Here is a 63,044-nt window from a genome sequence, read left to right as displayed (position 1 = left end):
AAAACGGGGCACAGGCCATTCGACGCCTTCTCCAAGGGGTCTGATTTGCTGAGACACCAGCTTCACCTTCTTAACAAGGTTATTTCTGACAGCATGTGTAGATAAACATTTAGCAACAATTTAAAACAAAATCATGTAAATCAGCTTGGTTTTGCAACACAAAGGAATTTGTATTTTAATATGGTAGAAGAGAATTTTCAAAATCCTACGTAATCTTTTGTTCGGGAGTGGGTCAACTTAATGCTTGTCTCCCTGAGGATTATGGAGAACAATAAAATTTTGGGGTTTAAATAATATTTTTACATTGTAAATGGGATTTTTTTATTCACCCAGGCACCTAATTACAACAAGCATGCACATTTTGGTGCATTCAAGAATGGAATATCAGAGTAGCAGCATTCTCCTGGTGGGTTATGCTCCATTTAAAGACATGAAATGAACTACACAGCCAGGAAGGTGGTAGATGAGATAATAAGCCACCTATGAACCTACACCGTCTCTTCATGGTTAGCCTTACTAAAATACATACAAGGTGATTTTCATCTGCAGGTAGAGTGAGGCCTTTTAAATAAGGCGTCACAGTGCAGCATCCACCTTAATGATCTAAGTAGTGATTTTCCCACCATGACTTACTTTATTTTGGTGCTGGTATGCTGCATATTCAAGTCTTTTGTAGTTGTTTTCACTCAGTAGTTAATGCTTTGCTTCTGGTGCTTTTCATGGCATCGTTGTATAGTTATTTAAAAAGTTAATTTCCACTAGAAACAATTCATCTTATGCCTTCAAAGCTATTGCCTGCTCTTTAAAAAAACAAAGTTGCTTGTTACTTGTTCTTTGTGTTTTAGGTGCAGCTCAGTGGAAGATGACGACAGCCGGAAGACATGAGCCAAGGTTTCTGTCTCATAAAAGATCTTTTCAGTTCTCATTTAGTGTGTGTTTACTTTTTAGTTTCAGCATTATAATCTGGGTTTCATTGCTGTGGTACTTAGAGTAGTAGTGCTGTTGTGCTCATCTGTAAAGTGCTTGTTTTATCACATGTGCTGCAGCTACTCCCTTCCTCTAAATAAAAATCAGGGTTAGTCATATAAAAAGCCCACATTTCATGGTTGTCAGGATTAGGTCCCAAAGATCACTAAGAAAACAAAAGCTGCCAACTTAGTGTACATTTGAAAGTAATCTTCAAGTTGGGTATGGTGGCCACACCTGTAATGTCAGCACTGGGGAAGTGGAGCGAGAAAGATTTGGAATTCAAGGCCTACCTGGCCTTTATGAGCGCCCCCTTCCCTTTTAATTTAGCTTAAGCTGGTACCGAAATTGTATGAATAGTCTAAGATTTTTAATATGCTGTTTGACTCCTTTAGTAGCTGTTCTTTCTCTTAGTCCTTTGTGACCAGCTTTTTAATAGCAGAGACTTAAAATAGTAATAGCAGACATGGGGGAGGTGAGGAAGGGGGTGCTGTTCCCAAAGGAACTCTGTAAACCGGATTAGGTACACACTTCATTCTACTTGAGCTGGTGGTGACTTTGCTGAGGTGGAAGTTTGCAGTTGTTTAGGACCTCTGTCAGGTTGAGGTCATTTGCTGAATGATCCTATTTAACAAATCTGTGTTCATGTTTCTGAATAGCTGAATAGTTTTCACATAAATGTCTTGAACTTTAGGCTTTCATACTTTATGGAAAAAATGACAAGTGATTATCAGACTTGAGGTTCATAAAACTATTTTGTCTTTTAGAAAAATTTTAAAGCCAAGTTTTGTTTTGTTTTTTAGGAAGTAAAGAATACCAAGATACATGGATGTTCATGTAATCATTATACATGGGCAGTTAATCCAAAGATCTTCTAGCATTAAAACCCTTATTCTGGGCAGTATATGCACACATTTTGAAGAGTGTTCAGAAAACTCTTAAGTATAATGTGATCATCTAAGGTTAGAGGAGGGAAAGACAGTCAGGAAGCATCCATTATAGATGTTAGGTCTCTTGCCAGACTTTGTTCTCAGGGACCATCAGAAACTCCCTCAAGTTCAACGGTTCTGAACAGGAGCAGCATTATAAACAGCAACCTCCCCATATTTGTATATACACTGAAGTCCTGATTAACATAACAGCATTCTGTTTCTTCATTCCCAGTGGCTACTTTCTCAGCTATTTTGTTTAAAATAATCATAATAATGTGATTTATATGTTGCCATTGCAGTTACCACCTTTTTTTCCTAGTGAAACTAAATACTCAGGACATTTTTGGAATAGAAAATACATATTTTATTGTATAGCAGATTTAGTGAAATGTAGTATTCTCATTTTGACCCTAGGTTTGCATTTCTTCTAGTCTACTCTACCTGCATAGGTAAAAATAGACTCTGAAATGAAACAAAAGAATCACATATATTAAAATTTAGGTTAAGCATTTAGGGGATGAGATTATATAGTGAGATGTGATTATGTAGTATATTTCCTTTCTTATGACACCATTAGCAGTTGGACTCTAATATTTTTTAGCATTGTTCTGTGGCCATAATATATTCAACATGAATTTATTCTCCTACATGCAATGTTCTTATACAAATGTTCACTGCAAATTCATTTGTAATTTTTACATGTCAATGATGTATGCAAAGTTGACTATAAAATGTGTTTTGTTTTTGTTTTGTTTTGTTGGTTACATTGAAATACCACTGTGGCATCCTTACTTTCTCTTCTTCTGTATATAGGGTAAGGGACTGTTCTGAAGAACCATTCCATTTAGTGATCAAGATACAGAAGCTGCTCTCAGAAAATGCTTGATGTGTATCCTAATTGTTCGTGATACCATTTGAGTTATAACTTGGGCTGTAGCAGCAAATGATCCCCTACAACTTAATAGGAAGTTTAATAAAGTGTGCCTGTTGCTACCATAATGTCTACTGGCATTTTCTTTATAGACACCATGCCTGTTTCACTAGTGGTAGATGTGTTTTCAAAAGAGCCTCTGCTCCATTGTGACTAGGGACTTGTTCATTAAAGTTAAATGGGAATCTTTACCTAACAAACTTTCAGAAGAGGAGCCTAGGGAAACGGCTTAGTCAGTAAAGTGTTTGCCTTGCGAGCATGAGGACCCACATAAAAGCTGGGCGCTGTGGTTTTTGCCTGTAACCCAGTGTTGAGAGGACAGAAATGGGGTACTCTGGACTTGCTAACCAGACTGTCTTACAGAATCAGACGCTGCCTCAGAAATAGTGACATAGACACCCAGCATCAGATTTTGGCCTTCACATGTATGCATACACATGAACCATATACACAAAGTTCTTAGGAGACTTAAATGTACCCTGTGAGTCATAATGATGGGAAGATATGGAGGGGAATGTCCAACTTAAAACCTGTAGGCTTAGAAAGTAGGCTGATTTTACTCACAAATGTGAAAATGTGATCAGAGTATTAGGTACAGAATACCAGGGTGTTATATGCATGTTCCTTCTCTGGTTTTCTCTTAATGAGTTTCATTCGTTGGTTCATTGCAGTGTGAAAGCTAGACCTATTAGATCTTCTTACCCCTCAATTCTGCTCACTCATTTAAGGAAACATTTATAGCTTTTAAAAACAAGGTATATGTAACAAGTATGAGTCTGTAGCACATGCAAAACAGGATTGGAGTTGTGGAAGAGTGTGTTGATCTTAGCTGGGTTAAGTAGTTAAGTGGCAGGTAGAGTTGAAGCTAGCCTGATTGGATCTCATTAACCTAACCCTTGTGATGTTTACCATCTCCTTTGCAGGTAGGTCCCAAAAGTGAAGTAGAGAGATGAAGAACTGTCTAAATGTTAGAGCTGTAATTCCATAGGATTTGGGTTCGAATTCTCAACATAAGCTGTTGCTGTCATGGTACCAAGTCCATGATTACCATTTGTCAATTTCATAATAAATATCAGGATGAGATAGTAAATAAAACAGGCATGTTGATTCCTAAAGATCTTATACAGATTATATTATGAACCTAAAAGTGAGGGAATGAAGGCCAGGTAACTAAAGGTAAAACAATGAATAAAAGCACTAGTTAATAAAGGTTCAGGACTGATAAGAGTTAAGATAGATGGGACTCAGGAAATGAGTGAAAATATGTCTTATTTTTTTCATTCTATGAAGGACTGTTCTAAGCATCTTTGAATAATAATTGTTACAGAAAATTCTTTGACATTAACCTAAAAACTAGGCATGCTTTCTGTGACCTGTGGCCTGCATTTTAAAAAACCTATTTGAACCTTACTCCTTGACTAATGTTAAATAGTAAATACAAACAAGCAACAGCTAACTTTCTTCAGCATAAGTTTGAATCACCCATCCTAGTTCCAGGATTCCTTGGAATCATTTAGGAAAATAATACAGAAAGAAATAAGAGCTGTATTTACATATAGCAATGTGTAGGAGGTGAGGTATGCCTTTTACTTCATTTGGTATCTTTGGTAGTATCCGAAGTACTAATTATGTGTTACTTTTCAATGTTAAGAAAAGCTAATTGGGGCCAGACGATGGTGGTGCTGGTGCACACCTTTAATCCCAGCACTTGGGAGGCAGAGGCAGGAGGATCTCTATGAGTTCAAGGCCAGCCTGGGCCACAGAGTGAGTTCCAGGAAAGGCACAAAGCTACACAGAGAAACCCTATCTCAAAAAACCAAAAAAAAAAAAAAAAAAAAAAAAAAAAAAAAAAAAAAAAGGAATGATTGGAATGTATCAAACATCTACTTAAAATCACAGCACGATACCCTTCCTCACAGATATCCTGACCTTGATGCAATATCATTACATCAAATGTTCACATTTCTCAAGTTGCTTGGATGATAATAGAACATCTTCATGGATCCCACTCCCCAAACTTCTCCTTCAGGAAGCTTGCAGCTGAAGCCAGGACTCTACTTGTTTTCCTTATTCTTAGATTCAATAAATATCATGTCTCTTGACAGTTTGTGAGTTAAGTTTTAGCTGTGCAGCTTCTATGCATCAGAGCTAATACAAGCATCCAGAGCCTGGTGGGGGTGATTTTAGCAACGAAGTATTTTTGGTTGCTCTGTGGACTGTGATCATCAATTTTCCTGCAGTATTTTAAAGCTATATGGTCTATGTAGAAAAGGTTATTTCACATATAGGCCTGTACTTGGGCTTTAAAGAAAATTGATACTACTTTCATGTCTAAGACAGAAGGGCCAGAGAAGTGGGAACTTTGCAGTAAGTCCAATATATGGCCTGCAGACTGCAGCCAAGGGTAGGTGTCAGTGTCAAAATGCTGGACCACTATTCCTGTGAGGATCTGGCATGTTGACTAAGCAAAGTGACTTCTATCATTGCTGCTGTTGCTATTGTTGGAATGCCCATGTGGCGTCAGAGGACTTTCAGGTTCTCTCCTTCAATTGGGGGTTCCAGGAATCAAACTGAAGTCATCAGGCCGTCTCAGCCCCCAAATAACAGCTCTGTAGAGCCAAACAAATGCTGGAAGGCTGAAGAGAGGGGTTTGTGGAGATGAGGAAGGAAAGGGGGAAAGTGCTGAGGTTAGGAAGTGTAAGTCCCTCAAGGTGCAAGTGAGAGACCAGCCCCAGCCCCAGAGGACCTCCAACTGTCAGGCCTCATCCCCCAGAATTCGCTAATGTCCAGAACAGCTGGATCCAGCCCCTCCAGATGCAGACAAGCCAAGTGGAGCTTGAAATTCCACCAATCCCTGAGTTTGTCCCAAGATCAGGCCACAAAATCCCACCAATCCCAGGCTACCCTGGAAAGCTCCACCCCACACCCCACCCCAAAAAACCCTATATAAAGCCTGCCTCCTGCTTAGTTCTGGGCTGCTTCTTTCTCTCTGGAGCATAGGCAGCCATCCTGTGGTTTTTCCCAAAAAAAAATTTGTGTGGGGTTTGGTGTGTGGTGTGACTTTGTGGTATTCCTTGGCTTCTGACTGCCAGGATACCTTTCCCTTCAGAGCTGTAGCACATTGAGCTGTGACTCAGATAGGCGATCCTGGTGCCTGTGCCCCCCCTTGTGGTCTGAGCCGCACTGAGACAGCACTAGAGATTCCAATATTACTCGGACCTTTACACATACATCAAGCAATTGGGGAAATGGAAAGAGATTCCCCATCCATAAGGTCAAACTTTCTCTTTTCTCCACTTCAAGCCCTGTTTGTTTTTGTTTGGTCCCCCACCCCCACCCCCACCCCCATTTTAAATGTTATGTCTTAAAACTTACCATGGATGGATCTGCAAGTTGGTTGCAAAGAGAAAGCCATGAGCCTGACTGATCAGGAGGAGGAGAAAGCAAAGGAGTAGGCCAGCTGCAGCTTGAACACACCCAGTACATACATACTCCTTACTCCTCGCTGGCTGGTGCGTCTCAGCTCCCTCCTGCAGCATCTGCCCTCTATAGTCAGGAGTCAGAAACTTTTTATCTCTAAGCCTTCTTTCTTCTCAGCTTACTAGATTCAGTTTTATGGGGATTCAGGTGTCTTCTAGGTATGAGTGGCATTAGACTGTTTTATGCTGTCCCATTTCAGTTAAAAGCTGGCTCTGGAATTGTGGTATGGCTTCTCTCCTCTAGACCCAAGCATGCTTGTTAAAAGGTTTCCTCCAAAATCTCTGTCCCATGTCAAGCGAGCCACCTGACTATGTGACAGAGAAAGGAGAGCAAAACAAAATAAAGGGACAGACTACTCCCAGTGGGGACTGTTGCTACTCATCTCATACTCTTGGCTTTGGTTTAACTCTTAATTTTTGCAAACGTATAAATCTTATCTCAAGATTTGTAAGACTCTTGTGTAAACTTTCTGTTTCTGTAAACTTTCAAGATTTGCAAGCATACTGTGTATAATTAAAAATCTGTAAAGTCTTTAACAAGAATTAACTTAAAATTCCTACCACCAGGGTTGATACTTAAAAATCTATACATAGGCCGGGCGGTGGTGGCACACGCCTTTAATCCCAGCACTCAGGAGGCAGAGCCAGGCGGATCTCTGTGAGTTCGAGGTCAGCCTGGTCTACAGAGTGAGATCCAGGACAGGCACCAAAACTACACAGAGAAACCCTGTCTCCAAAAAACAAAAAGCAAACGAACAAGCAAAATTTATACATAGGTAATCTTAAAGGACACATGTGACTGGCTGCCATCTTAGCTGCTGTATCCCCATCGGGATGGGGGTCCCACACCCCTCTCTTTGGTATCACAGTCTGCTTTAACTCCTCAGGAACATGCTTTGTGGGCACACTGGATTCCATAGATTGCAGTAATACCTTAACCCTTAATCTACCACACAGCCTCTATGCCCAAACATTTACAATGTTTCAAGTTTACCACTGCCTACCCCGTGGGTGGTCTGGGACGTGTGCGCTGGTGTACCTTTTTCAAAAACTAGGGATGATACCCAGTGAAGAACCCTTGCTGACTCCATCACAGGGTTATAGTGGCACAGAATGACAAACGAGTGGTTCAAGCCCTACCCTTTCTAGCAGTCCTGGGTGTCACCACTGGAACAGCAGGACTGACTCCTTCCCTAGCTGTTTACCTCGGTTTCCTCTAAGTTCATCCAGGATCTCCAGTGGCTGGCTCAGACCGTCCTTACCCTCCAGGGCCAAATAGACTCACTGGCCAAACTACAAAATTGGCAAGGATTAGATATACTAATAACATAGAAAGGTGGTCTTTGTCTCTTCCTCGGGGAGGAATGTTGCTTCTATGTCAGTCAGTCAGGTATAACAAAAGATAACATCTGACAACTCCAGACAGATCTCAAAAAAATATATAAGAAACAGTTCAGTGCCTCTGGCCAGTGGATCATTGACAATCTAATATGGAATTGGATGTTTCCCTTCTTAACCCCGCTGCTACTCCTTTTCTTAATCCTACTAGTCACACCCTGACTTACAAATTTCTTCTCTAGATTTTTTTCAACAACAGATCCAAAAGATTTCTAACCAGACTTTTAATCAGTTGCTATTATCGGATTACTGGCCCTCACCTGTGGAGCCTGAGGCCTGCAACTCCCTGATATTACCCTGATGGTGATGATCAAGCTGCCCAAGGTCTTTAATGTCCCCATTCAGCAGGAAGTAGTCTAATGATAATGTCACACCCTTTTCCAACTCCTGATTATTTATCAACAGTAAACAAAAACGAGGGGGGGGGGGGTGGCGTGGGGGGGGGGGCCTGGCCACTCAAGTGGCCTACATTCCTCACCCCTGAGAACCTCCAACCACCAGGCTCTGCCCACAGAACACTCTAAGCGCCATAATGGCTGGACCCAGCCCCTTGAGATGCAGGTGGCAAAGCTCCACCCTACAGAGTTAAAAGCCCAAGATCAGGCTACAAAATCCCAATCCCTGAGCTTGCCCCAAGATCAGGCAATAAAATCCCACCGATCCTAGGCCACCCTAGAAAGTTCTGCCCCCAAGAAACCCTGTATAAAGCCTGCCTCCTGCTCAGTTCTGGGATGCTTCTCTCGAGCAGAGGCAGTTACCCTCCTGTGTTTTTCCCAATAAATCTCTTATGTGAGGTTTGTTGTGCAGTGTGACTTTGTGATATTCCTTGGCTCCCAAATGCCAGGATACTTTCCCCTTCAGATCTGTAACACTTACAGGAAGAACTAAGAAAAATCACTTCGGGGAACTGCAACTCTTACCTGACTATATATTAGAATAAGACAGTCATAACTGCAATGGAATAAGTTAACTGTACTATTTATTGATAATGGAATCATATTGGAAAACAATCACAAAAAAACGGTCTTCTGAATAATTTGCTTTACTAAGTGAGACATTTCTTTGAAGTACAACATACAAAAGATTGTCAATATGTCAGTGAGGAAGCCCTTGACTGTATAGATATAGCAGTGACGTCATGAGCTCTACCCCATATCAAGGAGTTACGTTTTTATGGGTGAGGTGGTTTTTATTTTTAATACCTGTTTCTCAATGATGAACCATATTTTTGCTGGGTTTCATGGAATAGATTTACTCACATTGAGATGTATGGAAGCTATTTTTGGTCAGTGGGTGAGCACTTACCCCTGGCTATAAGTGAAGGTGATAAGCAGTTTTGCTTCTGAATGTAGAAAGGTCTATTCAGTAGTATGCTTTTTCGGTGAAGTTTCCTTTTGGTCTTTGGCACCTTAATTTCTTCCTTTGGATTTTCAGGAAAAGACAGGGGTATGGGAGACACTGGCACCGGGGACCTTGGTGGGAGACATTTTGTTGAGACTACTTTAACCAGTGGTTGAGCTGCTTGGGTAGTAGTAGGCTTGGGTGGGAGTTCCTGGCAAGGATTTAAAATGGAGCTTTTGGAATTCTTCAGGTCCTCGTGAGCAGCAACACACTGTTTTGCAGTGGATGAACATCTTAGCAACGGTTTAGAGTTCAACTTACATTTGCCAGCACTGCTCCAGTTCCATTTGGAAACGTTTTGATCTGACTTGCCAGAACCGGAACTGGTTTTTCTCTTGTCTCGACTTTTCTCTACACTCGAGGTCTGTAGAATCAATGTGTCAGGAAACTTCGGTGGCCTGCCTTTCAGTGCAATGGCTTTAGAGGAAGCAGGTCGTTCTGCCATTGAAAACATGGAGCTGTAGAAAGTGCTTTGCAGCCTTGGCTTCTCTTTTTGGATGGTCATATGTTGTAATCTTTCCAGTTCCAATAAACGAATTATTAACCGCTCAATGGAGCTTTCCGGAGGGTCTACGACTGCCTTCCAGTTTTCACACTTTGAGAGGGCATATTTGTGTAAGTCCAGAGTGTTGAAAGGAGCAGGGAGAAAGTCAGCATATGCAGACATTCCGTTTGCTTCCTCTGGGAAAGATCTCTCCATGTGTTCTATTGTTTCTGGCTTTAAGTTCAGGTCCATCTTTTTAAAATAGCTGAGTAAAGAGTCATTCATTTTCTCATTTTCTGATAAGTCACTTTCATCTGTGACATTCTCTTCCACACTGCTGTTTCTGTATTTGAAATTCCAATTAGAAACGGATAAAGAGTCACCATTGTTGTTTTCCATAGTTGAGCATGAGTTAAGACGAAACTCATTTCTATCCTTAAGAAAGTCTCCATCGGCATAGGGCCAGCAGAGCCCTGCTGGCACTGACTGGCCAGGATAAGGACTGACTTGCTTGCTGGCTGTCAAACCCGGAATACTTGTTAATGAGTGGTTTAGGGTGAAGAGCCTGGGACTGTTGGATGCACTGAAGCCAGTTTCCACTGAAGAGTTTTTAAATTCCCTTAAAAAGAAACTTCATTAACTAGAGGCTTGTTGACTAAAATTAAAATGCTATTAATTGATGAGGTTGGAGAGATGACTGGGCAATTAAGAGCACTTGCCCTTGTAGAGGACCTGGGTTCTCAATTCCCAGCTCCCACACAGTGGTTCACAATCATTGATAATTCTAGTTCCAGAGGATCCAATGCCCTCTTCATGGACATTAGGCATTCATATGGCACACATGCATACATGCAGGCAAAATACTCATAGATGTTAAAAAAAAATCTCTAAAAATAATATTAATAACCTTTATCAAAGGCAGGTTAATGTTTAGTTCCCAATAGCATTCATGTATGTAGCTACCTCTAAAATGTTAATTTCCAAGCATACTTAAATTAGATGCAACTACATAAATGTCTTAAGGTATACATTAAAAAACTGGTGGGCAACTCTTTGTGCAAGCACAATTAAGCCCACAATTAAACGGGGGTGGGTGGAGCCAAACCACGGAACATTGAGTTTTTAGTTAGGTTTGGTTTTGTTTGTATGTTTGCTTATTTTAAAGACAGCTGGAGAGCAGGGAGCAGCAACACCCACCTGCAGACCTAGCTACTTGGGAAATGAAGGCATTCAGACAGCTTGAGCCTAAGTGTTTGAGTCTAGCCTGGACAGCAGTGACAGACAGACAGACAGACAGACAGACACACACACACACACACACACACACACACACACACACACACACACACACACACGGGGCGGGAGGGATAATTAGAAATACTAACATTGAAAGATTTCATGCACCTTCTTGACAGTCTCAAAGGCTTCTTAGTTCTTTTAGGTTCAACATTTAATAAAAATATCAATCTAAGTCTTTAACAAATACTTTCATTTGTAGAAAAAGTGATTAAAATGGTCACTTAGGTGGGAATACTGGGAATGCTACCTTGCCTTTGAAACACCACAGGAAAGTCATTTGAAATCTATGATTATTAACAGAGAGGAAGGAGCCCCAGTAGTACTGCAGGAGAGAGGAACATCAGAGGGGAAGCCTTTGGCACTAGGGAGAGAGCAGCATGGAGAGGGCATCTTCTCGGAGCGCATCTCAGCCAGGGCTGCTCTGAGAAGCAGGACTTTCTTAAGGCTGAACTGTAAACATTTCTCCAAACTGAAGGTAAGTTATTGTTATGTCACCACTTTCTTTACTTATTGATAATAGACTGAGGAGAAAAACTAGTAAACTACTTCATTGATACCAAACTCCTAAGAATGTAATAAACACATTCTTCTGGTTACTCCTCACCACATTCTTTAATTTCCGCATTCACTGATAGAGAGTAGCTAACTCACACACCTGTGAGTGGTGGAACTTCATGCTGTGTCTTAACCATTGCACCATGCTGCCACACTTGGTGCTTGCTCTGATAAAATGCAGTGCCCTTCATTTGACCTCTAGCCTGAAATCCTTGTTCCCAGCAGAGTTCTTTCTGGTAAAAGTAGGCTTTCCTATCTCCTTCAGCTCCACCATTCCATTAGGACTAGTCCCTCCAATTCCCTGTGTCTTGGTTGTCCCTTCAAGCTTGGACATAAGGCAAGCTCTAGACTGGGGTTCATGCAGGAAGTATTCTGACCAGGGGATGATGCTCACTCCCTGGTGAGCCACTCTCTTGTTACACTTGTTGTAAAGAGGAGTAGAACCCAAGATAGCCATTAACTAGGAATACTCTATGTGTAAAGTGACACAAAACAGTGCCCAGTAAAAGGTCTCAATCACATGTTACTAATCTGAATCGTTACGAAGCAGTCTGGCTGCTAACACACAATAAAATGAACCTGAAAACAAGAATTCAAACCCAGCGAAGGTCTTCTGAGAGGATATGCTGTCATGACTGTGAGCTCGAATTAAGCTATGTCCACACCCTGATCTACCACCATTGATGTGAGAGTTTGACAAGTTTCTTAACTTTCACCCTCCCCTAATGTCCTGTAAAAGAGGAATGCTGGCAGCAAGCTACCCTGTCAGATTTCTAGGTGGGTTAGATGAGTTTATATGTATGGAATTAAGTAGTTCCTAGAATAGAGAATTGTACTTTTGTGCCACATCTCCTTTCCCTCCAATAAGAAGCCCAGCTCCATCCATCCAAGTCTCACTGTAAGGGTTCATTCAGTACACATACACTGGCAGTCTTTACTGTCTGTAGCCACTTGCTATTTTAGAATGAATTTCTATAATTTCCTATTATTTGCACAGGATATCTTTCTCCCTGGAAGTATTTGATCTTTGTATCTCAAGTAATTAATTAATGGGTATATTTAAATCTATTTCAGTGAAATATTAGAAATCTATTTCCTGCTAGGTTTGGTGGAACACACCTTTAATCCCAATACTTGGGGTTAATCCTCTGAGAGTTCCAGGGCAGCCAGGTCTACACAGTTAGACCCTATCTCAAAAAAAAAAAAAAGGAGATATTTTTCTTACCTGCTGTCCAAGGTACTTCCTTTATTGACAGGAGAATTCCATAGCTGAAATACCCCTTGGTTACTGTTCTGCTAATACAAAAAGTACACACAGTGTTTAAAAGCTTTGAGAATTTCAGCAGCAGTAACTGAAGAGTGTGAGGAAGAAATCGCACCTGTACTCTGCTGTGAGCATGCTCTGAGATGGTCAGCTGCAACACCAGCTGTTCTGCCGGAGTTTCCAGATGGTTCTACAAGGCAGCAGGAAACTTGAATACAACACAGCCCTGTTTACTATTCACATTCTAAGTAAAGTCCAATGTACTCCCAGCTTTCTGTTGTTTTTGGCACTGTTAATTAATGAGACTTAGATACCACTAATACTACCTTTACAGTTAAATGTTTCACACGTTGATATAAAGGGTACATGGAAAGATTATTTTCACCACAAAAGAGGATATTGACCATTTCAAATGCTTCAAGACATTTTAAGAGCACACATTACTTTCCTTTTGATAACGACTAGAAAACTGTATTTATTGCTGCCAAGTTCAATTTACAACATTGTTATACTGAAAAAAGCGAATGTAAACAATCTTAGTTTTCTTTCTTTTGTGATACTGGGGATTGAGAAGGGCCCTGCACATACATGCTAAGCAAGCACTCTCCCACTTAGCTGTAGCTTCAGCTACATTTTCATTTCACTAAGTTGTCCAAGAAAATCCTGAACCAACTGTGCCATAGACATCTGTTTGCACCTTCACCTCCCAAGTCCCTGGGATTACAGGCCTGTATTACCAGACCATCCAAAACAGTAATTTAATGACCAACATACAACTCTGTAAAATGGCAAAGGTCTTGACTTGTTTAAAGAACTCTCTGGAAATAAAATTTCAAGTTTAGCCTTAAGAAAGAGAAAAATTTGAAAGAGCATGCAAATAATTTTTTTAAGAAGAATGTTTTATGAGTTACTTTAAGCCAAACATCCTTACCTTGTTAGTTTTGCCTGAAAGAATATATATGAAAAATGTCAATTAATAGTTCTATAAAATAGGTTAAATCTTAAATCCTTTAATCTGTGCAATTCTCGTGGTATAATATACACATGCAGGGCTTCTCACTACCTGCCGGACCATCCTTTCCAGGCGGAAGGTTTTCATTGTCAGCAAGGGGTTCTTCTGAATCCAAGTTCCATGGAGAGAGATTCTAAAACAATATTCATTTTAAAGGATAAAGTTTGTATTGGTGTTTCAAAGCCCGTGTATACCCCTTTACATCTTCTCTGGGTAAAGGCTGACAGAGGGCTCCCTCTGCCTCCTCTGCAGAGGTAGGCGGTCAGCAAGCACATCTCTGAGGAGTGTGCCGCCTCCTCTTACCGAACCATTACCAGCTTGTTTGGCGGGAGATGGAAAGGCATCTACAATATATGGTTTTGTTAAAAAGAGTGGTACGTGGGTTTTCAATACTGATTTTTAAAATACAATGAAACATCCTCGTCAGTGTGTCTCTGGTATGTGATGGCTCATCAATCAAGCATTGTGTACTGAGTGCCAGACCTGACAGACCCCAGCTTCTTCCATCAACTGCAGAAAAGCTCCAATCCTGTGTTATACTCAATACTAACCAGCTCACTGCTTATTCTGGATTTTAGGTATTAGGAAACACATAGAAAAATATTACAAAGAAAGCCAAAAATAAGTGGAAAGTACCAATATCTACTATTGGGCAGATATTCTGGGAGAAAACTGGGGTGAGTGTAGAAGGTGGTTCCAAAACTTCCTTCTGGAAAAGAGTGGCGAGGTGCTTTAGCTGAGAAAAACTTCTGTTGGTGAATCTCTAAGCAAATGACATGTTAGGTGTTACTAGGTAGCACCTTTGTACTGTGGAAGAAGAAACTTGCTTCACTGCAGTGTGAAGATTTAATTTACCCCCAGAGAGGTTTCTCCTGATAGGGTGGGTACTTGGGTGTATAAAGGAGGCTGCAGATTATCCATCTTTAAGGATTTTGAAAACAAAATTAATACTTTTCTACTGTCTTGAGTAATCTAAATAAGGCCAGTCTCCATGAGAATCACCAGAACAGGGAAAGCAATTGAGGGTTTCAGAGCACTTGAGTAACATGCTTAAGGTTTGTATTTGGTCTTAAGCACTGGGAAAAAAACAAAAACAAACAAAAAACACTACAAATTCTAATTCAGGAAGATGAGGGTAAGGGACCTGTAACGTGACTCAGGGTTAAGAGCACTGACTGCCTTTCCTGAGGATCTGGGTTTAACGCCTAACTCACAATTGTCTGTCACCCTAGTCCTGGGGATCTGACACCCTCTTCTGACCTCCATAGGCACTGGATGCATGTGAACAGACATACGTGCAGGCAAAACACATATATCCATAAAAATAAAGAATATCATTTCCCTTTAAAAAAGATGAAGGTGAGAACCAGCTATTGGCATTTTGAAAAGAGCACAGTGGATCCTCAAGCTTCTTTGGGTTACATATTCCTGGGACAGTGGCGTCTGGAATATCACATGTGAGAAAACCATATCCTTATGTTGAAATGGGAAAGAGATATTGAGACAACTGAGCTGTTTATATATGGAACCAACATGCCAAATGGTAAAGAAGACTAGACTGCCAATTTCTCTAGGGTTAGGGCTTGGCTCTGTTTTTGGTATCCCAAACACCTTTACTGATGTGTAACAAAAACAGGGAGAGCATTGCCTAATTGATAACAAGTCCCATCCTTAATGAGATTATTTCCATTTGTTTCAGCTGGGTTTTTGGTTGGTTGGCTGTTTTGTTTTTCACTTGGTGATCAAAGTCTGATAAGGGGAAAGCTCAGCAGAAACTGCTCACAGAGCAAAAGCAGAGTTATCGCCACAGCAGGACCCTGGAGCCCTGCCCCTGCCATCCAAAATCTCGAATTCAAGAGCACTGCCATACCTCCTGAGAGACGCTTGACACAAGAAGGTTGGTGCCACAGTTCTCGTCGTTTTTCCTTCCCATTTTGTTGGAGTTGTTCTTCTGTCCCCTTGAAGTCCTGTACGTTGGAGAACAGGCAGACTTAGGGGAAGGTCTTTCATTTTTATATAAAGAAGCCTGTTTTGTTAAGAAAAATGCTTAGAAGGGCTGGAAGTGTAGCTCAATGTCAAAGACCTTGGGTTCTAATCCCAGCAGCACCACCACGCTACCACCCACAAAAAGCTTAGAAAGCAGAGAGGGGACCGTGTAACATTAGAAACAGTGGCAAACCGGACCAGACAGACAAAATAAATGGCAACATCTAGGTGACCGGATATTAGGAAATGAGATCCAAAGGTTAGATATCAGATAAGAAAATGTAAGACAATTTGGGGAAAAACAAATACAGTGAGTTATCTCAAATTTAAAAACAGATTCCAAGCCTGCTTTTAGTCATTCAAAACAAAATGTGCCACGCCTGAAAGCAAACTAACCTTTCCACCCAGGCAGGGCAAGAATCCCATGCATAGTTCACTAAAAGGCGTTTTCCAATACCAAACTATTTGGTGTCTAAAATGCCCCAGTAGTATTTAAGGTAAACATATTCGATAGAGAGCTGTATGTTAATGCAGTCGCTATAGACTAAGGTCTGGATAATCAGAAAAGTTACAGACCACTGTAGTAGCCAGTAGATCTGCTAACGGTTTAACAAAGTGTTGTCTCCGGGAAATATGTATAGTTCAGGTAGCTTATGAACCAACAAACGACCTGATCCACTTCTCTATACATGCGGGACTCCGGGGCTGAAAAATGCAGAAAGCAGCAGGCTCCTAAGAAGTGGGGGCGCCATTGGGATCACTCAGATGTGTGCCCCCCAGTAAGGCACCACACCCGGAGGAAGGGCTGGAGGAGACCTTCTGTGACCTCCGGTTCAGAGTGTGCAGCCTTAGCTTCCCGTGGGCGGGGAAGGTCACCCTTCCCTCCACCGGGTTCGTGGCCCAGGACGTCAGGGAGTCCTTCAGGGTGGTTTGGGCTCTTACTTGTTCACCTCGAAGACCCACGTGTCCTGGCCGGCGTTGTCTTCCTCGCCTCCAGCCCCGGGTGCAGGCGCCTCCGTGTGCTGCGGGAAGAGCTCGGCAGGCGCCGGCTGCGCCTCGGCCTTCCTGCGGCGGGAGGACAGGGAGAGCGGCGGCTGCGAGCCGCGGGCGCCCCCGGCGGGGTCGCACCCGGGCCAGGCCAGGCCGGGCCGGGCCGCGGGAGGACGCGTCGCCCGGCAACTACCTCGGAGCTCCACGTTCCACCCAGGCCCGAGCCTCTTGGGGTCGCAGGGACGCCGCCAGCCTGCGGTGGCGCTGCCCCAAGCCCCATCAGCCCTGCCAATGGTCCAGCCAACCTGACATCCTCAGTGCCCCACCCCTGTGGGGCCCCTGTTTCTTCCCCAAGATCCTCCCGGGTTTTGCTAGTCCTTCTTAGCCCTCTGGGAAACTTCTGGGGTCTTTTAGATCACTCCTGGTCCTTCTCAGGCCTCCTTAAAATTTCTGGGACTTTTTAGGCCCTTTCTAAAGGGCCTCCCTGGGCCTTCCTCCATTGCTTTCCTTCCCAAGGTTCTGGGCTTCCGAGTGACCTGTGAGCCTTCTTGGCCCTGGTGAGGCTCCACAGGCCTTCTCGGGGTGGGGTTGAGGACTCTTGCAGTGGCCAGCAGGCCTGTGGTACCCAGGTCCTGGCCCACAGACCTCCATTCCAACATCTGTTCAAATAATATCCCAAGCCCACCTCTTTTTTTTTTTTTCCCTGTCTAGGATACTTTTATATTGTAAGAGACCAGTTTTGTAACCCCAAATGAACATCTCTTGCCCCCTCCACAAATTAAGTGGAAAAGAAAAATAATATATATACATATATAGATTATATACACTATAATTGAACTTATATACATATAAGTGCCTTTTCCCAGAACAGTTGGGTGTAAGGAAATTTTTTAAGAGTCACTTTCTATATATAAGTAAATGACTACTAAAAATGTCAGTATAAACTGGGCGGTGGTGGCGCATGCCTTTAATCCCAGCACTCGGGAGACAGAGTCAGGCAGAGTTCTGTGAGTTCGAGACCAGCCTGGTCTAGATCCAGGACAGGCACCAAAACTACACAGAGAAACTCTGTCTCGAAAAAACAAACAAAAAGTCAGTATAATAAGCTAATGACATTTGAGGGGCTTTGTTTGATTTGGTTTTGAGACAGGGTTTCTCTCTGTAGCCCTGGCTAGTCTGGAACCCGCTATATAGAAACCACGCTGGCCAAATTCAGAGATCTCTGTCTCTGGAGCTGCCAAGTACTGGGATTAAGGAGATGTGTCACCATGTCCAGCTTTGAGGAGAGATTTTTTTTTTAATTGCTTGTTGATAATACGTTGTCTGATTGAACACCAGGCTCTAGACTCATTTCCAAAAGGCTCAATAAGTATTGAAATACATTGGCTCTTTAATGTCTGAAGGAATGGGAGTCCTGTCCTTTTATCTTCTAGAAAAATACATACACATGTATATAACAAATACTGAACATGATTTCAAGAGTTTCAAAGATCTTTGATTGACTCCCCAACCTCACCCAATAGATGTCTGTCTTCTTTCTCTGCATTTAGTCTGTTTCCCCCCACCAAAGGTTTAAAGACGCCCTTCCTGTCTACCATACTCTATTTTATAGACCTGTATGTTTACTCCTTATACAACTCACAGTCTTGTTCATGAGCCCTGTTTACTTGTTATCCTTAAAAATCATCTGTTTATCCACCGTAGTGAGGGAAGGGCCTTGTCTGCTCCATCCATTATGCTACCCACCTTACTTAAAACTGGGTGGAACCCATAGTGGGGGTACACTCAGCCAATGAAAAGAAAGACTCAAGTCTCTGGAGGCCTCATTCCCCACAGGCTTCTTGGAGGCCTAGTCTCTTCCCTCCCCTGGGCTGTGTTCTATCTAGCAGCTCTGACATATAGCTCTGTCAGATGCTCTCCCAAGGCCTGAAGAAGGAAATCTTAATTCTTCAGTCCAGCTTGAAGAGATTGCTTTCACCTTTCCTCTTTAACTTCTTATACATGTCAATCACGTTAGATAATTCCACAGTTTTGCCAAACTCTCCCTTTTATCGGTGGTTCTGTTTTGTTTTTAACCTGCAGGATTAAACTGGAGTCAAATTGTTCCAGCTCACGTCTCATCCTTCCTGACTGCTGAGGAAGAATGAACAGCTGTCCGCTCACTCCAAGACTGCTACTTTGGGTTGTATTATAGTGACTTGCGTAAGCCATTTATTAATGTAATAATTTTTCATCAAAGTATATAACATATATCTTTTCTACACTTTGAAGACAAGATCTACCCTTATCCAATCCAGTAGAATGTCTGGCATACAGTAGGCATTCAGAAAATGCTTGAATTAATTTAATTACTGCCAAACAATAATTGCCAGAATCCATGGTGTATGAAGGGTGCCGGCCATACTGTCGAACATTTTATATGAATTATCTATTTAATATTCAATCCAATGAAGCAGTTACTACTAGTTGTCCCTAATTTGTAACTGAGACACCTGAGCTGTAAATATATTGACTGTTTTCAATTTACAATTACTTGAAAAATGGTGAACTGGGGACCACGTACTCCCAGCCAACCATTTCTAGAGTATATGTAGCTGGGAATTTTTCTTCTGTCTCCTCTGGAAACAGAAGTTATATGTGCACAAGTGTGTGTGGTGCATGTGCAACATTCATGTATCTGGCTTACTTGGTCTCATCTTCCTTGTTTGATGTCTCTGATTCTGCCTTTTCCTTTTGTCTTAGAACCAATTCCAGGTTCCTAAGAATCACTCTGAGGTTTGTACATCCTCTAAGGTTCTCTTTTGTCCTCTTTGCCACAGCCTAATCTCAAAAGCCTCTCTTTCCGATTATCATCCCTACTCGAATGTTCCTTCCGTGCTTTGATGGCATCAAAATCGCGGCTGTCTTTCCCTTCGTCACAAAATGTGAAAGGCCATAGTTAAGTGTAAGTAGTTAAGTACACAAAAACAGCTAAAACAGTGGTACTGCTCCAATCCCTTGGTTCTGCTTTGGCTCTAGCCCACTGGAGAAGTAAGACAGCAGGCCATCTTTTTCGTAGATTAGACCTAACAGTAGTGTCAGCCATTGGCCAAAGAGAATGCACTTGCCTTCAAGGCCATGCCCAGCATTCAGTTCTTAGGAGTAGTCTCAAGATGGCCTTACTTTAAATCTGTTCCTCTTTAGCTAATACAGAGGGAAACCATTTTTTTTTTTTTTCAAAACAGAACTAGAATAAGGTGAATGTTCTCTGTCTGGTAGTATTTACCATTTTTTTTCTACAAACTACAGCAGAGAAGTTTTGTTATTAATTTACTTATGTGTCTGAGAAGGTCAAAGGACTGCCAGATCCCCTGTAGTTGGAGTTACAGGTTGTTGTGAGCTTCCTGATGTGGGCACTGGGACTAGAACTGAGGTCCTCTTTAAGAACAATGCATGCTCTTAACCACTGAGCCAGAAGGTCTGGATCAGAAGAAATGAGAACAAACCCTGGGCCAGGAACTTAAGAGGGTTCAGTGAGCCCACCTTCACTTGGCCAGGATCTTAAGAGGATTCAGTGAGCCCACCTTACCTTGGCCAGGAACTTAAGAGGGTTCAGTGAGCCCACCTTAGCTTGGCCAGGATCTTAAGAGGGTTCAGTGAGCCCACCTTAGCTTGGCCAGGAACTTAAGAGGGTTCAGTGAGCACACCTTCACTTCTCCTCTTGTGGCAGAGAGGACAATGACAGAAAGATACTATTGTGGAAAGCACCTCAACTTATGTGTCTCTTTATTGCCCTGGGTTACGCAAAGAAATGCCAAGAACATCATTTCTTAGTTATTCTTCAGGGAAGAAGACTTCCATTTCTGCCTATCTCTTAATGCCTTTCATATTTCAATACTCACCTTTCAGGTATGCATGACCTCAGAATATCCTTCAGTAGGATTATGTAAGCATTTTCACAAAGTTGGTCAATATTTTCTAATTAACAATATGCCTTTTCTGTGGTATTTAAATGAGATACTCCATCAGGGGTTAGAGAGATGGCTCAGCAGTTAAGAGCACTGGCTGCCTTTCCAGAGGACCCAGGTTTGATTCCCAGCACCCACGAGGCAGCTCACAACTATCTGTAACTACGGTCCCAGGGGATCTGATGCCCTCTTCTTTGGCATCAGGCATGCATGCCCAGACATGCTTGGAGGCAAAACACCTGTACACAAAAATGTGAACAAATACTTTAAAAATACATATATTCGATCAGTGGGAAACATCTCAAATCACTCACTGGTAGACAGATGATACTTAGCATATGCTTTAGATTAATAACTTGATTTTATCCCTCCCCCATCTGTGCCTTTCATTAGTTGCTGATTCTCTTCTTCCCAACTTAAGGTTTTGTTTTTTTATGATCATTAATCATGAGTATCCTAGCTTTCTTGTGTTTGAATAATTCCTTTTAAAGAAACATGAGTTAAATGTTTTTACTTTGAAGGATTTCTTTTTTCATTTTCTACTTTAAAGTTTTATTTTAAAACTCAATCTTTGCCTGGAGTAGTGATGCATGCCTTTAATCCCAGCACTTGGGAGGCAGAGGCAGGTGGATATCTGTGTTGTTGGAGGTCAGCCTGGTCTACAGAGTGAGTTCCAGGACAGCCAGAGCCACATAGTGAGACCCTTTCTGGAAAAACAAAACAAAACAAACCAAACAAACAAACAACAATATTAACCTTTAGTGTGTGCTTCCTTAACAAAACTATCTGATTTGGGAAGCTACCATTTTATTCCAAAAAATACAAGGAATTTTGTTTCAAATCTACTTATTCCTACTGTAGATGGCAGTGATGTATTTAAAAACATTTCCCCAAACAAGAGAAGCACACACATCGGTGAATCCCGCATCCTATGCCGGTGTTACAGGTGGTGCTTTGAAAACGTTCTCAGTTACGTGTTTCCTGTTTAATTTTGTTCTTACCACTGGACTTGGCCCCTGAGTTTGCGGTTCCTCCTAAGCCTTCTGGTTCTCTGGAGGCCTGTACAGAGCTGTTTTCCTGGCCATCTGGGATGAGCTTACTTTGAGTTTGGGTCTACTTTGCAATACGGACTTACTTTCTGGCGCTAGGACATGCTGGGCTGGGATCCTCTTTCTGGGAGTTGGGGCTCTCCCATCTCAGCTGCTGCGAGCCAAACACTCTCTTTAGGAGGCTTCCTTTGAGAAACTTGGAGATGATCTTCTCTCTCTGAACGTTGCTGAACACTCTGCCTTCTGGGAGCCAGCTGGCCTTGTCAAATGCACAGCTGTGGCTTGCTGGCAGTGCAAGGTGCTCCGGAGACACGGGAGCCCTCTTTGAAACAACAACAAGAAAGAAAGGGAATTGCCTCTTACCTAAGAGCTAGCTGTAAGTGAAGAAAAAGAACCCTGGGTGCTGCCCTGCCCTGCGCTGCTCTGCGCTGTGCTGCGCTGCAGGATCAATTTAGTTAATAAGGCTGGCGGCAGGGCCTAAGCTGCCACTTGGCTGGCATAGCAACTCACCTTCTCCTGCAGCAAGGCAAGGAGGGTACTGGGCACAGCAGAATTCTCTCATCAAATACATGGTTTGAGAAGGTATTGGTCATTGGAGAAAAAGATTGGAAATAAGATTAAAAACACAAGCATTTGTTGCATCTAGTCTCAGAATTGCAGGCTGGGCCCTACCTAGGAGCTTGGACCAAAACCATCAGGTGTAGTCAGCAGTGTATGGCCAGTCTTCCTGTCTCACTGAGCTCTCAGCCCCAAGTTCTTTCCACCACAGTATGCTTGGAAACAAAGCAAACGACGATGGCTCCCACAAGTCCTTCTTATTGTAAAAACATCAAAACCAGGCCAAAAGAAAACGACATTGGATGGTTTGTTTCACAATAAAGTGGACGGCATAGTATTCTAATGTGTATATGGACAGTCCTTTTTCTTTTTGACAGGTTGTAGACCAGGTCGGCCTTGAACTCACAGAGGTCTGCCTGCCTCTGCCTCTGCTTCCTGAGTGCAGGGATTAAAGGCCACCAGGCTCAGCCTATGTACACCTTATCCATTTATCTGTTGATGGACAGCTAGCTAGGCTTAGTCCCCATATGTTGGCTCTTGTTACGGTGCTTTGAAGAACACAGGTATTCAGGTGTCTCTTTGACATAAGAGTCTGATTTCCTTTGGGTTACCTAGAAGTGGGATGGCTGGTTTTGCACCAGTTCTGTTTTTAAAGTTTTGGATGAACCCAGTACTGCTTTTCTCAATGACTATTGTCCTAATTTCCATTTTCACTAACAAAGAAAGGGGATTTTAAAGTTCCCATCTCTGGCCCCTCATCAGCATTTTATATTGTCTTCTGTTTTTAGAGTTTTATTTTATTTTAAAATTTGTATTATTTTATATGGATGAGTGTTTTGCCTGCATGTATGTATGTTCACGACATGTACCTGAAGCCTGCAGAATCTCGAAGGGGGTGTTGGAACTCCTAGAATGGGAATTACAAATGGTTGTAAACTGCCATGTGAGTGCTGAGAACCAAACCTGGGTCCTCTGCTAGAGGAGCAAATGACGTGCTCTTAACTACTTCATCATCTTTCCTGTTTTCTCTTCTTGGTAATAGTCAATTTTTTTTTCAAGGATAACTTTTAACAATCATGACCTATTTCTGGTTTCAGCCAATGTCCATAGCTTCAGTTAACTATGAACATTCCATCAAGTGCTACTTAGAGTAACAACTCAGAGCATATTGTCAGTCAGGCAGAATTGTGCACACCTTTAATCCTAGTACTCATGAGGAAGAGGCAAGCAGATCACTGCAAGTTTGAGGCCATCCTTCCTGGTCTACATATGGAGTTCCAGGCCAGTCAATAAATAAAACATAATGTGCCCATTCTTAAAGTGTTTTCCTATATGAATATGTATCTGCTTTTCCAGTGAAATCCACGGGTTCTGTTTTGTTTTGCTCTTGGGGGACACTGCTTTGGAAATAAGGGAACCCTGGTGTCCTGACTGGCTGGTGGATTTAAAATCAAGGGGGGCAACTTTAACCATGCTGCTATTTGCATTTTGTCGCAAACTGAGGAATGGTTCTTGGTTGCTTCTCAACTGTTCCAGCTGGTCTATGAAGTTTGGGGCTTTATTGTTATTTGGTACTTGTGTTATCCTCTGCTCCTTGGTCTACAGTGGAGAAAAACTAGTACTAAAGAGGTTTATTTGTTTCCTTTGGCAATCTGGAAAAAAAAAAGAGTAAAAAGCAGACAGTCCCCTTACCTGTATTAATCTGGACATCTCCTTAGTTTAGGACCATAGAGCTCTTCCTCGTGTCTACAGGGGCAGTGCTGATGTAACCACTCTCTTTGGGACCTCCTAGGTCTATGGAGTCTTAATTATGCACACACCAGGTACAAGGCCTCTAGAATGGTAAGACAGCAGGGGCTATGTGCACACCAATTGGTTTCCTTTTAGGAAAAACTCGCTTTTTCTCCTCAGAACTCATCCATATCCAGACAGGGAACTGGAATTTCTGTGGAAAATCTCTGAATTATTTGACAGGATACCTTCCATGGGCGGCTTTTCTCTGCTTTGAAGATGCAGAACAAACTCTGAGAGTTCCAGGCCAATAACCTGGGCCATTATGACACTCAGAATGCAAAGCAGGGGCCAGAAAGCGGGTTCCACCATCTCCTCCTGGAGATGGCAGCAAACTGAGGCAGGTACAGTCGCGCGACACACTGGCACGTTTCATATGCTCTATTTGCTTTTCTCTGTAACTTAACAAGCCATCATGGGAACAGCCAACAACAGTTCATCAGCCATAAACCTCTTTGAGGAGAAGATGAAAAATTATACCCAGCCTGATGTCCTGTGTCACACGTTTGACCTCCTCTCTAACCTTCACAAGTTGCTCCCAAATAATATGGTGGAAGTGCTTCATTCCTACAGAAGTGAAGACGACAAAATTAAATGTAAGTGGGTGGAGGGCAGATGAGAATGTTTATGTTTTCGTGCTGGCGTGAGCCTCTTCTTTCAGCTGTGGGCATTAACTTTGTCACATTGCCTGTGACGTCAGTTCATGAGACTCATGCCACATCGTGGCTCCATAAGTCTGTGTTCTCAGAATGGACTGTGAATTTGCCCATGGGTAGAGATCATTATCTATCTCTTCTTTGTGTAGTCTTTCATGAGCCAAGGTAAGTTACCACTCATCTCTAGGCATAACACACCCACGGGAAGATGGAAACGAGCCGTGTACAAATGTACACAAGTTACAGATTAAGATGTAATCTCTGATTTGGAGATCAGTGGGAGAACTTTCAAGGCGAGGGTCAGATTAGACACTTCACTCCTTTTATTTGACTCTCTACCGCTCCCTTCTCCTTCTGCCAGGAAGAGCTTGGTTATTTCCCCTGAAAGTAATTTTTAAATATTTTTTTTTAGTGGTTAGTATTACTATTTTGAGATGGAGTCTTGATAGGTTGCCCACACTGGTCTGAAATTTCTGGGCTCAAGCCATCTTCTTGCTTCAGTCTCCTGGGTAGCTGAGACCATAGGCATGTGCCATTCCTTATAGTGAGTAGTCGCTAGTTTTTGCAGTTTGGAGTGGTCTGGTGGTCCTAAAATTGGGTCAGGATGGTGGAGAATTTGATTTGTGAACTTAATGGACCCCAACCTTGAATTATTTGTGATTAACTGCAAGATACCGGTAGATGGCAGCCACCTGTACCAATAAACTTAGAAGACAAAATTGAAGCTTCCACACCAGTTAAAACAAAGGTGGCAGCTGGTACAAAGACTTTTAAACTGTTGGGACAAAGTTGGTTATAGTCAAGTTAATCTCTGCTTCCTAATGCAGAGTGTTATGAACAAACCCATACATCCAGGTTATAGTACGTATTACATCGTGAGCACACACAGAATTTAAGCAGCTTCGTATAAAACTGCACAAATCAGCTACTCTGTCACTCTGCCCCTGCCTTAGCTTTTCCTTTGGATCCATTCTACTGACATTTGTTGCTAACTTTAGGTGAATTACAAGCAAATTGCTTCACTTTGGGGAGTTATACTGCGAATGAAATATCAAGTCTAATATCAGCACTCTAAAGTCCCTCTCAGCATGTTGAAATTCTTTCCGCCCACTCTGCTCTGGTGTGTTGAGACTGAGAAGCCAGGGGAAGGCGTGGTGGTGTGCTGAGTTTCTGTCTCCGCTCTTCCCTCGGGTAAAGAGGAACTGCTAATGCGAAGGGCAGGCATATGTAAGAGGTTCTGGATTTTTCTGTATATTATAGTCTGTGGATTTAAAGTCCTCCATAGGTTGATGATTTGAATGCTTGGCCCCAGATGGTGGTACTATTTTGAGTGACTCCAGAGACTTAGCAAGTGGAATCAAATTGGAAGAAATAGGTAACTTGGGGACACATTATTGCTGGCAACTTTCTGTTGTGCTTTTTGGTTCCTGGTTAGCAATGAAGGGGACAGCTCTCTTATGTCACTTGTTCCTACAGTCATGATATTCTGCCCAAGCTTGTGGGATCAAGTGACCATGTCGAACCCTCTAAGCCATGTGCCCAAACAATCCTTCCTTCTTCAGTTGTGTGTGTCTGCCAGTTCTGATAACAGGCTGTGAACCTCTGGAATCGCCTCACCCTCATTCGAGCATCCTACCTGCTGCTGACCACTCAGAGAGTTCCAGCAGTAAGAGACCAAGGTCCAAATCCCAAGTCTCAGTTGTTCGATCTCCAAACGCAGAATGGTTCTTAGGCAAAGTATCAGGAAGATGGCGTTCCAAATTAAGAGCAAGACAATAATCTCTACTTATTCCATTTCCTCTGAGAAGTTTCAAAATGCATAATAAAAATAAGAATTGTATTTTAACTTACTATTAGTTTACAAACTTTACATAAGGAACCAACAATATTTACAGTGGTCTTAGCACACTTAATGCATGCATTTATAGCCAGTGCATCTCTTAGACTAAGATTTAAGAAATATTGCTTAGAGAAAGGGACGGCAGGGCTGAGAAGGAATTACTAGATTGTACACACACAGTTGGGGGGGTATACCTAACACATGTGAAGGGTTCCATCCTCAGCACCAGGTACACGTACAAAGACCTGAAAGAATCTTGCTATGCAGAGGTTGGAAATAAACACTGAATTATGTTAATATTTATTATACCACCAGGTGAGAATTCCGAATTCTCGGGCTTGGAAAAGATCTTAGCAAGACATCAGTTGCCGAAAGAGGTTAGTCTGACTCCAAAGCCCAGCAAAATGCCCTCATGGAAAAGGAAAACTATCAACAACATAAGCGGCAACTGGAGGAAATGTCACATGTGGAAGAAAAACACATACGAGCCACCCATGTGCACGATCGTTGTTAGGTAGGTTCTTGGACTTTTCATCTCATGCTCATGTTAAAGAAACACAGAATGGTCACAAACAGAAACTCTTCACTGCACTGCCCCTTCTGCTCGCCCCCCCCCCCCCCCCCCCCCCCCCCCCCCCCGCCCCCCCGGCAAAAAACGATGACTTAATGTGGTCTTTGTGAAACATGGAGAACATGGAAACAGGCCTTGTCTTGTATAAGAGCACACAGCCTTTACTTCACACACCCCAAGTTACTGAAGAAGCCTTCAGTGCAGGAAAATCTATGGAGATGAGAAGGGTGGTGTGTCACCTCTACCTACCGCCTTCTAGTCTAGTGAGCAGAGATCTGCAGGGCTGAAAGAGGATTGTTAGAGAAGGAACCATCCACTAAGTACCATCATTAGCATGAGCAAGGACTTTGGCTTTATCCCTAGTCTGCCAGATTTTTACACTGAGAAAGGAAGAGAGATTGCAAGGATGGACAAAATAGATTCAAGTATTCTCTGGACCTCTCTGGAGACCTGCTGGGGAGCTTTTGTAGTGAACACAAGTGAGGAATAGCTGGCTTCAGGCTAGATGAGAAAGGGGATGGGGTGCTCCGAGTCTTAAGCTTTGGTTACTCAGCAAACTACCTTATTTTGTACATTTCCCTGTGCATGTCAGATGGCATGTTTCCATTTGCTGCTTTCCTATCGCTGACTATTACTACAAAATGACACCCATGCTTTGCACATTGTAGATATTCCAAGAGTGTTAGCGGGTTGACAGGATAAAAGCAGAGCCCTCTCTGATCTTAAGATGATAACATACAGAGGTCTAGCTCATGAAATTGCCTGGACTAGACACTTCCTCTGGGCTCTTCATCCTAGTTAACAACCTCCTTGTCTACCCCTCCCCTAGTGTCTCCAGTGTCAGACCTTGCCAGCTGGATTTAAAAACCCATAGCTTGTGAAATTGTGTCTCCTAGTAATATCAGATGCTATGCCCATAAAGTCTCACCAACATGGCTGCCCAAATGTGAGCTGAACAAGGATGACCCAAGTGGACATGCCGAAGTGGACAGAGAAAAGCATACAAGGCCTCAACCCTATGCAAAGAACTACAGGCAACCGAGGGAAGCTGGGAGTGGGAGAGGTGGCCTTCTCCGGGGAAGAGCACACCAATTGGTTGTCCAATGCCAAATGGTCAGCCCTGAAGACATACATACGAGTAACATTATACAGACGGAGCAGGTTACATTGAGGAATATGTATGTGCATACATTTACATATGTGTATGCAATAACAATTAGTGAAAAAAGAGATCGTGAGTTTAAAGGAGAGTGGGAAGAGGTAGATAGGAGGGTTTGGAGGAAGGAAAAGCAAGAGAGAAATAATGTAATTTATTAAATTATAATCTCAAAAAAACCCAAAAAACAAAAAACCAAGCCCCATAGCTAAAGAAAGCAAAGTTATGTTATAAGGGGACAGCAATCATTAGAACCGTAGCATTTTCAGGATAATAAAGTGACACTGAATTTTTATTTTTATTTTTATTTTTATTTTTATTTTTATTTTTATTTATTTATTTATTTATTTATTTATTTATTTAGTTAGTTAGTTAGTTAGTTAGTTAGTTAGTTAGTTTTTCGAGACAGGGTTTCTCTGTGTAGCTTTGCACCTTTCCTGGAACTCACTCTGTAGCCCAGGCTGGGCTCGAACTCATGGACATCTGCCTAGCTCTGCCTCCCCAGTGCTGGGATTAAAGGCATACGCCACCATGGCCCAGCGACACTGAATTTTTAAAGGGTGAAAGTTATTTTAAGATATTCAAATTAAGATTATGTGACTGTGTTTGGAGGCCTATCTTTTAAATCAAATTTCAACATCATAGAAGGCTGTTTGGAGTATGACGCCTTCAAATAGACTGACCTATCTTATTTAACATTCTAGCATGGCCTATGAAAATACAGCTTTAATATCAGCACCCAAGGGTGGACACCTATCTTCACACATTTCCTTCTACAAACATACATCTGCTCTCTGTAACAGTGCAGTCTGTTTTGTTCATTTGTGAGTTTGGTTTGTTTGTTTAGGGTCTCTGAGAAGCAAGGGCTCATATAGAAATAAGAGCACAGAAGATCAGCTGGTGACAGGAAACTTCAAAGGGGACGTGAGGGTAGCATTGGTGATAGGGTACATCAAAGGGGGCGTGAGGGCAGCATTGGGAGAAGTAGAAAAAGAACCTGCTGGGATGCAAATTAACTTACAAGGGATCCAAGAAAGCCTTCCAAGTGGTGGGGACTGCTTCACAAGGATTCAATCCTGAATCATTTTCTGGCTGCCATGACTCTGGATGCCAGAGGGAATCTGTTGTATTGCCCGTGATTCTTGCCCTGTCTCTAGTAACATGACCATCTAGACACAACTCTATCATTCTTACTCTCTTGTGACTTAACTGGTACCCCTGAGAGCACCTGTTCTTGAAGGCAAGCCTAGATGTCCCTGAAGAATAATATTGAGAAGAACAACATCCTTGTCTAAATGTTGCCTGTAACACTGTTGACTCTCCTGCCCTTGCTCATCTGTAAAATGAGATTGGTAAGATCTCACGTGGTGGCCCTATGCTGGGAAAAAATGGCAGGTATAACTTGCAGTGAGAATGTGTACTTTAATGTGTGTAAATTTTAGACTGAGCCAACTATGGGAACCTTGAACTTAACACTGGCAAATGTGTTTAGTGTTTAGAATCTGTATCTCATTTGCACAGAGAGGGCAAGACCTTTCCCTAACAAGGACTTAATCCATTTTCTATTGCTATTGCAGAGTACTTGAGATTGGGTAACTTATAAAGAAAAGAACTCCACTTAGGCTCATGGTTCTAGATGATAGAAAGTCCAAGACAAGACCCTTACTTCTGGTAAGGGCCCAGAACTGCTTTAAAGCATGGCAGATGTTAGAAGGGCAAGTAGGGAATATGGAAGAGAGGAAGAGAGCAAGCAGGGTGGGTAGTCTTTCTTTGAAACAACCTCTTATTTGTGTGTGTGTTCCTGTGTGTGTTAATCAGAGGCCAATGTCACTCACTCTCTGGCTCATTTTTGATATAGAGTCTCTCACAAACCTGTAACTCACTACGTTAGCTAGACGGGCTGGCCAGTGAGTCCAGGGACCTGCCTGTCTCCACCTCCCCAGCACTGGGATTATAGGTGTTTGCCACACTCAGCTTTTATGTGGGTGCTAGGGATTGAACTTGGGTCTCCATGCTTGCACAGCAAAGGCTTTATTGATGGAGACATCTTCCCAACCTGTAATGAAACTGATTTCGTCCTGTTAGAATGAGAGTTAACACAGTCCCATCAGATGGTTATTAATCCCTCTTATTGAAGCCCCCACCACCATGGCATGGAGAATCAAGGTTCTAATTTATGAATTTCTGGGGAACACAGTCAAGCCATAGCACACAGCGATGGTAGTCACGGGGTCAGATGCTACATCACATTGGCTTTTGACAAAAATTCTTCCATTCTGTTCTGTAAATAAATCAGTAGTTCCCAAAGCCATCCCATGCTGAAAACCAGATTTTCCAAGCATCTAGAGTCACAGATGGTGGTGTATTATCCCTGTTGGAGAACTTGGCAGGATGCCAGACCCCACTTTTTATAATATTGTAAATCCTTTCTGGAAACTGCATGCAAATTATAATTGTAAACTGCATTCATTGGCTCAATATATCATATTCATGGACTCTGGGGCTCATTTTTCTTTTTCTGTTGGGAAGTGTGGCAAAGCAGTCTTGAACAGAAGATGGCTGAATGATCCACACAGGGACTTTAGTTTAGATTTCGAAGTATTTTTTGTTATTAAAACAACACAGTAATAAGCAGAGACAGGAGCCTGGTAGCAGTCAGTAGGATTGATTCTGCTCCGCCTCTGCTGTAGACATTTGTAGTTAAACTTCCATGCCCAGAAAGGCCATGGGCACCCCATCCACATGTCGTATTTACTGTGTTGTACTGTAAGGACATGATTGTTTGCCACCCCACCTATGCTCTCCACCTGGTTGCTGGGTAGGCATTCAAGAAAAGTATTTATGTTTTTACTACAAATGGACTCAAGACAAAGAAAAAATGAAAGTGATGAAGTGTAGTCAAATGAAAGGTTCCCATGTCTGTTTACTTCTCTTGTTTAGTAGTTGTCCCTCCAAATGAGGCAGGACCCGTAGGCCACTCAGAGCAGTGAAAGCTCTAGGCAGAACCCCGGGTCCAGGTGAATGTCTTCCAACAACTCTGCTGATATAGTAGAGCCAGGATTAGGGTCAAACCTGAATGGGTTGCATTTACCATCTACTCGATTCATCAATGTTGATTCATCAAGGTCCCTGAGTTCATCTACACAAAGAGACCTCACTTTCAGGCTACCTGATGGTTATTAGTTATTTGAGATACAGTCTTACTATGCTGCCCAGGCTAGCCTCAAACGCCTGGCCTCAACAATCCTCCTTTCTCAGCATCCCAAGGGAGACTATAGGAGTTACAGGATGATTAAATATACACATCAGCTTGGCGGGTCTATGGTACCAGTCATTTGAACACCTGTCCATGTATTGTTATGACAATATTTTTCAGATGAGATTTATATTTCAATCAGTAGTCTCTGAGTAAAATAGATAGATGGCCTTCCATAGTGTGATAGACCTGTCAATCAGTCAGTTTAAAACATGAATAGAAAAGGCTAAGATTCCATAAAAGGTAAGGAGTTCTAGCCTCAAGTTAACCTTTGGTTCCTTGACTGCAAGGCAAACTCCCACTGGATTTTCTAGCATGCTCAATAATACCCCGTGTCAGTCCCAATAATCTCACAAACCAATTCCATTCTCATTTGTGGTCATTTGCTGCTAAACCCTCTGGATACATTCTGAGAAATGCAGTGGGTTGCAGGTAATCAATCTCATTATTGTGCAAACACCACAGTTACACAAAGCTAGATGGTGTGTCAACCTCTAGGTGTGGCCGCTTGATGCAATTAAAGAGGTGGTAGCAAATGAATCACAGTCAGCATACAAGTGCCTACTACACACTCATGTTTATCGTAGAATGATTCATAGTGGCCAGGGTGCATCCATGGATGAAAGTGTGAAAGTGTGTTGACTATTTACAATAGACTTTTACTCAGTTGTAAAGGTTGAAATTACATTGTTTGCAGTTACGTGAATGGAACTGGGGATCATCATGTTAAGCAATATAAGCCAGATGCCAAAACACATGAATTTTATGTTGTTCTGTTGCTGTGATAAAACATTCTGACAACAAGCAACTTGGGAAGGGAAGGGTTTATTTGACTTATACTTCCAGGTCATTATCAGTCACTGAGTGAGGTCAGGCAGGAATTCAAGGCAGAAATCTAGAGACAAAAATTATAGAGATACGCAGCTTACTGTCTTGATCTCTGGTTTGCTCCCTCTCAGGCTCATATTTAGGGACCATTCTTATAAAGACCAGGTCTATCAGCCTAAGGAACGATGCTGCCCACAGTGGCCTGTACCCTCCTACATCAGTAATAAGACAACGGCCCATAGACATGCCCACAGGCCAGTCTGATCTAGATGATTGAGGTTCTCTCTTCCCAGGTGATTCTAAGTTGTGTCAAGTTGAGTAGACAATAAAACTAACCAGCACACATATTTTCTTTTATATGTGAAACAGGCCAGGAAGAGGCACAAAAGTAAAAGGGGGACTATAATGATTATAAAGAATCTAAGGCAGGGGATTAAAAAAAAGACATAAAGGAGGTGAATATTGCCAGGTGTGGTGGCGCACATCTTTATTCCCATTACTTGGGAGACAGAGGCAGGTGAATCTCTGTGAGTCTGAGAACAGCTTGGTCTACATAGCAAGTTCCAGGGAAGTCAGGGTTACATAGTGAGAGCCTGTCTCAAAAGACAAAAAGAAAGTGAACATGATCAAAGTGATTATATGCTCATATGAAAATACCACAAAGTAGTTACTATACTTAGTATGCAATTAATTAAGCACCCTACCCAGAAAGACATGGTAAACACAATATTATGAGGCTGCTACTGGTGTTACATAGCAGCAGATCTACAATAATGCTTTTTAGTAAGTAGAAGTACACTCTAGCATAATGATAAAAGTATAGTATTGTAAATACATAAACTAACAACATATCATTGTGAGATTTTATGTACTGCACATAATTTTATGTGCTGTGTATCACTGGTTGCAGAGTAGGTTTGTTGACACCTTAACACAAACTCATGGTGCTTTTCATTACAACTTTAGAATGGTTAAAAAAAAAATCTCCACTAGTTTGGCTATTTGTCCCTGTGCTTTTTCCAATCTTGGTCTCAACAATTCTCGCTCATACAATCCCTCCTCTTTCTCGACGATTGGACTCCTGGAGCTCCACCTGGGGCCTGGCCGTGGATCTCTGCACCCACTTCCTTCAGTGGTTGGAAGAGAGTTCTACCATGACAGTTAGGGTGTTTGGCCATCTGATCACCAGAGTAGGTCAGTTCGGGCTTTCTCTCGACCATTGCCAGTAGTCTTCTGGATAAGTGAGACAGTTGATTAGCTTGAACTGTTTGGGAGGCCCACAGGCAGTGGGACCAGGACCTGTCCTTAGTGCATGAGCTGGCTGTTTGGAACCTGGGGCCTATGCAGGGACACTTTGCTCAGCCTGGGTGAAGGAAGGAGGGGACTGGACCTGCCTCGACTGAATCTACCAGGCTGAGCTGAATCCCCAGGGGAGTCCTTGTCCTGGAGGAGATGGGAATGGGGAGGGGAGGCTGGGGGGAGGGTGGGAGGAGGGAGGACAGGGGAATCCCTGACTGATATGTAAAATTAAATTAAATTATAAAATAAAAAAATAAATTAATTTTAAAAAATCTCACTTGGAACTTTTCAGTTCCATAGTGATCTTAGCATCATTGTACCTGCAATCCATCATGGACTGTTATTAACTGATGACTGTGTGTATCCAGGTACTAGATACAGATATAGATGGATGCCATTCTCTATTTCTATAGGAAACCCTATCCCAGTCTATAAACTCAGCATTTGTATAGTTACAACTGTGCTTAAGTGGAGTTAATTTTATAATCTAAGAAGAATGGTCTCACCAAGGAAATTAACAGATTAAGCAGAATTGTCTAATGAGTGGGAACTGAGCATTGCTTGAATAAAGAAGGCAAGAATTTGTTACCATGCTGTCTTTGTCTCACTGTAAATAGTTCCCAGGTATGATGCTGGGATGAGGAGTAGCTAAAGCCCTGGTAGACTGTTACAAGAGTTGGGGTCTGGGTCATGTGTTCGTAAGTTCTTGGCCTCTTATTCAATAAATTGAAATAAAGGCTCACATAGATTTTATTCAGAGAAAAGCTATAGAATAGGTTGGAACACACTGCAAAAAAGCAGTACACACACACACAAAGAGCAACAGGCCACGAGTGAAGAGTCAAGAGGAGGTAGGGAGACAGTTCGGTGCAACATGGCTAAGTAGCGGGTGTTGGGTCAAACTTCAGGAGCCTGATGCCAGATAGTTTATTTTAGGCATATTTAAGCATAGCACAATATGGAAAAACGTTTTCCAGAGATAATTATTGCAATCCTATGTGCACAACAAAGCTTAAGACATGACTACATAGAAACTCTTCATAAAGTACAAGTGACATCTTCCATAAAGATAAGTTCTATAAATTGACTGAGATAATCAGGCTCAAGATAAAGGTCTAGGGAGGATCTGGTGTGGCCTAAGCCACAGGATGTCACAAGGGTCACCAGGCATTAGATATGTCAACTCCCAGCCTCTGGGCAGAAAACAGATTATACACCTCTCCCTTTGAAAAGACAACCCTGTGTGTTTAACATTCCTGGTTCCTGTAGTAATCGTCTAGGGTTGAGATCTGCTGAGCTCTCCCCTTCCATGTTAGCATGTCTATGGTGGTGTCCTTGTTCAGATGTTTAGGCAGACACTTTGGTGAAACTTCATGGGTGTATGTATCTTCTGACATTTTAAGGAGAGACAACCTCATAGCAAATTCCCTGATTCTCTGGTTCTTACAATCTTTCTGCCCCCTCTTCTGAAATGACCTTGAGCCTTAGGTGCAGGAGTTGTGTTGTAGATGTATCCATTGGGACTGTGTTCCACAACACGGCATTTTTATCAGTTGTGATTTTCTGTAATGGTCTCCATCCAAAATATTTTAAAAAGCAAAATACTCCATGCCAATTTTGTGGGCTTCAAATAGCTCATCAAAGGCCTTGCCAAGTTAGAAGGTTAGGCAGCTTACAGGTGCCTCACAAAACACCACACTGAAGAATGAGGTTTGTAAAGTCAATGAGGAACATTGCTTTTCTGGTGAAATGACCCACTGTCCCCTTGTTGTCCCTTTCTGTGTAGGTATGTGTTGGAGAAGTGACAATGAATATTCTTATTTGTTTTCCTCACATTTCCCCCCTTGCCAGGTGGGCAAAAAAGAACTTGCAACCCTCAGAGGACCTCAAGTCGGTGATGCAAAGACTGTCCGCACTAGGCCCAATTAGCTCAGTCACTCCTTGTGGACGACAAAGTGCTGTCGTGGTGTACAAAGATACGACCTCGGCTTGTAAGGCTGTGAGTGCTTTTCAGAAAATATCTGCAGGCACAATGTTCCAGTGCTCATGGCAGCATCGATTCATGTCAAAAAGGGTAAGACTTTCTACTGCCAAAAACCTGATTTAATTTTAAAATAATTTAAAAATTTTTTGAAATTATAATTACGTAATTTCCCCCCTTCCTCCATCCAATCCCTGCCTTGCACTGCTCCTCATCTCTCTCAAATTTGTGACTTCTTTCTTTACTTGTTCTCACACACACCCACACACTCTCTCAGTGTATGTGTGTGTGTGGTGTGTGAATGTATAAATACCACCTGCTCAGTCTGTATTATGTTACCTGTATGTGTATGATATCAGGGCTGACCACTTGATAATGGATAGCCAATTGGAAAGGGAAGACCATTTCTTCTCCCACTCTCAACACTCCCCAGCTGCCTATAGTCCTGTCCAGGGATGAGGCTCCATAAGCTTTTCCCTTCTACCTTAGCATGTCCATTGGTGCTCATGTCTCATTTAGGCAGCCTGGCTGATGAGACTTCCTGGGTGTAGCTTCTCTGACTACTACTAGGAGGCACAATCTCACAACAAACTTCCTTTTCTTCTGCCTTTTACAATCTTTCCATCCCCTCTTCTGCAACTCTCCCTGAGCTTTAAGTACAGAAATTGTTTTGAGGATGCTCATGTCAGCAATGGGGAGTATTACCTACTGAGTACCACATAACCTCTTGTCCTCTGCATTTTGATCAGCGGTGGTTTTCTGTGATGGTGTCTGTTGCAAAGACAACTTTCTTTGATGAGGGGTGAGAGCTCCACGTATCTATGAGTGTAAGGGTAAATATTTAGAATGTTCTCAGGAGTTATATTGGTTAGTAAGCTGGCCGTTGTAGGTTCACCTTCAATGTCTATGACTGCACTAGCCCTGGGTAGATGGCTAGGTTTCCAGTACCAGGCATGGTTTTCCTCTTGTTGAGTGGACCCTATGTCCAATCAGAGAGCTGTTAATTACTGCCAGGTATCTCTACAACTACTGTACTCTTAGTGTTATCCTGCCATGCCAGTCATTATTATGGTTCATAGGCATCACAGCTGGGTAGGAATACTGTTTGCTTACCTCTCTTGAAAGCTTTCATGGCACCTTTTGGTGCCATGATCGCTGGTCCTCAGGGAGGCAGCCTTCAGGTCACATGCAGCTTGCATCCTCTGTGCCCTGTGTCTGAAGTGCATGGTGTCTTCGGCAATAGGGACTCCCCCTCCACTTCTGGGAAACTACTGAGGGCAACCGCAATAGTGTATATATAATGTTTTGCGAGTCTCTTGGACCTCTCAAAAGGAGGTCCCTCATGCTTGCTTTTGGGGGTTTTGTCAAATAGTTTATGGCTCTTTGGTGGAGCAAGCATTGCCAGCTCAAACAGGAAAATTTCACTTAAACTATGTATCTATACCTAGACTTACAGGTATTATAGGTATTTTTAGGTAGCCACATAATAGTATGATTCCTTATGACTTTCTCAGATATCCTTTGCTATTTTACTCTCCTCTCTCCTTCTTTGGTATTTATCTTCCTCTCCCTCCTTAATTAAAGACTCCTGTCTTTTCATTCCCCCATTCAAATCACTTGTACCCTAATATGATCCCATTGTTCCCCCAATGGTCCCCTTTTACTTTCCTGGTCTCTGTCGTTACTCTAGGCTATATACTCACAGCTGAAGTCTTGGAGCTAGGAACTACAGATTAGAGAGAACATAGGATGTTTGTCTCTCTAGGTCTGTTTTTACCTCACTAAATGACCTTTTCTAGTTCCATTAATTTGCCTAAAAAGTTCATGATTTCATTTTTTCTTTATGGATGAATAGTATTCCATAGCATGTGTGTACCACATTTTCATTATCCACTGCTAGTTAAAAGACATTTAGATTGTTTTGTGACTTCAATGAGAATGGCTCCGAAGGGCTCATGTATTTGAATAACTGGTTCACATTTGGTAGAACTGTTTTGGAAGATTAGGAAGTGTGGCCTTGTTGGAGGATGGGCTTCGAGATTTCAAATGCCCATGACAGGTCCATTCTCTCTCTTCCCACCACCTCTCCAACTTGCAGATCAAGATATAACCTCTTAGCTACATCTACAGCATAATGCCAGCCTGTCTGTTGCCATGCGACCCACCATGATGATCATTGACCCACCCTCTGAAACTGTAAGCAAGCCCCCAATTAAACTCTTTTATAAGTTGCCCTAGTCATGATGTCTCTTCCTAGTAATTGAAAAGTAACTAAGACAAGTTGTTCCCATTTCCTAGACATTGTGAACAGAGCAGCAATAAACATGGCTGAGTATCTGTGGAGTAGGATGTTGAGTCCTTTGGGCATACACTGAGGAGTGGTAAACCTGAGTCATATGGTAGATTTATTTTTAGCCTTTTGAGGGTTCTCCACACTGATTTCCAGACTGTTTGAACTAGATTTATGAGGTCTCACTTATCAGATGTTGACCTCAATTCCCGGGCAAATGGGGTCCTATTTAAAACGTCCTTTCCTACACTTTTATCATGTATGGCACAGCTTACATTTTCTTCTAGTGGTTTCAGTGTTTCAGGTCCCACATTTAGGTCTTTGGTCCATTTGGAGTTAGTTTTTATGCAAAGTGATGGGTACAGGTCTAATATCATTCTTCTACAAGTGGACATTCAGTTTTTCCAGTATCGTTTGTTAAAGATGCTGTCTTTTCTCCAGCATATATTGTTGGCACCTTTGTCAAAGAATAGATGGCTAATGTTATCTATCCCCATGTTTAGATCTTGACTTTGTTCTATCGGCATACATGTTCTTTTTGTGCCAGTATCATATTGCTTTTATTCCTTTGGCTTTGTGATCTATTTTGAGGTCTGAAATAGTAATTCCTATAGCATTTCTCTTTTTGCTCAGGCTCATTTTGGCTATACTGAGTTGTGGCTCCATATGAATTTTAGAGTAGTTTTTTTTTCTGATTCTATGAATAATTAATGGGGATTTTGACTGGGATAACATTGAATCTATAAATGGATTTTGGTAGAACAGTCATTTTTAAAATATTAATTCTACCAATTCATGATCATAGGTTACCTTTCCATTTTCTATTGTTTTTCTCTTTTTCTTTGTTCAGACATTGAAAGTTTCCCATTGTAGAGGTCTATGACCTCCTTTGTTAGGTTTATTCCTAGATATCCTACAGAAACTCTTAAGGCTTGTTTTTTGGAAGTTTTTATTTGTCATGACTGGGGCATTCCCATAACTGCTATGTTAGTAAAGAAAAAGACACAGTGAAGTGTGTGTAGTTCAAGGACCCCAAACCAGAATTGCAGCACATCCTTCCTCTGAGAGGTCTAACTGCTGTGGTGGTCTTCACAGCTTTGCTTTTCTGGACATGAAGTTCATGAGTGCATTTGAGGATTCTTCTGATGTCAGCCTTTCCTGGATCACAGCACACTCTTCAGCATTAACAGCATGGAGCTTTTGTTTCTCATTTTTTCTCATTAGCTCTTTGGAAATTTTCATCGCCTGATGAAATGAAACCAAGAACAAAAGTTATTCAAACAGGAATAATGTTACACTATTCTTGTTTGTTTGTTTCTTTGAGGCAGGGTCTCACTATTATGGCCTTGGCTGGTCTGGGACACACTGTATAGACCAGGCTGGCCCCAAACTCATAGATATCCACCTTCCTCTGCTTCTTGAGTGCTGGGATAAAAGGAGTACACCACTATTCCTGGCTATTTCTATTTTAAAAAAAAATTTATTTGCACGCATATGTGCTTTGTCAGCTTGTGTGGCTATGTACCATGTGCATGCAGTGCTACAGTGGCCAGAAGAAGGTGCTGGATCCCCTGGGGACTGCGGTTACAGAGGGTGAGCCACTACGTGGGTGCGAGAAATTAAACCTGGGTTTGTTGGAATAGCAGCAAGTGCTCTTGGCTGCTGAGCGGTGTCTCCAGCCCTCAAGATATACTCTACTATTGACTTCCTCTCCTTTAATGAACTGCTCCTGTTAAATCTTTCTAAGACGTGTATAATAGGACACAGTACTCCCCAACCCTGAATGTGCAGGGATCAATATAGTGAGTGTGGGGCAGGTCTGTTCCTGTACATTTCCAAACAGCCCTAGATGGACACAAAGCTTCTGGTTCCAGGATCACACACTCATCAGCAAGGATGGAAGAGCAATACATACACAAATGGAAGTGCTAGAGAGTGAGGATCCTAAATATAGCCAACCTCCTCACCTCCCACCTGAATTCCAAAGTCAAAGAGCTGGGTGTCTACTGGCATCCTCCTGGAGTCACCCCCAGGAAGGATCTCCTATTTGCCCTGTAGCACAGAAATGCAATGTCTATCTGCTAAGTTCTTTGTAAAAAAAATTACTATTCCCAACATTATAGTAACTTTTAATACAAAATCCAGAGGTGCTCAAAGCAACTGAACACATGTCTTGTCTTTTTAGGATGTGTCCTCCTAAGGCACATTTCCCCCTTGGGAAATGATTTCCATGTCCCCACAAGTGAAAAACAAATACTAACGTTTGGCGGGAGCTTCACATATGCTTTCAGCCTGGTCCAGACTTCGTTCTCAAAGGTGCTTTCCGGAAAAACTTCAGTGACAAGGCCTTGAGCCCAAGCCTCTCTTGCTGAGAGCTTCTTCCCAAAGAGAAGCATCTCAGTTGCCTGCAATGCAAAGCAAGATGTGACCCTAGCTTAATAAAGCAAGGCTTCAGTTGACTTCAGGACAGTCAGCCTCGGGGAGACACAGATGCACTCATGGCTCTTAAGGTTGCCTGTCTTTCACAGAACAGGGAAGCTGATGGCCTTGCTGGGCAAGGGTTTTCAAACAGCTGAGGCCATAACTGGTTCTGTCTCATGAGGGGCTGGAAGGCCAGCTGCTATTGTGAGGGTCTGCGTTGGAGAGGCAAGAATGGGAATCCCAGGGCAGAAATGACTTGAACCCCTGGTAACTGTGGTTTCCTGTTTGTATGTAAATGATAACAAGGTGGGGGTGGCACCGAAAAACTATGGCCATAGGGTCAACCTTTTGAAACATTCAAAATTTCCTTGTCTGTCTGGTTGTCCTAGTGCCGAGCTCTGAGTGTCTTCCTTTTCTGCACAGATACTCAAGTTACTTTCGTGTGACTGAAGGGACACAGGAAGGACTTATATTGCATTTCTATAAAAACCGAGGGTAATGAGCAAATGTTTGCTCTACCCTTGCAATTTCTCTTTTAGAAAAGTAAATACATTCCAAACAATCGCAGTCTGAAGAGCGGGTTCTGCTCAACTTTTCAGAGCTTAACTGATTAATAGGTTGGGCTCTGTGACGACAGTGTGATGAGGTTAAGGAAGTGTATGTTGGTGCTGGAGACATAACTCAGCCATTAACAGCAGTGGCTGTTCTTGAAAAGGATCCAGGTTAGACTCCTAGAACCCATATGGTGGCTCACACCATACCAAATTCTAGTTCCAGGAGATCCAATATTGTCTTCTAGCCTCTGTGCGCCATGCATGAAGCAGTGCACAGACATATACATAGGCAAAGCACTCATATACATAAAATTAAAAATAAATCTTAAAATGTAATGTATGGATATACATTATACATGTGTGCACATGGGGGGCATTTACAAAAAAAAATCTAATAGTCAGCAAGGCAGTATTTCCCCCCATACACTTGGAGAGGGCAACCAATGCCTGCTAAGCCCTTCCTCAGTCCCCCGTCTCCAGTCTTGTCCCAGTGTCCTTAGAGCCACTCCAAGGTTTGCACAAATACAGAGCTAAACCGGAGCAGCCCATGGGCCACCTTGGGAGTCTCAGCACATGGCAGAACAACTGGTAAAAGTCAGCTCTGATTGGGAGTCACAGGGACTACGACTTCATGGGGCTGCTAAGAGCCAGCAACTTCTGGCACTTCACATGGCCCCAAAGAGAGGATGTCGTCACCATGTCATGTCAGAGGATGCTGCTCATTCACACAGTTAGGTGGCTCTGAGCTGATCACATCTGTAAAGGCTTCCTAGTCTTGGGCCTTCAAGGAATGTCACACAGCTGTGGAGGACAAGGTCTTGTGCTGCCACCAGTGCTCCAGCTCTAGGCCACCAGGTGTCAGACTCTGTCCCTGCATTAGGAACTGCAGAGAAAATATCCTGACCCCTGCCTTACATCAGCTCTCCCCTTAGTTGGGTTCCTTCATGTTGCTGAGCAAATAGTCACCCTGCAAGCTTTGCCCAAGGGAAAGAAGACAGAGTACATGATTGCCTTGGCAACAAAGATGACAGACACACTACACTTTAAGTTTTTTCTGAGTTACCTTTGCTGAGCCCATTATCTTTGGAAAAGTGTAGGAGGAGCATGCTTCTGGGCTCTGGCCGAGGTGGCTGAATGGAGTATGAAATGTTGCCTGGTTGGGATTGGGGGAGAAAAGAAAAGCATTTTTCAGTTACTATTTTAACTTTATAATTCTCTCTCTCTCTCTCTCTTTCTCTCTCTCTCTCTCTCTTGGTGTGTGTGTTTCAGATAGTCTTGCTATGTAGCTCAGGCTGGCCTAGATCTCACTATTCCTACCTTAGCCTCTCAAGTACTAAAATTACAGGTATATATTACTATGCCCATCTCACTGTTCTTTTTTTTACCCTTCATTTTATTTTTATTTATGTTCACGGCTGTTTTGCCTGCATGTACTTCTGTGCACCACATATGTGCAGTGACCATGGAGGCAAAAGGTGTCATATTCCCTGTGACTGGAGTTATAGATAGTTGTGAGGCACCATGTGAGTGTTAAGGATCGAACCTAGATCCTCTAGAAGAACAGCCAATGCTCTTATCTGTGGTAGTTCACTATTGTGAATGAAGATATTTAAACTAATATTTGTGTTATTCTCTCTCTATATATATATACAATTCACTTATAGTGTGTTATCAATGGATTATTTAAAAGAGAAAATTATATAGCCATCATCAACTCCAATACATATCTACGATCCTCAAAGTTCCCTTATGGTCCCTGTGGGCAATCCCTTCCTTCTATCATCCCCATGCATCACTATCTGCTCTCTGCCCCTGGTGTCTTGCCTCTTTTAGAACATCACACACATGGAATCCTAGATACAATGCTGCTCCCCATCACTTAGTGTCAGGTTTGGGAGTCAACCGTGCACTGCATACTGGTAGCACCTTTGTTGTATTGTTTATGTTGCTGTGTGGTTGTGTCATCATTTTTTTAAATCTACATGCACTGTTTCCATTGTTGTGGTTATTATCAGTAGGTTCAGTCAAGAACCATAGACCTGCTTGACATAGTACATACAATTTCCACTTGTCAATAATACCTCAATGAAGCCGAAAAATTAATCTTTCTCGGTTAAGTCTATCAAAGAAGTAGTTGTGAATGTTTGTGTACACTTTCAATTCTCATGGGTAACTACCTCTGAGTGGAATCACTGGTTGTGAGAAAAGTATATGTTTATCTTAAAGAAGATGCTGACCTCTTCCCCAGAGGGTCTGCGACATCAACATCCCACATTGAGGTTGGAGAGCACCTCCTGCTCCATGTCCTTGTTAAGCGTCACCAGAAGTCCTTGTAGCCTAATCCACACACTACATGCATGGTAGTACCTTATGTTTTCCGTTTATATGTCTTTTATGAATAATAATGTTGAGAATCTTTCTGCATACTTAATAGCCATGGGCATATCATCTTTGGTGAAGTCACTGCTAACATGTTTCCCGTTATTTTTAAAGTTAAATTATTTGCCTTATTTTTGAATTGTAAGAATTCTTTATGGACAAGATTACAGTGAATATCATGCAAAGAATGTTTACTGGTCAATGTCTGTGGCTTATCTTTACTTTTAAATAAAAATAAAGGGTCTTGTAACGTAGCACAGGCTGGCCTCAATCTTAAAGCAGATCTCTTGCCTCAGCCTCCCAGAAGAGTTCTGGGATTACATGCATGAGCCATCATAACCTGCTACCCTTTTTTTCTGTGTATGGAAGGCCAGTTGTGAGGAAGGGTGTAGGAAGGGGTCTCGTGTAGCTCAGGGTGGACTTCAATGTGCTATGTAGCCGAAGATGACCAACTCCTGACCTCCCTCTATCCTCTCTACTTCCTAAGTGCTAGGATTACTCCCACATATCATTATACCCACATCGCCATCCATTTCAAATGTATTACATCTATCTATCATCTAGCAATCAATCAATCAATCAATCTCTCTCTCTCTCTCTCTCTCTCTCTCTCTCTCTCTCTCTCCCCTCTGTGTGTGTGTGTGTGTGTGTGTGTGTGTGTGTGTGTGTGTGTGTGTATGAAGGCCAGAGGACGGTTTGTTGGAGTTGGTTCTCTCCTTCACTCAGGTTTTGAACTTAGGCCATCATCATACTCAGCGACAAATGCCTTGCTTGATAAGTTGTCTTGCCCGCTCCTCAGAGCTCACTCTCTCTCTCTCTCTCTCTCTCTCTCTCTCTCTCTCTTTCTCTCTCTCTTTAATACTCTCTCTCTCATGGTTTGAAGAGCCATTATGTTTCATTTCTTGTGTGTTATTTATTTCTCCTCACTGCCAGTTTTTACACTAGATTCTTGATCAATTGCTTTATAAATATGTTCATTTTTTCTATACTTAAGAAAAAAATTTTATGAGACAGGGTCTTATTCTATAACTCAGATAGGCTGGCCTTGAACTCATGATAATCTTCCTACCTCAGCTTTCCAAGTGCTGGGATTATAGGTATAAACCAACACACTCATCTATTTATATATGCTTTGATGAATAATAAATATTTACAAAGAGAATCACTGATATAAGTAGACAAATGCTTAATTTCCAATAGTAAGACATAGTAGTTATTTTGAAGCATATTTGTGAGAATATATGATATATGCTGCATACAAATAAAAACATAAAATACTCTCATTAATGTCACATTTCTTTTCACCCCAGAGACCTTGGACAAGAAAACGTCCTTTAAGAATATAATCAGTCAACGTAGCTTCAAGAATATAATCAGAAAAGCAGCCACAATTAAGGAACTATAAACAGGTACATACGAACTTGGCAGGGAGCAGTTATTACATTGCTCGTTTCCAGAGATGGAATGGTGGATGCAGTTAAGGGCTGAGGGTCTAGCAGTGGAGTGCTTAAAGGCTTTGGGACAGTCCCTTACCCTCCCTATGACAGTTTCCTCTATCTGTAAACCTAGTATGACCTCATAGGGCTGCTGTGTGTATTGTGTGAAATGTGTATATGTATAATGTGTATTAACAGAGTAGCCAGCACACTGTTAGCATGCAAACATTTATTTGAACAAATTTAAAATTCACATGGAAACGGTGCATTTGCTGGCAAGAGATGCTACTAGCATTTTTAGTCGCTAGTATTTAAGACCGGTATCCATCACAGACCACAGCATAGTGATGGGTATTTTAATAGGGTTGAATGTGAGCCCCTTGTTCAATATAGTATTTGTTTATGAAGTCAATAAAAACCAAGGGAATCTCTTCAGTGGCTCACCAGGAAACTTTGGCACTTCCTAAGGAGAAGACACCAGAATAACCTGCTACTGGTCTGTAATTCTGGGGTAATCCCTAAGATAACTGTCATCACATCTGTGTTTACAATAACAAAACTCAGAAACAGCCTAGGGTTTCAGCAGCCAGGGACTGGTGAGATTTGCTAAGTTATAGAAACCAAATGCTGGCATTGGTTTCCATCTGAGTGATTTTTTTCCCCAAATAATAAATTTCACAATATGTATTTACAGCTAGACATGTTACTATGAGATACATATAGTCAAACAGTTGCTTTAACTTAACTCACATAGTCATACCCCAGCCAGGGGCAGCTATAATACATCTACTCAGTTGGCAAACTTTCTGGATGTAGCCCACTATTATTAACTATAATCTACATACTGTACATTAGATCCTTTAGCCCTATGTATCTGCTACATAACCCTTCAGTCACATTACCCCCTTCCTTCCTCCTTTCCTCCCTCCCTCCCTCCCTCCCTCCCTCCCTCCCTCCCTCCCTCCCTCCTTCCCTCCTGATGTTGCTGGGGAACCAATGCAGAGACTTGCTCACATTAGGTAATAAATGCTCCATTACTGATCACAACCTTACTCTCAGTTTTTTAAACTTAAATCTTCTTCTTTGTATTTTGCATCTGATCAAATTATTTCATTTTTGGCCACCACAGAGAGACAGTGCAGTAAGAATAAAAATTAAAAGTATTAAATACAGTGGTGAACACAAGTCTGAACTGTGTTGTGGACTCAGGACTGCTCGAGGCTTTAGCTTTCTAGTATGCAATGGAGGGAGGGTAGTGAATGATCACAGTCCCTTCTCATTTTCGAAGCCTAAATACTAGACTTCCTGAACTAAGAAAAGAGGATCAAGCAACCTCCACAGAGGTTACCACCTCTCCTTCAAGTTTTCAATCATGTCCTGAACATTTGGAGGTAATGTTGAAAATAAAAATTGAATAAATATTAAACTCTGGTTAAAATACAGAACCAGCAGAGTTGGAGTAATGTTTACAATAATATATGTGTTTAAGAAAATCAATGAACAATCAAGGAAAAACATAATCTGTCAAGTGAGACTAAGTCTTTATGAACGATCTAAATTACTGCATCCTACCACTGTCTTGGCTTGCTTTCTGTTGCTGTGATAAGACACTGACCAGAAGCCACATGGAGAGAAGGGATTGCTTGGCTTACAGGTTACAGTCCATTCTTGAGGGAAGCCAAGGCAGGCACCACGGCGGAACAGTGCTTACTGGCTGGCTCACTGTGACTTGCCGGGCCTGCTTTCTAATACAACCCAGATTTGATGGGTGGCACCATCTATAGCAGTCTGAGACCTCCCACTTCAATCCTTAATCAAGAAAATATTCTGTAGACAAGCCCACAGGACAATCCGATGGAGGCAATTCCCCAGTTGAGTTTCCCTCTTTCCACGTGACTCCAATTTGTGTCAAGTTGATAAAAACTAACCAGCACAACCATTAACTCATTAGCCCATAATATGTTCAGTTCTAGTCACTATAAAGGAGAACCACAGGAGCTTACTGGTTAGCCGAGAATAGACTTACCTTGTCAGATGCATAGACAGCATCAAATAGTCCCAGAAGAGTGACAGCAATTCCCACAGCTGGGCCATTTACTACTGCAACCAGAGGCTTAGGGAACTCTATAAAACAGCTTACAAATTCCCTACAGAAATGGAAATAGGAAAGCATTACATATTTCAAAGTAGCACTACCTGACCATAGAAAGGATTATATAAATTAAAGCTGATGTCACCCTAAAGGGTCACCTTCCCAGACTAAACCAAGGTCCTTGTATATGGGGCCTAATGGAAGGTCAGACCAGGACTCCTACAAGCTGAGCCTGATTCACACTCTTTTCTGAGCAGTGAGTTCAGGAGTGGGCCATCTGTGACCTGAGAGACCATGGTGGGGGACTATGTGCGTGACTGCATATTACAGCACAGGGGGACTGAGAGACTCAGCAGAACTGGGATAGGAAGCCGAAGCCTCAAACCTCCTTCAGCACCTTTCAAGACTGCTTCCCGCATACAGCCAGCACTCACAGGCACTGTCCATTCACCCCGCTGCACAAGAACTCAGATTCCCTCTGCCTCTTTCTCACCTCACACTTTCCAGTCAACCTCATGTAGACGGCAGGAGGAAGAGGGGGATCTGACCGGGAATCACAAGTAAGCACATCAGCACAGACAAGTGGGCATTTTACTGATGTGTTAAGAATGAACCCTCTTGGGAGAATGAGGAAATGACTCATCATTTAAAACATCTGCCAATCAAGTATGAGAACTGGAGTGACGTTGGGATCCCCAGAACCCACACAAGTGCTGGATGGGTGTGGAGGCCTGCTTGTAATTCTGGCCTGAGAAGGTGGAGGTAGGAACCTAGAGCAAGCTGGCTAGCAAGACTAGCCATGTGAGTGAGCTCTGTATTTTGAGAGAATGTGTCTAAATAAATAGGAAAAGCAATCAAAGATGATTGCGATGTCTACCTAGGACTCAACATCCATATGCATATACATACCCACAAACACCTGGGCCTACACACATGCAAAACATGTATACTAAAAAGCACACCATGAACACATAGGGAAAGTGGAGAAAAAAAGAATGAATCCATTGGGATCAGACACATGTCACTCTTACCTCAGTGCCATAGCACTCTTTATAGCTGCCTCCTGTATTTCACCGGTGGCATTAATCAAGTTAGTGAGGTCATTCCCGCTGCAGTAGTAGTCGCCAGTTCCTGCGAACAGTCAATCAAGAGCCATGGTCCCTCCGTGTATCTACTCATTCCAGGGTTGCTGTGTATCTGCTGTGTGCAGGGCTCAGCCAGGCACTAGTAGAAGACTAGGGAGCCTCATTTGCACACTAGGGACTAGCAAGAACATAACTAAATACAGATGGTGTGACTACAACATGACAGGTGGACATGTGGTCTGACTACAGAACAGGGTTGGTCTATTGGGGTGTTCAGAGTGGAGCTCACTCAGGAAGGGACAGCTGGACTGAGAGCTGAAGAGCAGGCAAGACTAGCAGAGACACAACAGGACAGATGAGGTTCTGTGTCTGAGGTCTCCAGGGTCTATACAACTGTAAGACTATAAGAAGAGCCCCCAGGGCTGAAGCAAAGAAAAAACAGGGTGCAGGGGGAGCTGGTATAGTCAAGATGAGAAGCCAGACTGTGTGGGGCTGTCTAGATTACAATATGAGCCACTGTCTCTACGTTAAGAGCCACTGAAGGTGTGTGTTTATTAAAGTATAGTTTGCCTACAATGAAACCATTACTTCTTAATAAGTTTTGTTTTGAGACAGGATCTGAAGTAGTCCAGGTTGACCTCAAAACTCTCCATGTAGCTGAGGATGACCCTGGGCTGCTGATTTCCTGCCCCTACCCATTGACTGTCAGTATTGAAGTTCTGTGTCACAGTGCCCATGCTGGGGATCAAACCCAGGACTTCCTGCATGATAGGCAAGCACTCTATCTCAGGCTACTTCCCTAGCATCCTTAAATAGTTTTGATAACTGTAAATACAGGAGTGATCCCAGGCCAAAAGAAGACACAGTGTTTCCCCCCTTATGCTCAGGGAACACATTCCAAGATGGTCCAAAAATCCCTGAAACATGGGGACAATATGTATTGTGTTTTCTCCTTTCCAGTTGATCCTCCATACCCTGAGGTTTTACATCTGTGGATTCAACCAACAGAAAATATTTGAGGAAAAAAATCATCTGTACTGAATATTCACAGGCTTTTCCCTTCATGACTGTTCATTCCTAAACAATGTAATGAATACTGACATAGCATCACTCTGTGTTAGACATAATAAGACACACAGAGGGGATTCAAGATCTTTGGGATGTGTGGGCCTTCTATGCAAGTAGCACATGATTTTACATAGGGAACATGAGTGTGAAAAGTTCTATATTGATGGGAGTCATGGAACTAATTCCCAGAAGATGCTGAGAGTGACTGTATGTACATACCCATGACTAAGTTCAATATATAGATTAGGTAAGGTATTTACAGTAACAAACTTTAATAACAACATTGTACTATATAAGAGTTATTTAAAATATACTGTTATTTTTCTAGACACTTCTACTTATTTCTAGACCAAGGGTGATGACATGTAACATAAAGTTCGGGGGGCAAAACCACAGGAAGGAGCATTCAGTTATGAGGGGCTATGGCACTGACACCTCAGAATGTTCCAGATGCTCTTTCTACCCTGCCATTCCAGCTGGCCTAATGAAGTTACTTTCAGACTCCATCAACAGAGTAGGACTTCTGTCCAATACTGTAGAACTCATGAGTTGGACCAAACATCATGTACTCTTATTTTATTGATTTTGCTGAATCTTGTTTTAAAGACTCCTCTACATGCTTGTGTGTATCAGACTTTTATTTCTTTTCATTGTTGAGCAGAATCTGTGGATAGACAAAAGCTTTCTATTCATCCATTTTTGGACTCCTGAGTTGTTTTCTGCCCTGACTCTTGTGACAGACACATAAACTTTACTGTACCAGTCAGGTTGGGACATACGACTGATCATGAATCATTATTAAAGAATATTTGTCTTATGTCCATGATATTATGGTATATTTATAAATTAGTCCACTGCATACTGGAAAAGACCTTCAAGCATTATCACTCAATTCCCTATATACTAAGAGATTCTCTAAACAGAAATTACATCTGAGAAAGTCTTACCTGTGAAAACAGTTATGGCTGAGTTATCGGTGCTGGCATTTTTAAGTGCAAGCATAATCTCTTGATACATCTATGTGAATGAAAGGGCAGGTTAAAAAAAAAAAGCAATGAAAATGAGATCCACCATCCAGGGGAATGGGCTACTGTATCAGTTTGAAAGACTCCTCTCAACACAGTGCTAAGCATTCTATAAAGATTATATATTGATACCAAAAAAGAAGCTGCCTGAGAGGATTTCTGCTCCTCTAACAACCGCTGGATGCACATGATGTACAGGTGCTGTGGCAGATGCACCAAATAGCCACTGTGTCCAAAAGCGAACAAGAGAGACACAGACCTGGAGCCATGCAACTGGACAGTTACTGTGCCCAACAGGGATGGGGTTGGGGAAGGGGAGAGGTAGTACACAAATTGCAGGAACTGTTGAGGTTGCTGCAGCAGGTGAGAGGGAAGGTGGCTGAGAAAACTGTCCCTGAAACAGCATTTCAGCTGGGGCTTCAAGGAAGGAGAAGTGTCCTGGGCAGTCTGGGAAGCAATAACTAACAGAGGCTGGATTTCCGAGACTCTGTGCTGGGATCCAAGGGCACTGGCCCTTGCTGTAGTTTTAGTGTGTTTTCAAAATTGGTTTAGATTTTACTTTAATAAGATTCAATGTGGGTTAGAGTTATGAGGAGGGTGGGTATTTCTAAAGACACTGGAAAAATAGAAGCATGTACTTAATACATGAATAATGATGTGACTGTTTCCCTCAAGGCAGGGGACAGGAAATAATTCCTGAGAATTACAGCAAGAGAGACATGGCAGCCAGGTGACTAGCTAGAGACAGGGCCAGGAGAGAGATGGGTCAATTTAGATTATCCTGCTTATCAGCTATAAGAACTTACCAAGTTACTTCTCAACTTTCTCTACTCTTTTGTTAAATAATGGTGATAAGGTCCTTGCAAACAAATATAAATCTGTGCAGGAGGTCCCCCTAATGGGAGATAAACCTCCCCAAAGTGTCTTCATGTTGCTGCCTTCTGTGCTTTTCTATGCGTGTGAACCATAATTGTGTACAAGAAGTGGGGGAAGAAGAGAAAATTTCATACAAAAAGAGGGAGTAGAGAGGGGAAAGGAGGGGAGGGGAGGGGAAGGGGAGAGGGGAGGGGAGGGGAAGGGGAGGGGGGAGGGGAGGGGAGGGAGAAGGGGAGGGGAGGGATCTTCAGCAGAGCAAAAATAGCCCTATTTTAATGAACTGCTTCACAGGGCAATTTGAAATTTCTGCTTGAACTACACTGATAATAAGTTAATCACTTGAGCCCCTCCCCCTGGTTACAGGGATTTATCAGATGCTTGGAGGTGAACTGGGGATCAAGGCTGCCATCTGCAGTGTGGGACAGCATGCTCATTTGGAGCCTTAAGAATCTTGTGAAGTTGTTCATGTGCTTTCCAATGGATAAGGCACCTAATTCTGAGAACTTCCTGCATGTTTGCCCTGAGACACTTCTGTGTAGGCAGGGTAGTTATAGCTACACACTACAATATGTAAGACTCAGGACTTCCTGCACAGAGATTTATATTTGTTTGCAAGGACCTTATCACCATTATTTAACAAAAGAGTAGAGAAAGTTGAGAAGTAACTTGGTAAGTTCTTACAGCTGATAAGCAGGATAATCTAAATTGACCCATCTCTCTCCTGGCCCTGGCTCTGGCTAGTCACCTTAGCTGCTGTGTCTCCCTTTGCTGTAATTCTCAGGAATTATTTCCTGTCCCCTGCCTTGAGGGGAACAATCACATCATTTTTCACGTATTAAGTACATGCTTCTATTTTTCCAGTGTCTTTAGAAATACCCACCCTCTTCATAACTAACCCACATTGAATCTTATTAAAGTAAAATCTAAACCAATTTTGAAAACACATTAAAACTACAGCAAGATTTTCAGAAATGTTCAGGGCCAGTGCCCTTGGATCCCAGCACAGAGTCTCAGAAATCCAGCCTCTGTGTTAGTTATGGCTTCCCAGACTGTGCATCTTCTATCAATGCTCTTTCATTTAGACTGATTTAACTCTTTTCTGCTTCCATTCATAGCAAAGCTTCATAGTCTTCTGGATATGTAGAATCTACTGGAAACTCTCAAGTTCTAAACAATTCCCAGCTCCACTGAGTTAAGCAAACACTTTAATCCCCTTCCACAAAAATAGGAATAAGGCCGAAATTCTACAGTTGCATAAGTGAAAGAAATAGAAGAAAGAAAAATGTGTCCGTGTCCTGGGCAGCAGCATCACCTGTAAAGTTATGGCATTCTTTTTGGTGGGTCGATTGAACACAATCTTCATGATGCCATCTTCAGAGGTCACCACAATGTCCTTAGACACCTGGACTTTCTCATCGGCTCCACACTTGCCCTGGCTAGAAGCTTCAGATGAGGGACTCAGACTGGACACCAGATCCACATGGCTCTGCCTGGCAGTTTCCTGTAGATGACAAGACCTCTGGCTTTTAAAATAAGTAATTTGAGAAACATACTATGCTAATAAATACCACTTAGCAATAAAGAACAGAGCCTTTGATTCAATAGAGGTACATCACGACTTTAAAGATCATGGGACAGGTGACCCATATGTGTAATTCCAGCCACTGGGAGGCTGAGGCATGATTGTGGTGAGTACAGTGCCAATCTTGGCAACAATAATGAGAAAAAAAACTTCAAAAAACTAGATAGCCATTCACCGAGAATCTAAGCCTATTGTCTTCTTGTCAGTAACAATAAGCAAGTTTACCTTCCATCTGTCCTGCTTGGCATTATTGTCAACATCAAACAGAACTGGTTTAGGCATATTACAGGGTCTTTCTGTGGCCTGTAAAGAGCACAGGGATGATTAATATGCAATATGCCAGAGAAAGCTTTTGAGAGGGTGGCTCTAAAATCCTGAGTTCAATAATTTTGAATTTGTTATCACACTTTTCACAGGAAGTGAAAACATTGAGCCAATTTTCAAAAGTCACAGAACATTTGGAAGTCCACACCATATTCTAAAGTCCCTTCTATGGGGACAGAACCAGAATTTTAGTGATAAACTTCTGGAAACTACTCAAAGGGCTGTGTAGCTGGTGTTGGCAGGGATGGGGTCTTCAGTTCCTAGTTTCCAGGAAGTTCATCTGAGGGTCATGCCAGTAAATAGAAAACTAATTTTGTTTGAGGGTAGGTGGAATGGGTATCCTGAGATGAATAAAATACCCTACACAGCTCCTTTTCTAAAGTGATTTTTAAGCATTTTAAAAATTTTAAATTTTGTAATAGAGTGACTTAGGAAAGGACAGAGAGCTTGAACATCACAGGCAGTGGAGCCTCTGACTCATACACACAAAGTCACTCAATGGAGTCAGTCATCTGGGAAGTTACAGGGAAGCCAGTCCACAGTGTTGTCCCTCTCTTCCAACTGCTCTCACTTCTGACACTGATTGCAAGGCACGGCATGAGAGTGCTGGGGGAGGGTGTTCTGGAGCCTCACTTCAGTAACCCATTAGAAAGACTCATGGCACCCCTGCAAGCTGTGGTATTCATGCTTATAATTCCTCACAGGGGAAGAACACAAAATAAATAAGCCAAGGGCAAAAAAAGCTCAAAGGATAGTTCAGAGCAGCAGCCAAAGTGACACTTTTGTTCTGTCCAGAAGAGTTAGGAAAGAGATTGCCCCAGAGTGATGGGTACATGATAGTATGCACAGAGTCTTGCCAGCAAAGAAGCTCTCTACCGGTTCAGTGTCCAGTTTTTGCCAGGACACTTTTTTTTTTTTTTTTTTTTTTAACAGAAAACAATGTATTTGAACAAAGGAAAGACAATTTTCAAATTCTTCATTAAACTTTTTCTAAATTTAAGCCAATAAAATTCTCCTAATATTATACTTTTGCAATTTGTGAAAGATACTCTAAAATTTATTTTGACGATTAAGTTTCAATCAATATTTCAAATTGTAATAGAGACTGATCAAAGGCATAATGCCTCTTTCAGATATTAATAACAATGAGGGAACGGGTCATAGACGAACTACTGAAATTAGTGATGGAAAAAAAGGAACTCAGTGGGACAGGGGACAACTCAGAGTATAGTCTCCAGTATATTTGGTAAATTTATGTTGATAAAGTACAAAACTTAGAGATGGCTCAGTGAGTAAGAGCACTGACTGCTCTCCTAGAGGACCTGGGTTCAATTCCCAACAACCACATAGCAGCTCACGCCTGTCTGTAACTCCAGTTCCAAGATTTCTGACACCCTCACACAGACATGCAAATCACCAATGAACATTAAATAAAAATAAAAAAAAAAAAAAAAAAAAAAAAAAAAAAAAAAAAAAGGGGCTGGAGAGATGGCTCAGAGGTTAAGAGCACTGACTGCTCTTCTAGAGGTCCTGAGTTCAATTCCCGGCAACCACATGGTGGTTCACAACCATCTGTAATGAGACCTGGTGCCCTCTTCTGGCCTGCAGGCATACATGCAGACAGAACACTGTATACATAATAAATAAATCTTTAAAAAAAAAAAAAGAAAAAAAAAAAAAAAAGAAAGCTAAGCCTCATCAGGGAAGGGCCAGCCCAGGCTGTAGGGCAGGATGCGGGGTTCCCAGGACACTTTTTTTTTTAAGTTTTTTTTTTTCCATTTTACATACCAACCACAGTTCCCCCTTCCTCCCCTTCTCCAGCTTCCCCCTTCTCCCCCACCCCTAACCCCTATCCACTCCTCAGAGAGGGTAAGGCCTCCCATGGAGAGTCAAGGAAGTCTTTGCCAGGACTCGTAACATACAGGCAAACCTGCCTAACCTTAGGCCACCTGTGATGATATATTGTGTTCCCCAAAATATTGTGCACCCTAATAAAGTTTATCTGAAGATCAGAGAAAAAACCCAGCCACTATAGTAAACATAGAGGTCAGGCAATGGTAGCACATGCCTTTAATCCTATCACTCAGGAGGCAGAGATCCATCTGGATCTCTGTGAGTTCAAGGCCACACTGGGAACAGAGCCAGTCATGGTGGCACATGCCTTAAATTCCAACACTAGTTAATCATAAAGGTCTGGAGGTCTGTACAGACAGAGAGGAAGTGATGTAGCTGGGCAGAGAGAGGAAATGAGATGGCAGAACAGAAAGGCATATAGGCATGGGTATAAAGGAAGTAGCTCTTTTTGGAGAATGAGGTGTCGGTCAGGTAAGGTTGTCTGTGGTTTGTCCTATTTCTCTGATCTCTCAGTTTTTCACCCCAATACCTGGCTCTGGGTTTTTCTTAATAAGACCATTTAAGATTCATGCTACAGCTACCTTGTACCCGAAACCAACTGCTAGACAATCCAGGCAAACAAAGATACAGGACAAGCATGACAGGTCACAGGGTTAGGAATACCTCTCAACAGCTGAGGGCAAAGGCTTTTTGGACAACTAAAATTCTTCATTGTACATACTCATGACAAATCATCTAGAAGATAATGAAACAATAACAGTAGTTCAGAGCAGTAGCTACACCAAGGATGTCTTTACCACTAAAATTTAAAAGCTTATCAGTATCATTATAAGAGTTTCCAAACATTCATAAAAGGATGAGTTACAATAGGCAATCTAATTGAACACTTATTAAAATTTATATCATATACTTTACCTATTTTCTTTCTTTTGTGCTTATTACAAGAAATCTAAAACATCCCACACACCACTCTAATTTCACCCTGAATATTTACTATGCATTTCTCAAAGCACATTTTATTATGTAACCAATGACACCATTAACAATAACCAGGACCTCACTAGATAATAGTTGCTAAAACTCAGTCCAGATTCAGATTCCCCCAGTTTCCCAAAATATCCTTTCTGTGGATTTATTCAAATCGGAGGGAATCAAACAAGGACCAAACATCTGACTGTTATATCTTTTACATCTCTTTATTAGGAGAGATGCTCAGGGCTACTCTGTGCCTTAATGGTATTTCAAGGCCTAATCTTAATATAAAAAGCAAAACAAAACAAAGCCTGCATACAAGTACCCAAAGCCTGCAGACATGCACCCAAAGCCTGCAGACATGCACCCAAAGCATGCATACATGCACCCAAAAGCAGTCAACCATGCAACCCATTCAAGCTACATGTTAAAAGGAGCTCAAAAATTTTAAAGCTATTTTTATTTTTGAGTGTTTTGTCTGTATGTGTATGCACCAGGGGCCTGCCTGTCTTGTGCCCACAGAGGTCTGGAACTGGAGTTAGAGATGGTTGTGGAAGGAGATGTGGCTGCTGAGAGCCAAGCCTGGATCCTCTGAGGGGAGCAGCAAGTGCTCTGAACAGCTGAGCGGTCTCTCTAGCCCACTCAAAATGTCTGTAAGCAACATTAGATCTCAGGGTGGCACGGCTCAGACAGTGCATACATAGAGTTTTAGTTTCGCTTAGTCTCCTTCCAGAGCTTCACTTGGTTCATGGCATTTTCAAAGTCCCACTGACTGGCTTTCATCGTTGGTCTGCCCAGGTGCACCTGAGCCACTGGGAACCTAAAGAGTTTGAGACTGCAAACAGTGGTTTCTTTTTGTTCCTAGCCCTTCATTGAAGCAGGATTGCTGATTTGCCCCAAACTCTACAAAGCAAAATGCCATGTTTATCTCTATTTCCTTCTGCTGTCTCAACAAGCTAGCTTCAATTGTTTTCTGAATAAAATCTGTCTACAGATTTTTTTTTCCCCCTCCGAAAAAGAGAAATCTGACAAGGGCCATTTTCCAAGGAAAAAAGAAAGGAAAATTTCAAATGTTCAGAAAAGGCTCTTGTAAGCAACTTCCCACTGACTGATAAACACTTATTCAAATGAAGGTAGGTTCTGCCTTTTGAGGAAGTCACTCAAGCCACCGCATTACTGCAAGCACCAGGTTCCAGGCTTTCCTCCAGATGCGCGGGTTCTTTGGGCTGTTACATGTGGCTCCCTCTCTCCTGCCACTTCTCTCAGTATAGCGAACCGATTGTTTGAAACCCACGCTGCTGATAACGGGCTGCGAGTGTGCGGCGGCGCTCAACTAACTAGCACTCTTGGATGTAGTGTCGCCTTAGCCAAAGCACTCAGCGCCCTAGGAAGTTCCGGGCTGGGCCTGCAGGCATGGGCGCCGCCGGGACCAGAGCTCACGTCTCATCCAGGCTTGCCAGGCGGCCTGTGCACGTCCATCCTTACCCTTCCGGATACGCGAGGTCACTCTTTAGAGCTCTCGTGCTGGGACACCGCCAAAGGAGTATCCTGCTGTCCTGCTAGCCAGACCAGGTGACAGAGTGGACGGCTCCGCGGGCGGGCGACAAACCCCGCTGGCAACTTTGGGCCAGAAGCTGAGGCTGCAAGCTTACCTAGGACACCAGCACCGCGCCGGTCTCCAGGTCACGGAAGCTAAGGCCAGCATTGAGGGAACACTGAGCCCTGACGCTTAAGAAAGGCTGGAACCGGTGGGAGGGGCTGGGCAGGGGCGGATTCTGTAAGTGAAGCTAAGGGCTCAGGGAACAGAGCAAGGCGGAGCCAGTAGTTGAGGTCTGGGCTCAGATGGGGTTGGAGGCGTGGTCTGAGTTGGGTAAGAGCAGGTTTCTGGGATGGGTGCTCCGCTGAGGGTAAAGAAGCAGGGCATAGAGAGTGGAGGCAGGCGTATGGCTCTGGCCAAGGAGGACAGGGCGCTTTGAGCAGGGAAGGGCCTAAGGGTGTAGGATAGAGTGGCCGAGATCTTGGAACTGGGTTCACAGAACAGGCCCTAGGGAATTAGATGCAGAAGGTAGGGTGCTGGGCTTTGGCGAACGAGGCAGAGAACCTGGTGCTAGGCAGAGAGGGGAGGGCGCTGGGCGCAGAGGGTGCTGGGCGCAGAGGGTGCTGGGCTTGCTGGCAGGGTTCTAGGTGCACGGGGCAGAGGGCAGGGAGCTGGCCCCACCGAACCCAGGGCAATGGTTCAGTGAGGGAATGCTACATGGGAGATGAGGCCTCTTAGGGTTCCTTCTAGATCGGTTCAATGCTGGAGGACAGTTGCCTTGTGAGGGAAAAACACTTCTCTAGGCTGCCAGAGAAACTCAGAGAGAGTGAGGAATGATTCTGACAGCATTGCCCAACCAACAGCTAAAGCTAGAAATCCGAAAGAGGCCGGAATCCCCTCTGTCTCCCTGCTGGCTCCCCTCTGTGGATCTGTTGTCCTTCCATAGCTGTTTCCTGGCTTTATCTCCCCTCCCCCACCCCAGTCAGCCCTTCAGGTCTGACTGTTTCTGCACTGCTCCTACTTGGTGGCTTTTGGTTGTAGAAACATAAAATGGACCAAGACACTGACACGACTCACAGCATTCTCTTGATCCTTCCTCTGTCACTGGAATTTGTGTGGGTCCCTTTGCCTAATAAGTAAACCACACCCCTTAGTGTAACACATTAGACCTTTGAGATTGGCCCATAATGTCTAATCATCTCTCATGCTTGCCCTTCCATTTCATTCATTCACTCACTCATTTATTCATTGTTAGCTTTTTTGAGATAGTCTCACTATGTATCCCAGGCTGGTCTCAAACATGCAGTGATCCTCCCCCCTCTGCCTCTTGAGTACTAGGATTATAGGCTTGCTCCATGGTGTTCAGCTCTTTGTTTTTTATTTAAAAACTTTCTTTTGAGGCAAAAATCTCACAATAAGGGCCTTTGTTGACCTTGTGCTGATCCTCCTGTCTCAACCTTGGATTACAGGTAGCCATCCCTGCCTGTTCTTTCCATTTGGAAATGGGGTGCTCAGCCTCTCTGGGTCTTGTCTGCCCATGCTTTCTCAGTCCAGACACTGTCTTGTGTGAGAAATCTGGGCCCCTCATTGGCTCCAGTCTCCTCCTGTGATCCTATCTCTCCAGAGCTGGCTAGTTGATCTCAGACTAGCAATTTGTTCGGCCCTCACCTGCCCTGTATTAAATGCCATTTCCCGTCTCCGAGCTCCCTGCTTGACAGGAAACACTGTGGCTGTTTGTTGAACGTAAGTGGACTGCTGACAGTAACTGTCTAGCCTGTGTGTCCCACGTGTGATGACAACGTGGGGGTCAGCTGCCACCTTTTCAGTAAGCTGTCAGATGTCGGTAACTGGCTTGACTCTATGCTTACAGGTATTTCTTTTCCGTGAGTCACAGCTCAAGCAAAGCTCCAGGGAAAGTAGTACCAAGGAAACTGTGATATTCACCTGTGTGATTGCAGGGGGAGGTACCTATTATGACTTGATTCGTCACCGAGGATTTTTTGTCCTCTTCCTCTCCCTCATGTTTCCTGCTTCAGTTTCAGGATGCTGCTTGAGATGAATTAAACCTGTGTAACTATGACAGAACAGACTGGAGCTATGCTTCTATCTCTTTTCAACCCTCCTTCATCTTTAATCTTCATGTTGTTGTTGTTTTGAGACAAGATCTCATGTATCTCAGGCTTAGTTCAAAGTTTCTGCTTAGCTGAGGATGACCTTGAACTTCTGATCACTCTTCCTCCATCTCCAAGTGCTGGATTATATGCAACAAGGGGTTCGAATCTAGGGTTTCATGCTCCATAGGCAAGCATTCTACAAGCCAAACCACTTCCCCAGATACCTTTCCCACTATTATTTATTTACTTATTTATTTATTTGCTTATTTATTTATTTGCTTATTTATTTATTTGCTTATTTATTTATTTGCTTATTTATTTATTTGCTTATTTATTTATTTATTTATTTATTTATTTATTTATTTATTTATTTATTTATTTATTTAATTGTGTAGCCCAGGGTGACCTAAAAGTCATCTTCCTGTCTTGGAATCACTGGAACTGGAATTGCAGGTGTACACCAAGCCAAGCCTGTCCCCTCCTCTCCCCTGCCCTCTCCTCCCCCTCTCCTTACACTTCCCACCTTCCTTCAAGTCAGGCTCCTGCCATGTAGCCCAGCTTGGGTTCTAAATAAGGATCAGTCTTTCTGGGATTGCAGGTGTAGACAATATGCTTTTCTTTTGCTTCATCTTTTAACAACCTGCCCCCCTCCACAGGGTGTTCTAAGTCTAAGGAGGGACCTTGGTAATGATCCCTTCCTTTCTCATCCCATATGGATTCAGCTGCAAAAAATGAATGTGGTCTCTAACACTAGTAGCCAGAGGTCAAGGACTGATTGATTTTTATGAGGAAGAAAACAGAGATGAGAGTTATTGAAAGGGATACCCCCCCTGCCCCCTGTTGTGGAAGGTCTCTTGACCATTGGCTTACTGTAGCCCCTATGTGCCCCATAATCCTCCTTCATGCCCTTAAGCCCCTGAAGGTGGAGATCTGAGGCAGGGAAGACTCTGCTGTTTTCCTCAGGGCCTGTCACTGGCAGCAGGAATGAACCTGATGCAGCTAGCTGGGTAGCCTGACAGTCATCCTCAAGGATGCAGGGGTGCTCATCTACTTGAGGGACAGAGGAACTCCTTCAGGACTCAGGGGCCTCTACTCAAGAGACAGAAGAGTGTCCCCCAGACTCATTGGCAGGATGAGTGAGAATGAAGCAGCTAGTGAGTTTATTGATGAAGCAGAAAGACAAGAAGACTTGAATGGAGTCAAGAGCCTCCATCAGGAGAGGGATGTCTGTTTGTACCTCAGCAGTAACTGTGTGTGACCCCGGGGCTGTGAGGCCAATAAGCTGTAACCGAGTTTAGATGTCAGGGACAGTGTGTGTCGCTGTAATCCTTGTCTTATCTACAGCATTCTGCCCTTGAAGAAGAGACTGTTTTGAAGGTGCTCTGTGCGTGATGGAAGCTTGAGAAGGGTGTGCTAGTAAAGAGAAAATGTTGATCTGTGGGGTCCTTACTAACACCTAGATCACAAGGAGGGTGGACTAAGGCTTAGGTCATCAGCCTTGTTAAACAGTCTTGTTTGAGATGCCCTGGGCAAGGCCAGCACAGCTCCTTTTCCAGGTGTGGAGCTCATTCTGTAGAAGCTCCAGGGTGTCAGTCAGTGAGATGGAAAGTAGAACCAGCAGCGTGAAAGGAGGCTTCCAGAGGCTTCCCTTTCTCAGTCTTCTGTTTCCTAACTACCTGTCCTGCCTTAGGCCACCAGGAAGAAATCTGTTTCCTTCTGATTCTGTCTGTCTCCCTGGTTTTCAGGACAGCAGCCAGCAGCCCAGAACCTGAAATTCCAGTAATAGGGTTACTAGGCATTCTTTACAGAATCAGCTTGCTTTCTCGTTGTCTCTACTTTTTTTTTTTTTTTTTTTTCTGGTTAGGCTGTGCATCCAAGTCTCACATCACCGCACCGGTTCATTCAAAGATGCTAAAAATAACATGCTGAATCTGCCCACTTCTGGGATCCTCTCTTATTTCAAATTCTCAAATGTTTATAGTTTAGAAAAGAAAGACATTTCAGAAATAAACATTTGCTCCATTTGCCTACTTCTGCCTAAATTCCACACAGATGCATGATCTACTCACCCAAGGCTCTTTCACTCGTTTTTTTTGGTGTGTGTGTGTGTATGTGTGTGTGTGTTGCATGAGTATTAGCCCAACTTAGGCTCTGTGATTACCCTCAACTACTTTCCTGGAGCAAAGAAATAGCCCTCAGGTATTTCTCTCTGAAAAAAAAAATCACAATTGTTTGTCATTACTGTGTAAGAAATAGCTGGTTTTTTCCCCCTAAACCTCTATTCATATTTTTTTGCATTTATCCAAAGTTTAATCTGTAGTCTGCCCCAAAGTATAATTAAAACGAGAGTAATCACTACACTGTAGTCAGCCTAGGAGAGCCACAAGGACAATCATATATATTAAGCACAGTGTTATATAATTTACTCTCATTCAAGGGATAAGAAGGATGGTAAAAGGCACCATGGGTAGCAAAAGCAGGTGGGATCTCCATGTATAAGCAAGGGTGACCTGGCCACCCTCCTCCTGTGCTAAACAGACCTAAACTGAAAATTCACCCACAGGGACCCATGCTGTCAATACCAGCAATCAGGAGGCCAGTGCACAAGGATTTTGAGTTGGAGGCTAGCTGTATTACATAGTAAGTTCCAGGCTAGCCTGGGCTGCATAATAAGATCCTCCCAGCCTCAAAATTTTTGTTTATAGATCAGATGAAGTTTTAAAAATTGTAAAAGAGGCATTTTTTTGGTAATTCAGTAAAGGCATGGTAATTCCTTATTACTTATGAGTTCTGCATTCATGAATTTTTCTACTTTGTGACATTTATTCTAACATATAATCTCCCAAATCCATAATCACAGTGCTTTAATGGCTATTTAAAAAATGCCCAAGAAAATTTGACTCATGGGAACCGTACATTCACCTTAAAGTCTATGTAAATGTAAATATAAATGTAAATGTAAAGGTACAGGTAAGCAAAGGCTCAAAGGAAACTGCCTTGTATTTCCCCAAGGAACAGTGTTTCAATACAGTTGTAACTCAGGGGATAGGCTCCAGGACCCCTTACAAAAACTGAAATCCGAAGATGCTCAAGCCCTTCATATAGAGTGGCATAGCATTTCCCAAAATGTAGGCATATCTTCCACTGTACTTTAAAGCTGTAGATCCACTGCAATAAATAACACAATGTAAGTGCTATATTAATGGTTCTCATAGCACTGATTTTCATTTGTATAGTTCATTGTCATGTGGTTATTATTTATTCATTTTTGAATTTTTTGTTGTTTTTTGTTTTCAAGACAAGGCCTCACTATGTAGCTCTGTCTGTCCTAGAACTCACAGTGCAGACCAGGCTGGCCTTGAACTCGCAGAGATCCACCTGGCTCTGCCTCCCAAGTGCTGGGATTAAAGGCATGCGACACCACCACCCTGGCCAAATATTTGTATTTATATAGACATATATATTCCTAAATATAACCAGTTGAGTCTGTATAATGTTATTTGTATGCCTGTTTTCAGGACTGTTTGGCACTGGACAGCCAATTGGTGTACTTTTTAGGGCCACTTCTCCCAAGCCAGCTTTACATAGTTGCCTGTTCTTTGTGTAGGGTTGAGGCCTCATGGGCTTCTCCCTGTACAGTTTGACATGCTGTCCCTGTTCAGCTTACAATTGGATTGTCATGTTAGTGGCACTTTACATTTATAGCTTCTCATGTTACTAGGAGACATAATCTCACAGCAAAGTCCCTGATCCTCTGGCTCTTACAATCGTTCTGCCCCTTGTTCCTCAATGTCCCCTAACTTAGG

The 63,044-nt window shown here is 42.6% G+C and overlaps 3 protein-coding genes across 5 annotated transcripts; 1 reads left to right on the top strand and 2 right to left on the bottom strand.

Moving 5' to 3' along the window:
* Positions 1-8,667: 8,667 nt before the first annotated feature.
* Positions 8,668-17,039, bottom strand: Fam217a (family with sequence similarity 217 member A). 2 transcript variants are annotated; one of them, XM_052729054.1, is made up of 7 exons: positions 16,650-17,039; positions 15,592-15,688; positions 13,773-13,854; positions 13,641-13,654; positions 12,825-12,899; positions 12,671-12,741; positions 8,668-10,210 (listed from the first exon to the last, which is right to left on the bottom strand). In XM_052729054.1, the coding sequence occupies exons 2-7, from the start codon at positions 15,652-15,654 to the stop codon at positions 8,983-8,985; spliced, it is 1,533 nt and encodes a 510-aa protein (XP_052585014.1). In that variant the 5' UTR covers positions 15,655-15,688; positions 16,650-17,039; the 3' UTR covers positions 8,668-8,982. The 2 variants fall into 2 exon arrangements, with proteins under 2 accessions (XP_052585014.1, XP_052585015.1); XM_052729055.1 differs by having other exon boundaries at positions 12,671-12,738; positions 16,650-17,037.
* A 7,418-nt stretch (positions 17,040-24,457) lies between these two features.
* LOC128103838 (uncharacterized protein C6orf201 homolog) lies at positions 24,458-35,755 on the top strand. Its single transcript, XM_052728483.1, has 3 exons — positions 24,458-24,638; positions 26,854-27,052; positions 35,500-35,755. The coding sequence occupies exons 1-3, from the start codon at positions 24,458-24,460 to the stop codon at positions 35,753-35,755; spliced, it is 636 nt and encodes a 211-aa protein (XP_052584443.1).
* Positions 35,756-38,858: 3,103 nt separating this feature from the next.
* LOC128104363 (enoyl-CoA delta isomerase 2-like) lies at positions 38,859-57,366 on the bottom strand. 2 transcript variants are annotated; one of them, XM_052729246.1, is made up of 9 exons: positions 57,073-57,366; positions 52,663-52,740; positions 52,168-52,356; positions 49,902-49,971; positions 47,833-47,932; positions 46,736-46,856; positions 41,958-42,047; positions 40,181-40,324; positions 38,859-39,164 (listed from the first exon to the last, which is right to left on the bottom strand). In XM_052729246.1, exons 2-9 carry the CDS (start codon positions 52,717-52,719, stop codon positions 39,009-39,011), a joined length of 927 nt encoding a protein of 308 aa, XP_052585206.1. In that variant the 5' UTR covers positions 52,720-52,740; positions 57,073-57,366; the 3' UTR covers positions 38,859-39,008. The 2 variants fall into 2 exon arrangements, with proteins under 2 accessions (XP_052585206.1, XP_052585207.1); XM_052729247.1 differs by having other exon boundaries at positions 57,240-57,366.
* Between the last annotated feature and the right edge of the window lie 5,678 nt (positions 57,367-63,044).

Source organism: Peromyscus californicus, unplaced genomic scaffold, assembly GCF_007827085.1.
Source record: "Peromyscus californicus insignis strain IS unplaced genomic scaffold, ASM782708v3 Scaffold_8__1_contigs__length_139910024, whole genome shotgun sequence".
Lineage (NCBI taxonomy): Eukaryota > Metazoa > Chordata > Mammalia > Rodentia > Cricetidae > Peromyscus > Peromyscus californicus.
The sequence above is the reverse complement of the archived record's forward strand: the minus strand, read 5'-3'. Positions and strand labels throughout refer to the sequence as shown.

Excerpts from the sequence above, each read along its gene's own strand:
- Fam217a (XM_052729054.1), bottom strand. The coding sequence starts at position 15,654 with ATGGGAAGGAAAAACGACGAGAACTGTGGCACCAACCTTCTTGTGTCA. Across the intron at positions 13,855-15,591 it reads TGTCAAGCGTCTCTCAGGAG|AATCTCTCTCCATGGAACTT; the intron begins GTATGGCAGTGC and ends ATATTGTTTTAG. Across the intron at positions 12,742-12,824 it reads ATGCTCACAGCAGAGTACAG|CAGAACAGTAACCAAGGGGT; the intron begins GTGCGATTTCTT and ends TTTTTGTATTAG.
- LOC128103838 (XM_052728483.1), top strand. The coding sequence starts at position 24,458 with ATGGGAACAGCCAACAACAGTTCATCAGCCATAAACCTCTTTGAGGAG. Across the intron at positions 24,639-26,853 it reads TGAAGACGACAAAATTAAAT|GTGAGAATTCCGAATTCTCG; the intron begins GTAAGTGGGTGG and ends TTATACCACCAG. Across the intron at positions 27,053-35,499 it reads ATGTGCACGATCGTTGTTAG|GTGGGCAAAAAAGAACTTGC; the intron begins GTAGGTTCTTGG and ends CCCCCTTGCCAG.
- LOC128104363 (XM_052729246.1), bottom strand. The coding sequence starts at position 52,719 with ATGCCTAAACCAGTTCTGTTTGATGTTGACAATAATGCCAAGCAGGAC. Across the intron at positions 52,357-52,662 it reads CCAAGCAGGACAGATGGAAG|GAAACTGCCAGGCAGAGCCA; the intron begins GTAAACTTGCTT and ends TGTCATCTACAG. Across the intron at positions 42,048-46,735 it reads CTGTCTATGCATCTGACAAG|GCAACATTTCATACTCCATT; the intron begins GTAAGTCTATTC and ends AATCCCAACCAG.